The 72089-nt window shown below is 44.3% G+C and overlaps 1 protein-coding gene across 1 annotated transcript; it reads right to left on the reverse strand.

Moving 5' to 3' along the window:
* Positions 1 to 5657: 5657 nt before the first annotated feature.
* On the reverse strand, positions 5658 to 58246 carry LOC309561366 (cytochrome P450 4B1-like). Its single transcript, XM_082265246.1, has 12 exons — positions 58014 to 58246; positions 53699 to 53843; positions 46668 to 46712; positions 43670 to 43797; positions 33895 to 34016; positions 28182 to 28333; positions 27134 to 27240; positions 22136 to 22326; positions 16465 to 16598; positions 10135 to 10199; positions 9477 to 9559; positions 5658 to 6026 (listed from the first exon to the last, which is right to left on the reverse strand). Exons 1-12 carry the CDS (start codon positions 58206 to 58208, stop codon positions 5819 to 5821), a joined length of 1575 nt encoding a protein of 524 aa, XP_082121372.1. The 5' UTR covers positions 58209 to 58246; the 3' UTR covers positions 5658 to 5818.
* Between the last annotated feature and the right edge of the window lie 13843 nt (positions 58247 to 72089).

The raw sequence follows: 72089 nt of genomic DNA on the forward strand, positions 1-72089 counted from the left end.
AATAGCTGGTTCTTCCCAAATAGTACAGGGGATGCCCACTACCGCAAATGCCAGTCCATATACTCCGGCTCAATAACTTAACTCAGGGGGACGTGTTTTTGATGTTTATGGCTTAAAGGACTTTGAGCAGGAAAGGGGTTTGGACATGGGATACTCCAAAAAAAGATCAGCAATAGTAATGAGGGGACAATCTTCTTCCTAATTTCCCCTTCTATCTCTCTAGAGGTATTTGGGGGCTTCAAGTAGTCTAACAGCTGTAGACCATAATGCAAATCTCATTGGCATCTGGCCACCTTGTGCTACCGCACAACTATTGGCACCCAATGTGATTTACAGAATGCTGCACAAATGACAGGAGACACTTTCCTCTAGGCCAGCCTTTCTCAACCTTTTCAACACAGAGGAACCCTTGAAATAAATTTCTGGTCTCGGGGAACCCATGCTAAAAATTAACAATCTACAACTCATGACACATTAGTGTGACAGTCAGTGGGAAGAATGCCCCTTACTCTTGTCATCATTGGAAAGAATTACTCCCTTAAAGATAGCTAAAAGGAATAATGGTGCCATTGGAAACTTATTTGAGGCAAAAATTGCTCATTGCTCAAAGGAACTCCTAGCAACCTCAAGAGGAACCCTAGGGTTCCACGGAACACTGGTTGAGAAACCCTGCTCTAGGCTCAAACGCAAAGATCCTGCTGAGACCAGGAGAACAACCAGTCCTCTAAAACCCTGCCTCAGTTCGAAGCTACCTCTGTCACTTACATCCCAATAACAGGCAGTCACCAGGAACAAATACAGGGTCATTTCTCACAAGTCCCAGGGCGTCTGTACACCTTCCAGCTTCCTCTAGACTCGGTCCAATTAGGGAGACAATCCTTCTCCTTACTTCTCAAGCTTCTCAGGAGATCAATCTAGGTCCTCAGCCCTAACAAGGCTTACTACTCAGTCCAAGGGCTGCCTTAGGGCTGAAGCTTCTGAGGCCCTGAAACACTCCTGGGGAGAAGGCACAATCCTACCAAGGCTTCAAACTATGTATTACCTCCCAGCCACCTTTTTATCATTGATCTCCAGGGATAGGCCATGATAAATATTCAAACCAGTTATTTGAATCTCCCTCCCTATGTTCTAGAAGTTTCTTCCACAGGCAGGGGGAAGCAATCAAACTCTCAGCCTGTGAAACCCTGAACAGGCTTGAACAAACCATCACTTAACTTCAGAAGGAGTTAAAAACTAAAATTGCATTGCATCCCATGCTAGGAGGGTACTATATGTTTACATGACAGGAAGTACGGTGAAATCTCCCAGTGGGATGAAGAAAATCCCTTAGGAGTTTTAACCATTCCCTACTCCATCCAAATTGGAAATAAATCTTGTGGCTTCAACCACCTCCCACCGGCCACATAGAAAGTTGAAGGCGGGTGGGATCCCCTCTCGTTCTGGGACAATGTCATATGATGTCGCCCCAGTGTCACAGCTCTCATTCACTTGTGGGGGCGTGACCCTGATCTCAGTAAGCAGCCGACGACGCGGCTCTTTATCCATGTGATCGGCTGTGTCTCCATGTAAACAAGGAAGTGCCATTTTTCGGCTCTCCTTCTGCTTCACACTGACAGAGTGTGCGGAGAGGAGAGCCGATCAGTGGCATCCCCTCACAGGGTAGACCTGTACAGATAATCAGGGCAATGATCATCAGTGCAGCCCCAGCAGTGCCCATCAGTGACACCAATCAGTGCCCATCATTGATGCCAGCCAGTGTTGCCTTTCAGTGCCCATCAGTGTCTGCTCATCAGTGCCGCACATACAGTTGTGTTCAAAATTATTCAACCCCCACTGAAATTGATTGTTTTGGCCAGTTTGACATTGATTTTGATCATTCAGTCATCCTGCTTACAATTAAATCAAAGAGGCACGTGTAGGTCAGACAAATATAACATAACATTTATAATGAAATAACCACAAATGTCTTTTCTGTGCTCACATCATTATCAGTTTTATTCAACCCCCAAGTGACATTCAATCTTAGTACTTAGTACAACATCCTTTTACAGTTATAACAGCTTTTAAACGTGAAGCATAGCTTGACACAAGTGTCTTGCAGCGATCTACGGGTATCTTCGCCCATTCGTCATGGGCAAAAGCCTCCAGTTCAGTCACATTCTTAGGCTTGTGCACTGCAACTGCTTTCTTTAAGTCCCACCAGAGGTTCTCAATCGGATTTAAGTCTGTTGACTGTGATGGCCACTCCAAAATGTTCCAGCCTTTAATCTGCAACCATGCTCTAGTGGACTTGGAGGTATGCTTGGGATCATTGTCCTGTTGAAAGGTCCATCCTCTCCCAAGCCTCAGGTTTGTGACGAACTGCATCACATTGTCATCCAATGTCTCCTGGTACTGAAGAGAATTCATGGTACCTTGCACACGCTGAAGCTTCCCTGTACCTGCAGAAGCAAAACAGCCCCAAAGCATGATTGACCCCCGCCATGCTTCACAGTAGGCAAGGTGTTCTTTTCTTAATAGGCTTTGTTCTTCCTCCTCCAAACATAGCGTTGATCCATGGGCCCAAACAGTTCTAATTTTGTTTCATCAGTCCACAGAACACTATCCCCATTTGTCCACATGACTTTTGGCATACTGCGGTCAACTCTTCTTATTCTTTGGAGACAGCAAGGGGGTGCGCCTGGGTGTTCTGGCATGGAGGCATTCATTACGCAGTGTGCGCCGTATTGTCTGAGCAGAAACTTCAGTACCCACATCTGACAAATCTTTTCTCAGTTCCTCAGCAGTCACACGGGGACTTTTCTCCACTCTACGCTTCAGGTAGCGCACAGCAGTCGAAGTCAGCATCTTCTTTCTGCCACAACCAGGTAGCGTTTCAACAGTGCCCTTTGCCTTGAATTTGCGAATGATGCTTCCTATGGTGTCTCTTGGTATGTTTAACATCTTTGCAATCTTCTTATAGCCATTGCCCTTCCTGTGAAGAGTAATCACCTCTTCTCTTGTCTTCCTGGACCATTCTCTTGACTTCACCATGTTTGTAACCACACCAGTAAATGTCTAGAAGGAGCTGAGTATCACAGTCATTTTAAAGCTGCCTCATTGATGCTTATTAGGCTTTATTGCTGCTCCCTGACATCCACAGGTGTTTTCAATACCTGATTGAAAACACTTCAATGAACCTCTGTTCTTCAGAGTGGTAGTCTTTAAGGGGTTGAATAATTGTGTCAATGAATAATTCACAAAAGAAACATTTACTACTGTATTACAAAACCAATTGATGTCATTTTAGTTGCATATGGTTCTCTAAGAAGTCCTTGTAGGATTTCATTCTGAAAACAATTACAAATGTACACTAAATTCCCTAAAACCCTTTACAGCATTGGGGGTTGAATAATTTTGAACACAACTGTAAGTGCTCATCACTGCTGCATATCAGTGCTCATGACTGCTGCCCATCAGTGTCGCTCATCAGTTCCATCCATGCCACCTATCATTGCCCATAAGTGCCGTCTATCAGTGCTCCTGAGTGTCGCCTATCAGTGCTGCATATCACTGCCACCTATCAGTGCCCATTAGTGCGGCATATTAGTGCCTCCTCATCAGTGCCACCAAATAAGTGTCCTTCAGTGCCGCCTCAGCAGTCCCCATCAATGCAGCCTCATCAGCGCACATAAATGAAGGAGAAAAATTACTTATTTACAAAATGTACTTACAGAAACTTAGAAAAACTTTTTTCAAAGTTTTCAATCCTTTTTCTTTTTTTTAGCAAAACATAAAACATAAATTGGCCTAGGCAGGAAGGGGGTAAAAATGCCCTGTATTGAAGCAGGTAAATACACTTTATCAAAAATATTTAAATCTGTAACACTGTATAAATAAAGTATATGGACATTGATAAGATTACTTTTATTAACTGGAGGTTCTTCCAAAAGTAAATGACAGATATTATTCTTTGTCATTTTAACATCCTTTGTCTGTACTGACCAGAACAGCTACAGTATCTAACAAAAGTGAGTACACCCCTCACATTTTTGTAAATATTTTATTATATCTTTTCAGGTGACAACACTGAAAAAAGACACTTTGCTACAATGTAAAGTTGTGAGTGTACAGCTTGTATAACAGTGTAAATTTGCCATTTCCTCAAAATATCTCAACACACAGTCAATAATGTCTAAACCGCTGGCAACAAAAGTGAGTACACCCCTAAAAGAAAATGTCAACATTGAGCTAAATTAGCCATTTTCTCTTGCCGGTGTCATGTGACTCGTTAGTGTTACAAGGTCTCAGGTGTGTAAATTTGGTGTTATCGCTCTCACTCATATTGGTCACTGGAAGTTCAACATGGCACCTCATGGCAAAGAACTCTGAGAATCTGAAAAAAAGAATTGTTGCTCTATATAAAAATGGCCTAGGCTATTAGAAGATTGTCAAGACCCTGAAACTGAGCTGCAGCATGGTACCAAAAACTGTACAGCGGTTTAACAGGACAGGTTCCACTCAGAACAGGCCTCGCAATGGTCGACCAAAGAAGTTGAGTGCACGTGCTCCGCATCATATCCAGAGGTTGTCTTTGGGAAATAGACGTATGAGTGCTGCCAGCATTGCTGCAGAGGTTGAAGGGGTGGGAGGTCAGCCTGCCAGTGCTCAGACCATACGCCGCACACTGCATCAAATTGGTCTGCATGGCTGTCATCCAAGAAAGATGATGCACAAGAAAGCCCACAAATATTTTGCTGAAGACAAGCAGACTAAGGACATGAATTACTGGAACCGTGTCTGGTGGTCTAATGAGATCAAGATAAACTTATTTGGTTCAGATAGTGTCAAGCGTATGTGGTAGCAACCAGGTGAGGAGTACAAAGACAAGTGTGTCTTGCCTACAGTCAAGCATGGTGGTGGGAGTGTCATGGTCTGGGGCTGCATGAGTGCTGCCATCACTGGGGAGCTACAGTTCATTGAGGGAACCATGAATGCCAACATGTACTGGGACATACTGAAGCAGAGCATGATCCCAACCCCTCGGAGACTGGGCCACAGGGCAGAATTCCAACATGATAACAACCCCAAACACACCTCCAAGATGACCACTGCCTTGCTAAAGAAGCTGAGGGTAAAGGTGATGGACTGGCCAAGCAGGTCTCCAGACCTAAACCCTATTGAGCATATGTGGAGCATCCTCAAACGGAAGGTGGAGGAGCGCAAAGTCTCTTCCATTCCTTCATGACGACATAACAGAGCTGGTGGATGTTAGAGGACTCCCGTGGCAACCTGTGAAGCTCTGGTGAACTCCATGCCCCAGAGGGTTAAGGCAGTGCTGGAAAATAATGGTGGCTACACAAAATATTGACACTTTGGGCCCAATTTGGACAATTCAGTTAGGGGTGTACTCACTTTTGTTGCCAGTGGTTTAGACATTAATGGCTGTGTATTAAGTTATTTTGATTTTGAGGAAACAGAAAATGTACACTGTTATACAAGCTGTACACTCACTACTTTACATTGTAGCAAAGTGTCATTTCTTCACTGTTGTCGCATTAAAAGATATAATAAAAATATTTATAAAAATGTGAGGGGTGTACTCACTTTTGTGAAATACTGTATATTCTGGTTTTACCATCACTAGACTGGGTTATAAATATAATTGTCAACTGGTTAGAAAATGGCTTCAGTACCAAACTTCCTACTAGAATCACATTTGATTAGCAAAGTAAAAAGCCATATCAAATTACAAAAATGAACGTCATGGAGAATAGTGTAGATTGCAAGCACTTAGGTTTATCAGTCTCAGCTTTGCAGGCAATCCTCAATCGTCAACCTATCTGCTACCATCTGCTAATGGATTGTCAACGCAGTTCTTTTCAATCTTCTTCAGATATACATGAATCCCATTTAAAGAACGAATAACTATTTGAGAGATTTTAACTGGCTCATTTTCTGGATCTGGAAGAAGCTGAAACCTCTGTAATGTCAAAGCCAAGGCTACTTTCATTTCATTCATTGCAAAGCTTTGTCCAATGCAATTCCTAAAAAAGAAAAAAATATATATTTGCAGTTTAATTTCCATAACTAAATGGCCAGCTTAATATTTACTTAACATCTGCTGATTACATTCCAGGTGCATCAATACAAAGTCTCAGTTTTTAAGTATTTTTTTTAAATATTTTTACATTTGTATTTATTTTATTTAAATTTAATATTTTTGTATATTTTTTGTATTTTAAGATATGCAAAGTCTTACCGTTTGTTTTCTTTAGAAGCACCACAGCCTAAGCAGAAAAGTCTGTTCCCTGCCAGCATGATGTAGAGAATGACCCTTGCTCCCTGTATGGAAGTAATGGTCTCACTGCAGAGGTCCAACTTGTCCCCTGTTAAGAGCTACATGTCTTCTAAAGGAAGTGTGAGCTTTCCTGAATGTCGAGATCGAACTATGATTTCAGCAGAGTTGGACACCCATCAAAAAGACAGAAAGTGGATGTGAATCTTCCCAATAGGGACTGAGACAGCAAAAGAATCTCACAATGCCAAAATTTCCCTATTCAATCCATTGTTCTATCGGCACTGCATGCTGTCATCTGTCAGTTGTAAACCGAGAAGAGCAGATGACTTCAGAAGAGGTAAAACGAATGGTAAAACATGGAAAACACGTGAACAGCCTTTGCAAACCTATGAATTAGAGGTCTGATGCCAACAGCTTGTGGGTGCATTTGGCAGACTTGGAATGCAAGGTTTTGTGAGTATAAAAACAGCCAGGCTTGGGGGGGTCTTGAAGTGAAAGTCAAAAGGTACAGTGAAGCCAAAGCGATGCTTCTGAAAAGGGGCAGAGAACTTTCGAGTCATCTCCTTAGACTTAATCTGGTAGGAAAGCTGGTAACCTTACCCTTGGCAGTATCCTTGATGATAGCATCCTATGCTGAGATGCTGTCCCTTGAAGGCCATGCGTAGAAAGTGCAAACAATTTTCAGTCCAGCAATTTAGCCACAGAGCCCTGTGCAAGTTCACTGATAGAAGACCAATGTGAGACAATAAGTGGGAAGCTTACAGCAAGCCATAAAAGCTAACATTCAAAGCCAAAATCATTTGGTTCAGGTCAGTGGTCTCCAAACTGCAGCCTAGAGGCCAAATGTGGCCATTTGCTTGCTTTTATCCGGCCCTTGGTGCATTATTCCCTCCACTGTCAGCAACAGTGGGGTATAGTTCCTGCCACTCTATTCCTCTTATTGATACCAATCCTGGAACACTAGTCCTCTTACAGACACAACAATGGGGCACTATTACCCTCACAGACACCAACGAGGGGGCACTATTCCTCCCACTAAAACCAATGATGGGGCACTAGCCCTCCCACTGAAACCAATTATGGAGCATTATTCCTCCCACTGACACCAACGATGGGGCACTATTCCTCCCACTGACACCAACAATAGGGCACTATTCCTCCCACTGAAATCAATTAGTGGGGACTATTCCTCCTACTGATACCAACGATGGGGCACTATTCCTCCCACTGACACCAACAATAGGGCACTAGTCCTCCCACTGAAACCAATGATGGGGCACTATTCCTCCCACTGACACCAACGATGGGGCACTATTCATCCCTATTACCAAACATGGAGCACTGTTTACTCCCACTGACACCAGGACATTTTCGACTCCCACTGCCCACCTAAAGTTTGAAGAGCACTAAACTGGCCCATTGTTTAGAAAGTTTGGAGACCCCTGGTCCATGTGATCAACAATCTGTGGGTCATTGTTAGCATTGAAAACTACCGTAAGAACCTGATGCAAGGCAAAGCCTGCGAAAAAAATGTGGCCCTAGATAGAGCTTCCACTCTCAACCATACTGAGTGCCCTGTTAGGGCAAGGGACAAACCGCTTAGTGAAAAGTTCCTTATTAAAATTGTATGGCACCAACAAGTGTTTGTAGAGTACAAAAATCCTATCAAGGTGCTGTCAATGTTCATACAGCAAAAACTCAAAGAAAGGGTGCGATGTAAAGGTTTTGGAGGATATAGGTGCCCTGTAGGACTTAAGGCTAGATACAGAACTGGCAGAAGCAGCAGGTTGATCTACCAGTTTTAGGGTGTGGTGCACAGCATCAATAAGGGCCAAAAGGTCGCTTTTAATTTAGGACTAATCGCAGAAGACTGCTAAGGGGAAAGCTCATCAGTCAGTGACTTGAGTGATTCAGTATCAGACAGCTGAAGGCTCAGAAGCAGCCAAGGTGGAAGGCAGAACAGGCACTGAAACTGCAGAGGTAGGCACAGTAGTGCGTTTATGACCTCGAAGGTCAGGGTCAGAGACAAGCTGGACAATCTGTGAAATAAAGTTTTATGTATGACTGTAGTAAAAATCTTCACTAAGAGGGGAACAGGATGAGCAACATCTACTAGAGCCAGTGAGGACTCCAAGGAGGGGATCGGTTTTGACACTAATGAGCAACACTATGCATCAGCACTATCATGAAGATAGAACTCAACAATAATAGACAGTGTGCCAGGGACACTCAGAGCAGGTCAGAAACGAGTGGTAGTGAAGGTACCTCTATCTAGAATCAGACATGTTGCAGCCACAAAATTTGTATGCAAAATACAATACTCGCAGAACCTGGGTACATGGGACCTGGCAGATAACACTCAAGACCAGAGGGTCAGTTGGCCCAAGGTGACCAAGTGTAACTTTTGGTAGGCAGTCAAAACAGATCTGGGATTGAAGTTTCAAATGGTTTTATTGCAGGAGCAGCAGCAGCAGCAGCAGCAGCAGCAGCAGCAGCAAGATGCTTCTTTGACACCTATGACACTCCACCAAGAGAAATTATGTCAGCACTCCATTCCATAGCATTACCATTTTGGTGATATTACTAATGTGCTGCTCACTGTTCTCTTTGCTGGAGGTTCTGACATGAGGAAGCAAAGCACTGCTCTACCAAAATGGCAGGCTCCACAATGAAACTCTATGCAAAACAAGTCATGGTAAGTCAAAGATGGGGAAAGATAAGCTGCAGAGACACCACAGGTATTGCTGGCGGCTTGTCCTTTGCCTATGTTTTAGGACACAGCTATCAGAGTTCAGTTCCTCTTTAATTTAACATCTTGAGTTCATGAAGTCTAGTGAACATAGAATTAATTTGTTTCTCTTTGATCTAAATTTTTCGTATGCACGCAGGTTATCAATATTTATTCATCTCACATTGACTATCTTGCACTGTATTTGATACCTAATTGGTAAACGACTATGATATATGAACATGGTATTGATCTGGTCACAAAATGTGTCTCCCATTTTAGTTGTTTGTACTGTAAAATTGTTTTTACTTTGTAATTTAAAAATAATATTGCATAAAAAAAGTCAGCGAAAAGCAAATGAAATTTTCAGGCAGTGAAAAAAAAAAAAAACGTTCAGCCTCCCTAAAATGTACCCGTCCCCCATGTGCAACTTGGAGCAATAAGATAACTGAGTTGATAGTTCCTTACCGTGGGCCTGCAGAGAACGGAAGGAAGGAATGAGGGTGTCTATCTGATGAGTTCTCCGGAGAAAATCGTAGTGGGTCAAACACCTAATTGACACAAAATACTCAGACATAACTTTGTAGGAATGTGTAAAGCACATTGGAGTGCTTCACTTCATAAGATAAGGCAAAACCTACGGTGAAACTCAGCCCAAAATTTATTGGGTTTGGATATCAGATGAAGTGTTAGGATCTCAGTCTGGTTTTTGTCATTGTCTAGGTCTCTGCTGGATAGGTTTCCCTTCATAAAATGCGTGGTCCCCATGATAGTAAGTGAGAGAGGAAATCTACCCAATAGGGACATAAACAGCAACAGAAACCAGACAGAAGCCAGGGTATGATTTATCCCAATCCCAATCCAAATTGTCACTGACATGAGTATACTGAATTTTTATACATATTAGCTGCACAAAGTTATTATTATACAATATTTTTGTTATAACCCTTTAAAAGGAATAGTTCAATTTTTGCCAAAGTTCACTTCTGAGCCTTTTTCAAGTGACTCATGATTCCAGAATATCTGAATATAAGCTTTACTTGAAAATCTTTTCGTGAACCCACTGTTCTGGAAGATGAAGGGGAATGAATGTGTTACCAAATAATATTATTGCTCAATACATCACCTCTGGGTCTTTCCAGAAAATAGTTGATCTGTTTATACAGTAAATGCTCAGGATAATCAATGAACCTGTAATGGATAAAGCAAATGTTATTTTATTACTCTGATCCTAAAACACCAACATTTCAATGATAACATTATATAATATATCAAAGTGAAGTTGCAAAAACATGAAATTAACACAAATAAATGTTGAGCAATTTTCTTGCAAAAAACAAAATTGAAATAATTCGTAAATAAAAAAACTGCATATATTCATTCACCCTATTTGAACACCAGTACCTAAAAAATTTAATGAAATTAAAAATGAATGGGTGAACCAAATGTCCAACACACTACTCAAATTGGATCCTCCCCGTGACGGTAAAAAAGGTTCCACCACCAAGTGTTATATTCTCCTCCAAGTCAAGGTTGTCTCCTTACAAGAATGTCTCCTTACCAGAATGATAGACCTCAACAGGTCAGCAGCACTTTTGGCTTACACCCAGCCAAGGCCTTTATTACAGGAGGGGGGTCAACGAACTGGTTGGATATCCTCAGGGTTAATCAGGCCAGTGGTTCCACTTCAAAGCCTTTTAAGATGTAATACTCCCCATAAAAGTAATAGAGATTTGCCAAAGTGTAAAACATATTAAGTTTTAATGGTATATAAAATCAATGCACTTACATTGTCACGAATAAACTCGCATATATAAAAAAGCGGGCTGGAAATATCTCACCCGTCCTTCTGGGAACACAGTAGCACGGTGACGTCAGAACATCGCTAACCCAGGGTCACCTGGTGTTTTGTATACAAGTATTTTTTGCTATGGCTCAAATTCTTCATTTATTCTACATATATTTACCATGTTTTTTAAACGATTATGTTTTTTTTAAATGTGTATATGGTGTCTTGAACATTTAGGGCCCTTTCACACGGGCGTTCCGCATGTCCGTAAATCATCCTATTTTTTTGCGGATGATATACGGACATAATGTATGTCAATGGCATTGCGGATGTCAGCAGGTGACCATCCGCTGACATCCGATTTTCTTCCTTTTAGTTCTGTTCCGTTTTTTGGAACGAAACAGAACCCTATTTTTGTTCCGTTTAAAAAACGGAAAGGATGCAAAATCGGATGTCAGCGGTGTCATCCGCTGACATCCGCAATGCCCATAGACATACATTATGTCCGTATATCATCTGCAAACGGATGGGACGATATGCGGACATAAGGAGTGGATGACACAAGTGTCATCCGCTCCGTGAAAAAAAAAAAGTGCCGGAACGGAACGCAATGCAGTCCGCTCCGTATGAAAGAGCCCTTAGTGAATGCATTTGTATAGAGCAAGCTTGTTCAGCAATTGATTACTTACAGCTAACTTTGGGCTATTTAAGAACCTAGTGCTAACAGGTTATGATTAAGCGATTCATTTCGGGAAACATGTCAACCACGCTCCTTTGATGTGTATCGTGAAGTCCCCTTGATTTACTTTGTTGAATGTTTTTATACATTAACGATCTCCTAGCAATTGGATGTATGGTCACTCAGCTCCTGATGGTGTAGATGGGTTTCGCTGCATTCTAATGCCAGGTCCCTGGCCCCAGGATCACTCCACCAGTAGGCAAGCAAGCAGTGGTTCGGTAGCAGATGAACCAGGCAGGGATAAAGCAAATGCATAGTTGAGGAACAATTCAAAGGTAACTAAGTGGTTACAGGATGGGCTCAAATAGAAATGTACCAAATGTCAATATGGCGCAAGTGGTGCAGCCTTGGCGGGGACTAACTACATTGATGGAAAGTACAATGTGGTCGAAATCCTCAGAAGAATCCAACCCAGCATATGTAATGCAGCACTTCTAAGAGATTGAAGAGATTTCTAAGCGGGAAACAGACAAAAAGAGTAAACTGCGCAGACTCAGTGTAGTGTGTGTGTGTAAACATTTATTAAAGGAAGACAATTAAAAACTCACATAAAGTAAGATGAAGTACGCTTATCGTGGTTCTCAGTTCGGGAAGACACCAAAGAAACTGTCACAATAGATAGACTTGATATGGTCTGGATGGCACCAGCAATAGCTAAGAGAGACAGCAAAGGGACACCAATCTAAGTGCAGCAAGGCGGGGAGGTGGATACAGCACACAATAATTGGCAACTCAGTGTGTTGAGGATCTCATGTATTACAGTCAATGGTGCATCTGGGAGAAGGAGGCATCCCAGATCCCAAGATGGAGCTGCTGCTGCAAGCAGTGCGGTACCATGGGTGACCAGGCTGGTCAGGACAGGAAGCAGCACCTGTGGATCGATGGAGCACATGTGAGGACAAGAAATTATGAAACAGAAAGTAATGTCAGGGGGTGGCAACATGTTTCAAAGCCAAAGCCTCTTTTTGAAGCCAACCAAGGTGGAGAGCTGGATACAGCACACAATATCTGGCAACTCAGAATGTGTAGATGATTTAATGCATTACAGTCATTGGTGCATCTGCAGCTGGCTTGAAAGCACATTCTTGAAAAAGAGGCATCGGCTTTAAAACACATTGCCACCCCCTGACCCCCCTTGCTGTCTCTCTTAGCTATTGCAGTTGCCATCCAGGCCATATACAGTGTATCCATTGTGACAGTTTTCTTGGTGTCTTCCCCAGCTGGGAATCCTTTTGAGAACCATGTAGGCATAACTCGTCTTACTTTATGTCAGTTGCCAATTGTCTCCTTTAATACATGTTTACAAACCTACTACGCTTAGCCTGTGCACTTTGCTCTTTTTTCTCAAGTAAAAATGTAGTTGAGGAACAAAATCACAGGTCAGAAACGAGTGGTAGTGAAGGTAAGGAGAGCTGCAGATATGCAAAAGGAGCAAGAAATCGGCTGGAGAAATCACAATAATCTGGCAAACAGGAAATGCAGAGACATGGTTTGAATCAGTAGGTCCATGGGAGGAGCAAAGCAAAGGTCCCGGAGAAACAAGAAACAAAGCAAGGTTGTCCAAAGAATCAGGCAAGGAGCTGTCTAGAATCTCAGGTGGCACAGTGAGAAGAACTACAGCCAGGCACTGCAGAAGTTCCAGATTCAGGTCAGGATCTTGACAAGCAGAAATGGCAATAGGCGCTTCAGGCACATTTAGAGGTAAAGGCACAGTAGTGGGTTCTGTGGTGGAGGGCACTGAAGTGCACATAGAACCCATTTGAACAGATGCTGTAACAATCGTGCATTCATTGATAAAAAATGTGACATGGATATTGGAAGCATTATGGAAATATGTAAGGTCCCAGCCCCATGCTGTGGAGCTGTATAAGATTTTGGAGAGGACGACGCTATAGTAATAAGGGTACCAAAATCGAAGTTTCAGGCATAATACCATCAGGGAAAACTGAAAAATCACTGCAATCAATAGAGATGAAAAGACATGTTGCATTGCATAGAGGAGAACGACTAGGCCCAAAGAGAGGCAGGGCTTTGTGTACTCACAAATCCAAGCAGTTTATGCTGATGTTACTTGCAGGCAGGCATACATGTTCAAATCAACTGTAGGCTGGCAGTGGAACAAAACCAGAGCATAAACAGTTAGGTACCTCCCAGTACTTTAGAGCAGCCAGCATAGCTCCCAACTGAATTCGAGGGACTGTCCCGGATTTGGAACAAAGTCCTTAGGTCCTTCTTTTCTCCTAATTTGTCCCTCATTTTGGTCTGATCTATATAGATGTACAGCATCTCACAAAAGTGAGTACACCCCTCACATTTTTATAAATATTTAATTATATCTTTTCATGTGACAACACCGAAGAAATGACACTTTGCTACAATGTAAAGTAGTGAGTGTACAGCTTGTATAACAGTGTAAATTTGCTGTCCCCTCAAAATAACTCAAGATCACCAATCCTTGTTTCCACAACAACCCAAATTTTTCAAAATCCAATTGTCATAGGGACAGAAAGTGAGGTGAAATCTTCTTAAAAGGGGTACAGACAGCAAAACAAATGTTACAGGGGTGTTAACCCTTCCCTATGCTATCTAAAAAATGTAAAAATTATTTTTTTTGGCTGAACAAATTCAACTTAAGAACAAACCTACAGACCCGATCTTGTTTGTTTGGAGACCAGACCGACTAATCTGAATTTTGGAGGAACACGCTGAGCCGATGTCCACATCTACCTGTCCAGCGGTTTCCACTACCATTCCCTAGTATTGGAGTGGGCCCCTCTGTGCGGGCTCCACACGTGCACTCACTTAACTCTTGAGCTTCCGTACCTCTGTACAGGATGGGAAACCTTTGTGGTGCAATCTGCTCCGGTAGCTATGGGAGACAGACCACTGGCAGAAGGAGTGCCGACAACACTGCTGTAAATCTTCTGGTACTATGGGTAACCACTTGTATGTTCACACTACTCCACTCCAAACTGATGTTTTCATACCACAATGTGTTTAACCACTTGCCGACCGCCGCACGACTATCTACGGCGGCGGTCAGCCCCTCACAGGCAAAGTGACGTAGGGCTACGTCACTAGCTTGTGAGGGTCTAGGGAGCGAGCGCGTGCCGCCAGAGGCGCGCTCCCGCTCCCGCGTGGTCACGGACCTGATGTCCGCCGGCCACTCTGCGATCGGCGGGGGAGAGGGAGAAAGTCAGGCAGCTTGTGTAAACAAGCTGCCTGTCATTCTCCCCTCTGTATGAGAGATGATCATATGGATCTACTATGTAGATCCGTTGATCACTCTGCATACAGCTGAAGCCACAGCCAATCACAGTTAGAATCACGCCCCTAGGGACACACACAGCCCCTCCCTCTCAAATAAAGTTAACCCCTTCACTACCAGTGTATTTTTACAGTAACAGTGCATATATATAGCACTGATTACTGTAGAAATGTCACTGGTAACCCCAAAAGTGTCAAAAATGTCAGTCTAGGGTCCGATCTGTCCGCCGCAATGTCGCAGTACCGCAAAAAAAAAAATCGCAGATCGCTGCCATTACGCGTTAAAAAAAAAAAAACAACAAAAATGACAAAAATCTTTCCCTTAGTTAGTAAACGCAATAACTTTTGCGCAAACCAATCAAAATACGCTTTTTGCGATTTTTTTTACCAAACATAGGTAGCATAAAACAAATTGGCCGAAAATGTTAAAAAATTTTGATTTTTACATTTTTTTGGGGGGAATTTCATATAAAAAAAAGGGGAAAATATTGCTATTTTTGCAAAATTTACGCTCTTTTTTTTATTTATAGCGCGTGATCAAAAAATCGCACAGGTGATCAAATACCGCCAAAAGAAAGCTCTGTTTGTGGGAAAAAAAGGACGTCAAATTCGTTTAGGTACAGAGTCGCACGACCGCCCAATTGTCCGTTAAAGTCACGCAGTGCCGAATCGCAAAATACCCCCTGGTCGTTTAGCAGCCAAATCCTCCGGGGCTTAAGTGGTTAAGACCCACTCGGTGAACTGTGTGTGCTGGTTACTTACAATACACCCCTTTCAGTAACTTCAGACCAGGCAGGGACAAAGTTTCCAATGCTTAACTTGGTAAACGTGCAAAAAATAAATATTTAACAGTCCAACAGGCAAGGCACAATACTTCCTAGATCGCTATCTAACACTGCAGGTAAAGTGCTGCCCTGGTATACCTGAAAAAGACGAGATGCATTTTTAGAGTTCATAGTCCTTCCAAGGCTCTCTCACGCAAGTGTAAATCCTTATAAGGCACATTCCAGCATTAGTGTCTTCAGGGTGAACCCCAGGTTTCGATAGCTTCCTATTCCTGTAGTGATAAGCAGTATCCTTCTGGATCTGTGGAGAGCTTTCACATGACTCTGGACCACGGTACCTTTTATATGTAAAAGGACCAGTGGGTTGGACACAACAAAATAACCTGCCAAAAAAGCAAAAGAACCGAGAAAGGTCTAAAGTCCTACCTTCCCGGCCCAGGGCAGCACCAAACTAACTGGCTAAAACTCCCATCCTGCTTACATGCATATTACAGTTATTTTCTACAGGCATTTTCTGGAGGCATTACAAGGAACATCAAGCATTTATACCAATCTGTGTTCCTGAGGAACTTACAATCTACTATTTCTACACACAAACAAGAACCAGTGCCAGTTTGGGTGGCCTAACCTGCTGATATGCATTTGGATTGTAGAAAAGAAACTGAGCCTCCAAAAAATCCATATATAAATAGAGGAAGAACACACAAACTCCATGCAGATAGTGTCCCAAGTGGGAATTGAACCCATGATCCCAGTGGTGCATGTGCTAAAAACTGTGCTGTAGGGCTGTTTCACATATACAGTAGTTACACCTCTGTTTGTACTACAACGTTTTGGGTATAATCCTAGCCTGAGGATGCAAAATGATTATCTTACCTTCTGGAAGGCTTCGCCCATCACAGAAAGTAATTGATTTAGCCAGCTTCCTTGCAACCCCGGGAACAGGAGGATAAAGACGCAAACATTCCTTAATGCACATAGTTGTGTAAGGTATCTTTCCAAGGTCGTCCCTAGTACAAAATGAACAAAGAAAATGTATATCATTCATATTTAATGTCAATAAATTCCCTGAAAGAAAAAAGAGATTCACAGGAAATCACACCATAAGCAACCACGGAGTTGGACAACTCCTCAATCTCTAGAAACAACCACACATATTGGGCATCAATCTTTCTTTATGCTTCACTGATACCTTTCAAAAAACACACTGTATAAAGTTTATGCAAAAATGAATCATTTAACCACTTCAAAACTGGGCACTTTCACCCTCTTCCTGCCTAGGCCAATTTTCATCTTTCAGAGCTGTCGCACTTTGAAATGACATTTGTGAGGTCATTCAACACTGCACCCAGATTACTTTTTATCATTTTTTGGGACAGATCAAGCTTTCTTTTGGTGGTATTTAATCACCACTGGATTTTTTTTTTTTTTATTGCTATACAAAATTAATAAACAAAAACGAAAGAAAAAATGAAAGTTTTGAAAAAAAAAAAAAGTTTTTCTTAGTTTCTGTTATAACATTTTGCAAATAAGTAATTTTTCTTCTTCACTGATGTGTGCTGATGAAACTGCACTAATGGCTACTGATAAGCTGCACTGATGAGGCGGCACTGGTGGGCACTGATAGGCAGCACTAATGGGCACTGATCATCAGTGTAAACATCGTGCTGACAGCTTTGTTGAATATCGACACTACTTTCCTTACACAGACACAGCGCATGAGGAAAGGAATGCCAATAACCACCGTCTGTTTACTAGTGATCAGCTGTGATCGGACACAGCTGATCACAGATCGGGGTAAAGGGACAATCACAGCTGATCGGACACAGCTGATCACATGGTAAAAGGACCTCTGGGATTGTCCCTTTACCCCGATCTGTGATCAGCTGTGTCCGAAAGGACACAGTAGTCATAGAGTACCCTGACGCACAGCCCAGGAGGTGGGCAGGGATCTGGGAGGACACCTTTGGTTGCCCTCCAGAACTATAGTACAGCACTGTAGTCATCTTTTGGCTAAAGATCGGTACCAAAATGGTTAATGTGCAGACTCGATAGAAATTTAAAGCGGAATTCCACTCAAAAGTGCAACTTCTGCTTATCTGTCTCCTCCCCCCCTCTGGTGCCACAATTGACACCTTTCAGGGGGGTGGGGGGAGCGGGTACCTATTTTTGACAGGTACCCTGTCCCCACTTTCGTTGGACCTCGCCGTGGCGAGGTTCGGCAGAAGTTCGCCCCCCTACTCCTCCCTCTGCTTCGTGGCCAACTACTGAGCGCATCGCAGCGCGCTTCACGCATGCACATTAGGGGCCCAGCCGTGAAGCCACAAGGCTTTACTGCCGGGTTCCCTTAACGGCAATGGCGGCGGCAGCACCCGACAGCCGATGGAACATCGGCTGCGGTGCGGACATTGTTGGACTCCAGGACAGGTAAATGTCCTAATATTAAAAGTCAGCAGCTACAGTATGTGTAGCTGCTGACTTTAAATTTTTGGAGGGGGGGGGGGGCGGAACTCCGCTTTAACAGTTAAGCTGGCAATAGATAGGTAGAATTTCTAGCAAAAATTCTTAGTGAGGAAGAAAATTCTAAGAAAGTTCCTTCATTTTTTTATGATTTAATTGGTGGGATAAAATCAACGTTTGTTCTTGACCACATTGAAGGGAAAATTCCAAGGAGTGGGATGGAAAATGTTTCTCGAACTAATGAATTTGTATGTGGTGTTTGTTTGGGAAAATCCATCAATTCCAAAATCAATTGTTAAAAGCAAACAAAATCTTTCAAACGAGAAGCAAAATGTTTAGAGAATGTTCTGAGAATTTTTGTATGATAAGCCTACATTTTTCCTAAGAATTTTTGTTTGAAAATTCTAGATTATCTGACGAATATTCATCCGTTGTTTGTTGCATGCTAGACTCATCCAAAGTGAAAAGGTTACTCAATATACAACATTATTCATACGACAAAATTCAAATTCAGAAGTGTTATAATGTGCTGAATTGTGTTGTATGTATTCTTTCGTTTCTGAACATGCGTAGTCATGCGAAAACCGGACATGATGTTCACATACGATAAAATTTTTTATAGCCTACACTTTCAGTTTTTGTCGTACTAAAAGTCGTAATCGGCTGTCGTAAACACTGTATTACCGATCAGAAAATTGTCAGATCGCTGGTTGTACGAAATTTTACTTCCCATTTTCTTATCGTGTGTACGCCCATTTAGACTTCAGTCTGTCAAGCGGCCCTGCTGTACATGTGGAAGCAAGTTTCCTGTTAATCCTTGGAGTTGCCTTTGGAGTCAGTCTCTTAGAATGGCGCCCAGGGCCGCTGATAGGGGGGGACCACCAGCCCTCTTGTAGGGGGGCCGAGCACACAGGGGGGCCAACACAGAGAGGGGGATTAGTGATGGACAACAAATACAGAAATCTTCCTCCAGCACCTGAATCTGATCTGTCCCTCTCCCTGCTATCAGCTTTTATCGGTTGAGAAAGAGACAGTCGTCCCTCACTAATCCCCCTCCCTTGTGTGGCCCCCCTCCCAGCACTTATCTCTGCTCAGGAGTTTATTTGTAAATTGTTACTTTGTTTCTCTCTCTCTGATCACTGAGCTCCAACTGCCCAGCCTGTATACTTTTCTCATCTGATCTTCTTTTTTATTTAACAGTTTTTTTTTTTTTAGATTTAGCAGGAATTATGCGAGTTATGTTATATTTGTGTCTGATAATAGTGATTTTGTTGTAGTTTTAGCTAAATATATCTTTAATATTTTCTTGGGGGGGGGGGGGCCCTGCCAGGTAGTCTGTACGGGGCCCCCGCGATTTCTAACAGCAGCCCTGATGGCGCTCATAGTATGATTGACAGACCTTATTATCCTTTTATTAGCCAGTTATCCTTCACAGACAATTTAGGCCAATCAAAAACAGAAGAAGCATTTTAAAGGCTGTGCTATGAAAAATTACCTTAAATGGAAAACTACTAGTTAACAACTGGAAACCAGTACTTGTCATGACAGAAAATATAAGAAATTGCTGCTATGCAAAATATGTGAGATGTACAGTACAAGCAAAAAATCTTATCTACAAAAAGATTTGAAAATCTCTCTAGCCAGATGGTATCATCACTTTCTCTGCTAGCTTAAATGAATACAGTGGTGTCAGCTCCCTGCTAACTGGGCAATGAAGTAGAAGCAGCACAATGATAAGATATGAGCTCTGATTCTCCCTCCCGTCAGCATGCGACTCGCTCCTTGTGCTGCCTGACCCTCTCCCAGTCTGAGTGCTGCTGTGCAGGGAAAGGCCAATATCAAGACAGATTCTGGTGCTTATTCTAGTTCAATGTAAAAAAAAAAACCCTACTGTTGGTATACATTTGTTAGCTCAACACTTCATATTCCTGTGATAAAAACAAATTTATGCAGCGCTAGCTTCAATAAAGTGATAAGTGCTGTGATATATAAACAATATTCAATAATTTATAAAGTGCATAAAAAGATCATATGCACAAAGTGCTAAGTGATAAAAAAATATGCAATATCCAATAAATTATAAAGTGCATGTATACACATAAGTGGTTAAATATACTCCAAAAGAATGTTCAATGCTTGAAACAAAAAGTCCTTAAAGTGATCCAATTAAGGTGCCAAGGTGCCAAAAAATATTCAGGTGCTTGCAAAGTGACAAGGTGCCCCTCAAGGTTCCCCACTCACCAGATTGCAGATAAATTAAGACCTTCAAGATTATTGCACATTGCCCAGGATCTTTAAGGACCAGAACTTCTCCTGTGTAGCCTTCACACTTGTTGGGTCAGCTTCCGCAAGCATGTAAAAAAATATATATAGCATGTACAAGGAACTCGTGCGGCGCCGCTCTCGGCGTGCGTTCCACACACAGGAAGTTCCTGACCGGAAGTGACGTTCGTTTTGGTCCGCAACCGGAAGTGCGTCAACGCGTTTCGCCGTCAATACAGCGTCTTCAAAGACATCACTTCCTGTTAGCGGAGGCTTTTTATACATGCTTGCGGAAGCTGACCCAACAAGTGTGAAGGCTACACAGGAGAAGTTCTGGGCAATGTGCAATAATCTTGAAGGTCTTAATTTATCTGCAATCTGGTGAGTGGGGAACCTTGAGGGGCACCTTGTCACTTTGCAAGCACCTGAATAAATATTTTTTGGCACCTTGGCACCTTAATTGGATCACTTTAAGGACTTTTTGTTTCAAGCATTGAACATTCTTTTGGAGTATATTTAACCACTTATGTGTATACATGCACTTTATAATTTATTGGATATTGCATATTTTTTATCACTTAGCACTTTGTGTATATGATCTTTTTATGCACTTTATAAATTATTGAATATTGTTTATATATCACAGCACTTATCACTTTATTGAAGCTAGCGCTGCATAAATTCGTTTTTATCACATTTTCCTAAGAATTTTCTTAGAGTCTGCAGCAGCTGCTCATTACCTCACTTATATCAATAATTTTCACGTTGTGTAGCGCGGGTTTAATTTTGTTTTTTCACTTCATATTCCTAATATGTGCCTGTTGTGCCATGTAATTGTATGGGAAAGTCTCCAGTTCTCTTTGTATTGCTTCCTTTCTGTGAAATCCCTGGTGTTCCTGCCAGTCCCTCTGCTTTCCTATTAAAAACTGACCACACTAATGGAACTTTTCCACTGCAAGTACCGGCTCTGCTCTACTCGGCCCGGTTTGCTTCTCCACTGCTGGTACCGCATGGTACGGTGTTGGAACGGTTCGGTACGGTACGGTATGGTTTGCTTTTCCACTGAAGTAGTACTAAAGTTAAGTGGGTGGGATAACAACGGGGTGGGTGGGATTCCCTGACCAATCAGTGGCTAGAAGTGACTGCATGCAAAGGATTGTGGGATATGGTACCAGTTTGGTACCTGTTGGAACCACAATCGAGTAGGTACTGTTCTTTCAGAGCCGTACCGTACCGCACCGTTCGGTTCCATGCAGTGGAAAAGTGCCGCCGTACCGTACCGTACCGTACCGAACCGTTCCGACACTATACCATGCGGTACCAGCTGTGGAAAAGCACAAAAGCGTGCCGAACCGTTCAGTTCCATGCAGTGGAAAAGCGCCATAAGCAGGAGAACACATCGTGGTCAGTTTTGTAGCTATTCTGGGAACTCAGTGTACTCTCTTCCAATGATCAGACTTGTCCTACACACCACCCTGCACAACCATTTACTGGGAAGCTCAGTGTGATGCTGTTTCTCCTCCCCCAGGTCTTATGCAGCTGAGAACAGAGTGAATGTGATTTGAAAGGTATTTATAGTTTTCTTTTTATATCTATACAAACATGTTTTGCCTTTCATTTCTATTTTAAACTGAACGGGTTGTTTTACAAGGTGATCATTTACAATCACTTTAAATGGTGTTCTCTATTATCTGTTAGGAGTCCAGCGACTTAAAGTGGTCAGTAATGGTGGCCTCTATGTTTCTCTTATAATCAGCTTCCCTAAATAGAACTGTAGTCCCTTAGCTTATAGTAATAAAAATAATTTATTTGAGCCAATTCCTACCATTCCATGGTGTCCCGATCTCCCAGCACCTCATTGATCTCCTCCCGACATTTTTCCTGATGTTCTGGATATTTGGCCATACAGTAGAATATCCAGGAGATCCCACTGGCCGTTGTATCGTGTCCCTCAAACATGAAGGTGTCCACCTCTGCACGCAGGTCCTCGTCAGACAAACCCTGACCGTTCTCATCCTACAAACACACAGCTAATTCATCACTTATTTACATTTTAGCTTCTAATTCTTACTTAGAATGAAGAAGCACGTTGAAAAATTGTTAAAAACATTTTTTTTACCACAATTTAATGAGCTTTTTTACTTTATTCTATATGCACTTACGTCAGTTTCGATCTATTAATGTGCCTTTCCAGGAAAAATTAGAGCCTATAATAAATGTACTTGTTTTTCAGTACAAAAGCACATCAATGTGGTGCATGCAGAAGTATAAAGTTATCAACAATGAAATAATACAAATTACAAACACTACATTTATTTTATTGCACATTAAAACAGAAGAAGGGGCAGCCATGTAAGTAATTGAGAAAAACTGCAGTGCTGGCAATCTAACCCAGGGATCTTGCAAACAGGAGGGTAAAGCACAGGAATGCCCTAATCAGCAAGTTGTTGCTTCTTCACCATCCAATCGGAATCTAAGACAGACTAAGGGACTCAGGGCCGGTGCTACCATGGAGGTAGCACAGGCAGCCGCATAGTGCACCAGGCTAAGGGGGGGGGGGGGGTGCTAAAATGCCCCTTCGCCTCTCTACACAGACTCCTGTGCTCCATGTACCAAACTCTGAACACTATCCCCACCCTCCATGCACCCATTCCAGATCCATTTGCGTTTCTCTGGTGCCTCTTCTGCTTACCCATAGTATTTACTCCCCTCTCCTCCCCCACAACTCTGCCTTGTCTCCTCTAAATCTTTCTTTCCAGCAGTGGCAGGAACTTCAGGGGTTGCAATTGCTCCAAGGGGGGCCGTGCGGCCGCCATGGCAGGCAACTGCAAACACCTGCTATTTGTCCCAAGCGTCAGCCGTTCTTAAAGGGCGGCAGCCAACAGCCGACAGCTTGTTTTTCAGATACCGGTGCTGGAGTCTGACTGCTCTTCTCATGTCACCCCATAAGCTGCTGCTAGCAGAGAGTGAGCTTTTCTTCTTCCTCCATAATTATGTAAAAAAACCCTCATAATGTGACTTTTAACGGCAACAAATAGTCTTGCATAGAAAATTGTAACTTTGAGTGAATTATTAAAATTATACAAAATCTTTATTGTTGTTACAAAAATATAAAAAGGTATATACATTACTCAATATTAAAATGATTATTAAAAAATTCCTAGATATTTTATATATATGCTCAGATTTCCAATTGATGTCACCAAAGAGGAAATTCAAGTGATGAATATCAACGCGTTTCAAAATGTAATTTCTTTTCTTCTTCTTCAAGGAAGCATGAACATATTAGGAAAAGGAGTTACTTTCTAAAATAAGAATATACCAATTAGAAAATATTACATACCGTATATTGCATCTGGTACAATTTTATACCTGTATAGAAGTAGCTAGGCGTTTAGGTGAATAATCTGTCCAATTTTATAAACATTTCATAAAATAATTTTTTTTTAAATTGTACCAGATGCAATATATGTAATATTTCTAATTGTTATGTTCCTTTTTTTAAGAAAGTAATTCCTTTTCCTAATATGTTCATGTACCCTTGAAGAAGAAAATAAAAATAAATTAAATTTGGAAACACATTGGGCATTTATCACTTGAATTTTCTCTTTGGTGACATCAATTGGAAATGCGCGTACTATATAAAATCTAGGAATTTTGCAATCATTTTAATATTGAGTAATGTATATAGCTTTTATATTTTTGTAACAACAATAAAGATTTTGTATAATTTAAACAATTCACTTGAAGGTTACAATTTTCTGTGCAAGACTATTTGTTGCCATTAAAGGTCCCATTATGAGGGGTTTTTCTCCAGAATTCTACAGTTTAGGGATGTTGGTAACTGTCAGCTACTTTCTTCATTCTCCATAGTCCCAAGCCCAGGACCGGACAGCTCCCCCCAAGGAGGAGGAGGGTGTGTGACATTCGTTGTGAGGGTTCTTGGCTGCTACTTGGCTGTAGCAGGCGAGGGTCATCAAGTCTGGGGACATAAAGTATCTCACAAAAGTGAAAATGGCTAATTGGGCTCAATTTGGACATTTTCACTTAGGGGTGTACTCACTTTTGTTGCCAGTGGTTTAGACATTAATGTCTGTGTGTTGAGTTATTTTGAGGGGACAGCACATTTTTGTAAAATATTTTATTATATCTTTTCATGTGACAACACTGAAGAAATGACACTTTGCTACAATGTGTAAATTTGCTGTCCCCTCAAAATAACTCAACACAGCCGTTAATGTCTAAAGCACTGGCAACAAAAGTGAGTACACCCCTAAGTGAAAATATCCAAATTGGGCCCAATTAGCCGTTTTCGCTCCCCGGTGTCATGGGACTCGTTAGTGTTACAAGGTCTCAGGTGTGAATGGGGAGCAGGTGTGTTAAATTTGTTGTTATCGTTCTCATTCTCTCATACTGGTCACTGGAAGTTCACAATGGCACCTCATGGCAAAGAACTCTCTGAAGATCTGAAAAAAAAATTGTTGTTCTACATAAAGATGGCCTAGGCTATAAGAAGATTGCCAAGACCCTGAAACTGAGCTGCAGCATGATGGCCAAGACCATACAGTGGTTTAACAGGACAGGTTCCACTCTGAGCAGGCTTCACAATGGTGGACCAAAGAAAGAAGTTGAGTGTATGTGCTCAGCATCATATCCAGAGGTTGTCTTTGGGAACTAGACATATGAGTGCTGCCAGCATTGCTGCAGAGGTTGAAGGGGTGGGGGGTCAGCCTGTCAGTGCTCAGACCATACGCCACACACTGCATCAAATTGGTCTGCATAGCTGTTGTCCCAGAAGAAAGCCTCTTCTAAAGATGATGCACAAGAAAGCCTGCAAACAGTTTGCTGAAGACAAGCAGACTAAGGACATGGATTACTGGAACCATGTCCTGTGGTCTGAGGAGACCAAGATAAACTTATTTGGTTCAGATGGTGTCAAGCACATGTTGCGGCAACCGGGGGAGGAGTACAAAGACAAGTGTGTCTTGCCTACAATCAAGCATGGTGGTGGGAGTGTCATGGTCTGGGGCTACAAGAGTGCTGCCAGCACTGGGGAGCTACAGTTCATTGAGGGAACCATGAATGCCAACATGTACTGCGACATACTGAAGCAGAATATGATCCCCCTCCTTTCGGAGACTTGGCCGAAAGTATCAGTATTCCAACATGATAACGACCCCAAACACACCTCCAAGACGACCACTGCCTTGCTAAAGCAGCTGAGGGTAAAGGTGATGGACTGGCCAAGCATGTCTCCATACCTAAACCCTATTGAGCATCTGTGGTGCATCTTTAAATGGAAGGTGGAGGAGCGCAAGGTCTCTAACATCCACCAGCTCCATGATGTCGTCATGGAGGAGTGGAAGAAGAGTTCCGTGGCAACCTGTGAATCTCTGATGAACTCCATGTCCAAGAGGGTTAAGGCAGTGCTGGAAAACAATGGCGGCCACACAAAATATTGACACTTTGGGCCCAATGTGGATGTTATCACATAGGGGTGTACTCACTTTTGTTGCCAGCAGTTTAGACATTAATGGCTGTCACTACTTTACATTGTAGCAAAGTGAGATGCTGTATATGTTTGTGTGCTCCATAGCCCATGCAGTGTATAGGGAATATGGCAGTTTCCCAGTCAGCACAGCTCACACTTGGCACTGATGGAGGTAGTGGGACAAATGCAATTATTTACAACATACTTGCCAAACAAGTTACATTAAATGCAAGATTCTTTTTTATGTCAAGATGCTATAGCTCAGCTACATCTCTCATGGTCCAGCGCAAGACACCATCAGACTTGATCAGTATTAACAATGTAAAAGTGGAATTCCTCACAACAAGGTACAAGGAAGGGGGGAAAGTTTGTTTTTTTTGCACAAGGGATCCACCTATAGGGATCAACCTGAAGGACCTTGCACTGATGCCGACTACAGGCTTTAATTAGAAGTGCGGGCAGTTTGCGATGCGAGAGTTGGGGGACATATGCAGCAGGCTTAAAGTGGTAGTAAACCGCAGCCATGGCAAAAAATTTAAAAATGCAAGGCAATGGCATAATGTGCTAATATGCATTATATACTAGCACATTATGAAAGACTTACCTTAGAACAAAGCTCTCCAGCGGTGCATTGTCACCGCTGACAGGACTTCTATCTTCACCCAGTCTTTCTTCTGGGTTTGCAGGCTCTGGCAGCTTGAATGGCTGAGCCGTGATGACATCAATCCCGCACATGGGTGCCGTAGTCGCAACCATGGCACAGCAATCTGAAGAAATGGCACAGGCATGCCATTTCTTCAGAGCACATGCGCCTGTGGCATCATTGGCTGCCAAAAAAGTAAACCTCTCCTAAGCTGTGCACCTAAATATTTCTTGTGCTCCAGCCAATCCCTGGGGAGGTGTGCCCAGAAGGTGGTTGGAGAGGGATATAAAAAGTCTTGAAGTGGTAGTGTGGTATTAAACTCTTAACATTTATTAATAGGAGATATTAATCTTACCTACAGGTAAGCTTTATTTTAAGCTCACTTGTAGGTGAAAATCACAAAGCGAACTTTACTACCACTTTAAGGCTGTTTAGGCAGCCATCTAAAATGCACCTTCGCCTAAGTAGACAAAAATCCTTGCACCAGCCCTGAAGTGACTACGGTACATAAACCTGAGGTATGGTCCTGGTTATACTGTCTGTCAGGGATCACAAGGCTAAAAATACTACAAATCTATTGTCAGACAAAGCAGATTGCACATATGTAATTTAACCATCTACTGGCCTTGATCTTGAATGTAACGTGAATAGATACACATCTAACATTCACACTACTTCTAACATCTTACCTTTGCACACAGGAGAATATCAAGAAAATCAAGATGTCTTTTTTGGCTGATTTTGTCCAACTCCTTCTCACATTTTAGCAATTCTTTTCTTTGTTTGATTACTTTTTCTAGAATGGAAAAAAAAAAACATTTTAGTTTCACAAATATATTATCTCTCTCTTCTCTCTGATTATATATATATATATATGTATAAAAAATATATAATATAATAATATAATATATTTTAGTAGGTCCAACTGAACGGTCTGAAGGGGAGGATAACACGTCGGGGTGGCTGAGCTGGTTACATTTTACCATGCATGTATTTTAGGGGATTAGTTCCCCAGAAATTTTTTAACGATGAATTGTAATAACATTTCTGTTTTTATTAATAGGACTCTCTAAATTGCCTTCTGTGAAAAGGTTTCAGCACCGTTTATAATCTCATTTATCTTTCATTTTGTTTAATCCTATACATACTACTATACACACACACACACACAAAGTATATCTAAACACGCAAGTTCCCTGTTAAATTGTCGTATGTTGCACAGCTGCCTATTTATATCTCTGTTCCTTACCACATCTTACCATGCAAGACCAACTTCATCCTGCCACAATGCCATGATCTTTACCACCTTGATGCAATTTTATGTTACCAGCACCAATGGAGTCAATCCCATGTCTCAGCCTATACAGCTAGACATGCTCTTTTAAGGAATGATCCCTCTACAAATCTCATTTTGGCCACCCCTACACCTCCATAGCCCCCTGTAGTGCTTTATGACACGTGCAGCTGTGCAGGCAGAATTGCTCACCTTTACTCCAACACAGGCTTCCCTACATACATCATATTTACCACTTGCCCACAGGGCACTTATAAACCCTTCCTAACCAGACCAATTTTCAGCTTTCAGTGCTCTCACACTTTGAATGACAATTACTCAGAAAAAGGATAGGCCCTATATAATGGAGCCAGAGTGAATGGACTGTTGTGATTGCTGGTCTCTGCACTGTTTGGGGAATGATATATATATATATAACACATGCTGTACATCTAAAATCTTACCTGTATGCTGATGTGCTATCCTTTGTGCCTTTCGAAAGCGAAATCCCTGGGGGCTGAGGTAGTAAATGGTGTCACTATGATAGAGAAAGTTGCGGAACCTGTGATCAACCTGGTAGGACAGCTGAAAGACTGCCTTAATGTAGTCATTGTCACTTGAAAAAAGGAAAAAAAGAATAAATATTAGTGTAACATTAAGACTGGAATGCCACCACGTCACCACTTGCTGTCCGCCCCATAGCAGTTTTACTGCTACAGGGCCGCAGCTGTGCGCCATATCACTCATATATACAGTATCTCACAAAAGTGAGTACACCCCCCACATTTTTGTAAATATTGTATTATATCTTTTCATGTAACTGTCTTCCTTCGGAGACTGGGCCGCAGGGCAGTATTCCAACGACCCTAAACAAACCACCAAGATGACCACTGCCTTGCTAAAGAAGCTGAGGGTAAAGGTGATGGACTGGCCAAGCATTTCTCCAGACCTAAACCCTATTGAGTATCTGTGGGGCATCCTCAAACAGAAGGAGGAGGAGCGCAAGGTCTCTAACATCCACCAGCTCTGTGATGTCGTTATGGAGGAGTGGAAAAGGTGAACTCCATGCCCAAGAGAGTTAAGGCAGTGCTGGAAAATAATGGTGGCCACACAAAATATTGACAATTCGCCCAATTTGGACATTTCACTTAGGGGTGTACTCACTTTTGTTGCCAGCAGTTTAGACATTAATGGCTGTGTTGAGTTATTTTGAGGGGACAGCAAATTTACACTGTTATACAAGCTGTACACTCACTACTTTACATTGTAGCAAAGTGTCATTTCTTCAGTGTTGTCACATGATAAGATATAATAAAATATTTACAAAAATGTGAGGGGTGTACTCACTTTTGTGAAATAGTGTATACACGATCCGGCTCTTCCAGGTAGGGGGCGCACATGTACACCGCAGGCGGCTCGCTGCCACTGTGATTATGCACAGCGGGAGCCAATCAGTGGGTACCGCAGACTTGATTTCCGCCATCATCTGCCGATCATTCGGTACAGAGGCAGAACGGCAGGGACAAAGATCCATGTCTTCCCTTAGTAAAAGCAACTCCCACACAGTACAGAATCACTGGCTAGACACACAGTTAACCCTTTGATTGGCCCTGATGTTAACCCCTTCCCAGCCAGTCTTATTAGTACAGTGACATTGCATATTTTTTTTTAGCACTGATCACTGCATTTGTGTCACTGGTCCCCAGAAAGTGCCAAATGTGTCAATTAGTGTCAGAATATCGGTCACAATATCGCAGTCCCCTATAAGTTGCTGTTTAACGTCATTACTCATTACTGATAAAAAAAATAAATTAAAAAATAAATTAAAATATTCCATAGTATGTAGATGCTACAACTTTTGTGCAAACCAATCAATATACGCTTATTGGGATTTTTTCTTACCAAAAATATGTAGCAGAATACATATTGGCTTAAATTGATGAAGAAATTCGATTTTTTTCAATTTTTTTATTGGATGTTTATAGCAGAAAATAAAAACTATTGTTTTTTCTAAATTGTCGGTCTTTTTTTGATTATAGCGCAAATAATTAAAAACGCAGAGGTGATCAAATATGACCAAAATAAAGCTCTATTTGTGAGAAAAAAAAAGACATACATTTTGATTGGGTACAGCGCCGCATGTCCGTGCAACTGTCAGTTAAAGCAACGCAGTGCCATATCGCAAAAAATGGCCTGGTCAGGAAGAGTGGGTAAATCTTCTGCAGGTCAAGTGGTTTAACTGCATTTAGGGTGCGTCCTAAACACACTTGATGCCCTTGATGTTTGTTGACGTGTTTTTTAACACGTGCATTGATGTGGGTTTCTTGTGTTTATTTACAGCAGAAGCCAAAATACTTTTGCTTCCTAAAAGCTAGTTCACACTAGAAGAAAATCGGCGAACATTTTCATCCAAAGAATTTTCGTACGTTTTTCATATAGTGTGTACAGAATTTTCTACAGATGATTCCGAATTTTCATACGAAAATTCTTGAAGGGACAAAGTCCAAAATTTTTCTCGTACGGGAAAAAAACGAACGATTTTCGTTTAATGTGTACCATTTTCGTACGATTTTTGTACAAGAAAAATCAGAAAAGAAAGACTGCGCATGATCAGAAACAATAAACAACAAAAAAAGCCTTCGTCATACGAGAATTTTTTATATGAATGTTCATAAGAAAATTCTTTCATCGGTTTCGATTTGCTGTGACACAACGAGAAACATAGGACAATCGTTCGCCAGATTTTCTTTTTTTTTTTTCTTCAAAATTCTACAAACAATACCCCATAAAGGCAATGTGAAAGAAGTTTGTTTGAAATCTTTGCAAATTTATTAAAAATAAAAAATTGAAAATAAAATCACATGTACAAAAGTGTTCACAACCTTTGTCATGACGCTTAAAATCTAGCTCAGGAGCATCCTGTTTCCACTGACCATCCTTGAGATGTTTCTACAACTTGATCGGAGTCCACCTGCATATTTTTTTATACATACTGTGATTCTGTACTCGTCAAATATGCTGCAGAAATCTCCCTGCACTAAGTCTGGCTGTAGCCATTTTAACTGTGGGCAGCTGAAGCTGCTGAATGTTCACTTCCTGGATTTTACAGACACACACACACACATATATATATACACACATTTATGTACAGACAGACACACTCACACCACTGCTTGCCTGCACATTTCCCCTCATTCTCTTTCTTTCCTCTTTCCCCTCTGCAGTCTCCTGTTATCTCCACCCTCATCCAGCCCCCTCCAGCTTTGCAGCTCTCATTGGCTGTCCTATGACTTCTCTCACCCTCCCTTGCTGGGAAACGCTCTCAAGAGTTGGGAGAGAGAGAGAGAGAGAGCTGTGCATGATGTCATTAGCCCCTAGGCAAATTACCAGACAAGAAAGAGGAAGTGGTCTGTACAAGGTATTTACTGGCAGAAAAAAAAAAAATACTATCCAAAATTAAAACAGCAAGGGCCGAGGATTTAATAGATGGAAAGATGAAAAATGACTGAAGGTCCGCTTTAACATTGAATGTCAGAGCACAAACCAAGCCATGAAGTCTAAGGAATTGTCTGTAGACCTCTGAGACAGGATTGTATCGAGGTACAGAAAAATTTCTGCAGCATTGAAGGTCCCAGTGAGCACAGTGGCCTCCATCATCCGTAAATGAAAGAAGTTTGGAACCACCAGGACTGTTCCTTTAGTGGGCCCCCAGGCCAAACTGAGCGATCGGGGGAGAAGGGCCTTATTCGGGGAGGTGACCAAGAACCAGATGGTCAGTCTGACAGAGCTCCAGCATTTCTCTGTGGAGAGGAGAACTTTTCAGAACAATCATCATGTCTGCAGCACTCCACCAATCAGCAGGCCTGTATGGTAGAGTGGCCAGATATAAGCCACTCCTCAGTAAAAGGCACAGGATGGCCCGCCTGGAGTTTGCAAAAGGCACCTGAAGGACTCTCATAGCATGAGAAGCAAAATGATCTGGTCTGATGAAACAAAGATTGAACTCTTTGGCCTGAATGTCAACTGTCATGTCTGGAAGAAACCAGGCACTGCTCCTCACCTGGCCAATACCATCCCTACAGTAAAGCATGGTGGTGGCAGCATCATGCTGTGGGGGTGTTTTTCAGTGGCAGGAACTGGGAGACTAGTCAGGGAAAGAGGAATGCAGCAATGTACAGAGACATCCTTGATGAAAACCTGCTCCAGAGCGCTCTGGACCTCAGACTGGGGCAAAGGTTCATCTTCCAACAGGACAACAACCCTAAGCACATGGCCAAGATAACAAAGGAGTGGCTACGGGACAACTCCATGAATGTCCTTGAGTGGCCCAGCCAGAGCCCAGGCTTGAACCTGATTAAATATCTCTGGAGAGATCTGAAAATGGCTGTGCACCGACGCTCCCCATCCAACCTGATGGAGCTTGAGAGGTCCTGCAAAGAAGAATGGGAGAAACTGCTAAAAAATAGATGTGCCAAGCTTGTAGCATCATACCCAAAGACTTGAGGCTGTAATTGGTGCCAAAGGTGTTTAATCAAAGTATTGAGCAAAGACTGTAAATACTTATGAATAGTGATCGACCAATATCGTTTTTTTATTGCCGAAACAGGCAAATGGTCATTGCATATTGGTATTGGCAGATATTTTTCGTAGATTAAAACATTTTTTTTTATGACAGGTACTCTTGTGGAGGGATCTGGGGGTCTAAAAGACCCCAAACCCCTCCTCTGCACTTCAAAGCATTCAAAATGCCAAGTTTGGCTGTTTTGAATGCTGTAATTTTTTTGAATTTGGCGCAGAGTTCCCAGAAGTGATGTCATGACATCACTTCCGGGTTTTTACATGGAGACCCGATCAGAGCCGAATGCGGCTTTGATCGGGTCTTCTCTTCGGTGGCCATTCAGACTGGTTGCCCAGGTCTCCCGGTGGGACAGGAGACACGGGCAAGCTGCAGAAGGCGGTGGGAGGGGGGGGGGGGACGTCCCCTCCCACTCCTTGTAATGACAGCCGAGCGGCTTCTCAGCCACATCGGTTGTCATTACAAGACAGCCGACCATCAGCTATGGACACAGGTACCGGGGTGATGCCTCTAGCTGCAGGCATCACTCCGGTACAAGCACTTTCCCGAAATATCAGCAATATTGGTAACCTCCGGGGCAGATTCCGATATATCGGGGAAAGTGCATATCGGCCCCCGATATTGGTTCGATCCCTACTTATGAACATGGGATTTTTTTAGTTTTTTATTTCTAGTAAATTTGCAAAGATTTCAAACAAATTTCTTTCACATTGTCATTATGGGTAAATTGTTTGTAGAATATTGAGGAAAATAATGAATTTAATCTATTTTGAAATAAGGCTGTAACATAACAAATAGTGGACAAAGTGAAGCGCTGTGAATACTTTCCGGATGCACTGTATTTCAGCAGGCTGCACTGCATTTAAATGCAACATGTTCCATTTTCACCTAGCGCACACCAACTGGGCCTAGTAAGAAGCATATTTAACACATATTTAAATATTGTGTGCATTGATGTTTAGTAATCCTACAATGGCCCCCTGTTTTGCTGTAGCGTTGGGTCTTTGATGTGTGTTTACTGGTGATTTACATAAACAGTTCCTTTTTTGCATTTTGACATAGGACCTGCATGCTCTCAGCACAGAGGATCCCAGGGCAGGAACAGGTGAGTGATAGACAGACCATAGACAGTGCAAAGTTATTTCCTGCCACCTGTGGAAAGGAAAGAAGTTCAGGGAATCCCTCCTGCAAAGCAATTGTCTGCTCCTGGCCGGGGGGGTTAAGCTGCCCCTGCTAGGAGAAGAAAGTGATTATTGCTAGCAGCTATAAAAGCAATAATCACGAGTGAATCCCGCAAGCAAGTTGATCGATCAACTTGGTACATTCAACCTGCCCATACATGGTTCAAATCTCGGCTTGTTCCTGTTAAACTTGCCGATATTCGAAGCGGCTATGGCCAGCCTTAAGAAATCTAATGGTAATAAATCATAGCATTATACTCTACTGACCAACCCCACAAAACTCCATTGCTGGCTTCTCTACTATGATTGAAATCTCTTGACAATTAAACTTTTTAAAAGACGTTAAATGAGAACAGTTTTACAGAAAATATATTTGAAAATTGCAGGTGAGAGTTTGCAGTCTTCGAGGTTGGGTTCTACCTGTCTGTCTGGCAGTTGCTCTGATAACTGAAGGCACATTTCATGATAGAGTCCAGAGTCATGAGGCTGACGTATTCGAAGAGTTCCACTGGCTTATCTTGGACGAGCTTCTCCCATTTATCCTGAAATCAGATAAAAAAAAAAAAAAAACTAATCTCATAGGGGTTTTGTTCTTCTAAATAATTTTCCTGTTTAGTTAGCTGTAGAAATTGGATCATTTAGCAATCTGGCCAATTTTAGCCAGATCAGTTAGCCATAATGTTAATGGGAACATTCAGAATGCAGCAGACATTTCTAGCCAAGTACTGTAGTCTCAAAAAGAGTTTAGTAAGTGAGTGTTTTGTCTAGATGTTGTGTTGTAACTTTTTTTTTTTGCCTTGTAACTGTTTTCACTGGCTGGTGCACTCTGGTTAGGAGGTGGTTAAGTGTTTGTAGCAGCCGACTCCCTGGTGTTCATAATACCATCCCATTGTGGTGGCTTATAAATACCATGGAAAGTTTGCCCAGATGGAGAGATTGGTCTGTCTGAAGGAAGAGTTAGGTGGACTTTCTCTACTATGTGATCAGATTCTGTTCTTCTTTAGCCCCTTGCCAGGAACCTGGCAAAGGGTTCCAGGAATTGGACATTTGTTAATTGATTGGACTTTAACTAACCAAGGTATGGCTCGGACTACGGGCCTGGGGTACCAGGGGCAAGGTCATTGACTGATGAGAATGTAAAGATATATCATGCTGTTATATATAAAGATCTATTTTAGTAAAAGAATTCTGGTCTGAAGTTATTCATGGTATTATAGTGGTGTATGCACAGCGTATCACCCAAATGTGTGGCTGTGTTAACCCTTGAGGGTGGTATCCCCACCGATGATGTATGAAGGTACCAGTGTTTAATCGATAACAGCCAACGGCTGGAAAGCTGTTCACTTTGGTTGAGATGAAGGTCCACAGCAGTGAAGGGACCGGTGTGCTTGGGTTCCTTCCCTAGCGGTTGGTACCCCAACTCCTGTTTCGGTACCAGGTGTCCTAGGGACCTTGCCTGAATGTCAAGGGAGTGAGGCCTTAAGAGGAAGCAGCACAGGGTTCACACACCAGATAAGCAAGTTCACTGTAACTGTCTCCCCAGCCGATGACCCTCTGCTCATTCTCCAGGTAATTTGCGGTAGAGTAGGTTTTCTTTGTTGGACTGAATTCCCCTGCTCTACTTTCCTTCTATCCCACACAGCCTCTTATATTCACATCCAACATAGACCTTAATAAGCACAAGCAATTTTTGATTTGATTGCTAATTTTTTTAAAACTGGGACTATGTACAAATTTCATTCTACTCCTATGGATCGATTTGATGACCACTTCCACTCCACAATGTAATTTCCAAGAAGGCCCACCCATCTTTGTGGTCTAACTGTAACCTTATTAATCCAAAAACCAAATACAATTGATACTGCTCAAATGCCCCAATCTGTTATCACAGATGACTGGCCAGGTTGGCAGGTGCTGCTTGGGTTGAAGATCTGTTCAGCAGACACATTGAGGACTACAACAAAATGGTGCCTACCCACACACTGTCTCGACATATAGTGAGCTCCTCCTAGGGCCTCTATGATTAAGCCAGTATTGACTAACCATGTTAGAGGGGGGTTCTTCTATGGGTAGGAGACCAAGCTGAAGCCATTTGTTACTAATAAGAGCTCCCTATAGGCTGAGGCAGTGGGAGGACGGGCTCCATTATGTTGTAGTCCTAACTGTAATCTTGTTATATACCAAGAAAAAAAGAAAATGAACAGAAAACATCAAATAAACCTGTTCCGTTATGTATCCTGCAGGAATAGTAAGTCATGAACATCATGGCCTCGTTTACAGGGGATGTACTAAAGCTTACACATATGGATGGTCGGGTTTCCTTGGACAGGGATGCACAGTCTGTGCCTTCCTATGCAGGCAGTCCTACTGACGTTAATTGGGATGCAGTGGCTGCATGGACATGGACACTGACATCTGTGTTGGTACATCACACAATGTGACCCACATGGATGTCAGACTGGGAACAGCCTCTGTGTCAGTGTGTCTTTATCAGTACAGGGATCGGTTTCCCAATTGGCATCAATGGGACTGTTTGCACAGGGATGCAAAGAACAGCTGTGCAGCCCCATGGGTGTAAATGTAGGGGGTCAGCCCCTTGAATGACTAACTCCATTACACTGTAGTTCTATTGAGAAATTCCCACAGACTGTCAAGCATCTTCCAGCCACAAGAGGTCACTGTTGTTGCTTTAGGTGAAGGGAGGAAGCAGGAAGTTCCAGGAAGTGTGTGGTGTTCGGCTCTCTATGGCTGTGCTGAGCTGAGAAAAGGTACTGCATGCTTTGGCCTTGAGAGGGATATAGACTGTATAATCCTGGGACAGAACAACAGGATCTTGCCAGAGGAGACAGAACTGAACTGTGATACAACGGACAGTAGCTGAGAACCAGAGAAGGAGAAGAGAGAACATCCCAGAGCACCTCAAGCAAATTACAGAGCAAGGGGCCAGACTGCAGTGACCTCCAAGTGACAGAACAAGATAAACTACTTGCAAAGAAACCCAGACCAGTGCATAAGAGACTGCAGCTACAGACAGCAAGGGACAGATCCAGAGACCTGACTGCATCCACCATCACAGAGACTGAGATAAAGCAGCTGTACCTACAGAACTGTGAGTTGCACCGGTGCTAACCTGTGGTAGGGCATAGAGCAGGTGTTAGGGATACAAGTGGTAGCCTGATGGCAGAGGAAGGCCCCACTGGTGCTGGAGGGCGGAGCTTAGACGGGACCCCCCAAGGTAAGTGACACAGGCTAACCTGAGGTGCGGAATCTAAGTATCTACCGGTTTTCGCCAGGGCCTCTAGTGGTGAGGATGGACTTTGCTGCGTGTGGATACCAGGTCGCAGTCCTCAGGGTCGCCCCACCAAGGGAGAAACCGGTCAAGATCCGAAGGCAGATAAGCAGATAAGGGAGATCCGAGAGAATGGTCAAACAAGCCGGGGGTCAGGACGGGCAGCAGGTCAACAAGGTCAGGAACAAGCCAAAGGTCAAACTGATATCAAACAGGTAACAGGAAGCAGGCTTCAGGAACACAGGAAGAGCTGCAGACAAGACAGCGAAGACACAGTGCTTCTGAGCTGTTTAAATAAGGCAGCCTGTTTGCCAATTACTGCAATCAGTCTGCTCTAGGTTAACCCTTTGGATTGCAGAATCATGACAGCACATCAGTGTGCTCAGGAAGCATTCCTAACATTGCCCCCCCCTTAAAGGCAACCTCCGGGTGCCCAACAAACTGCTTTTCTGAGGATGGGCAAGAAAAAACGCCTGGATCAGGTCTCCGGCATGAATGTTACTCTCAGGTTCCCATGAATTCTCTTCCGGCCCATAACCCTTCCATTTAATAAGGAACTGAAGCTGGTTACCTCTTTTCCGGCAATCAAGTACAGCCTCAACTTCGTACTCCATGTCGCCATCCACCATCACTGGTTCCGGAGGTCCAGGGCTTCTGCCGGGGAAGGCGTCGGGAACTACGGGTTTTAAAAGAGTGACATGGAACACAGGATGGATCCGTAGGGTATCAGGTAAGGATAACTCATAGGACACGGCATTGAGTCTTCTTTTAACAGGGAATGGGCCGATAAACCTGGGAGCCAACTTCTTGGATCGGCATGCCAAGCGGAGGTTAGCTGTGGATAAAAAGACCTGGTCACCTGGTTGGAGAATCAGTTCTCCCCTCTTTTTCCCATCAAAGATTCTTTTGGATGCTATCTGAGCCTTGGCCAAGGTGTCCTGCAGAAGTTTGTTGTTACTCGTGAAGAAGCCAATGGTGACCTGAACTGCGGGCACTCCGGAATCAGATGGGAAGTCGGGCAGAAAGGAAGGATGAAACCCATAATTGGCAAAGAAGGGAGATTGGCCGGTGACAGAATGTCGTGAATTATTAAAGGCAAATTCCGCAAATGGTAGTAATGCTACCCAGTCGTCCTGGACGAAGGTGGTAAAGCACCGGAGATATTGTTCCAGGGTCTGGTTCGTTCTCTCTGTTTGCCCGTTCGTCTGCGGGTGGTAAGCTGAAGACATAGATAATTCAATTTTTAGTAGCTTACACAAGGCCCTCCAAAAGCGTGACGTGAACTGTACCCCTCTGTCCGAGATAATGTTCTTGGGTACCCCGTGGAGTCGCACGATCTCCCTAATAAAGACTTCTGCAGTTTCTTTCACAGAGGGGGTACCTTTGAGGGGTAGAAAGTGGGCCATCTTAGTAAGCCGGTCTACAACCACAAAAATGGCGGAGCACCCGGCCGAAGGTGGAAGTTCCACGATAAAGTCCATGGCGATAGTTTGCCAGGGCCGGTCAGGGATGGGGAGTGGTCTGAGGAGACCCCACGCCTTACTTCTGGTGGTTTTACTCCTGGAGCAAGAAACACAGGAAGACACATAACTTCTGCAGTCTTTTTCCATTTCAGGCCACCAGAAGGTGCGTTGCATGAGGTCAAGGGTCCTATGAACGCCAAAATGGCCAGCAGCTAGAACCGAAACTCTGACTCCCTCTGGGACAAAGATTTTGTCCTTAGCCCACAACAAACCATCCTTGCGTGACAGGGGTATCCCAGGAGGACCGGAAATGTTGGCAGAGGCTTGCTCAAGATGGGATTTCAGGCTAGTGAGCAGGAGCAGGAAGTTTTTCTCTGAGAGGATAGTGTCAGGTACCAAATCTTCTTTAGGATTATCAAACATCCGGGACAGGGCATCCGGTTTGACATTTTTCGACCCGGGCCGATAGGTAATATGGAACGAGAATCTGGAAAAGAAGAGTGCCCATCGGGCCTGGCGGGGTCTAAGTCGTTTTGCAGATCTTAAGTATTCAAGGTTCTTATGATCGGTAAATATAAGAATCGGGTGTGATGCTCCTTCCAGTAGATATCTCCACTCTTCGAGAGCGGCTTTGATAGCCAGGAGTTCCCGGTCCCCGACATCATAATTTTTCTCCGCAGGAGAGAGTTTCCGGGAAAAGAAGGCTATTGGGTGAGTTAAGTCTTTAGTTCCCTGTCTTTGGGAGATGACTGCCCCGACCGCAACTTCCGATGCGTCTACCTCCAGGAGATAGGGTAAGGCAGGATCCGGGTGACTCAGGATAGGGGCAGAGGTAAAATGTTTTTTAAGAACCGAGAAGGCGGACTGAGCCTCTGGGGTCCACTGGAAGCGGACATTCTTCTTAGTAAGGTGAGTAATAGGGGCTATGATGTTGGAGAACCCCTTAATGAACCTCCTATAAAAATTGGCGAAGCCAACGAAGCGCTGTACTCCCTTTTTGTCTGATGGAGGTGGCCAGTCCAGAATGGCAGAGACCTTCTGAGGATCCATCTCTATTCCATCTGTGGAAATTATTAACCCCAGAAACGGGATACTGTTCTGCTCAAAAACGCACTTCTCGGCCTTGGCGTAGAGACCATGCTGGCGAAGGCAACCGAGGACATTTCGAACGTGCTCGCGATGCTGCTCTAGGGATGTTGAGAAGATTAGGATGTCATCCAAGTATACGATGACGAAGATATCCAACCAATCCCTGAAGATGTCGTTCACAAAGTGTTGGAACGTGGCAGGAGCATTACAAAGGCCAAATGGCATTACCAGGTATTCGAAATGTCCGAATCTAGTGCGGAAAGCAGTCTTCCATTCGTCGCCCTCCCGGATGCGCACCAAGTTGTACGCCCCACGAAGATCCAGCTTAGTAAACAAGACGGCAGATCTGAGTCTCTGAAAGAGTTCGGGGACTAGAGGAAGTGGATAACGGTTTTTAATAGTAACTTTATTTAAATCCCTATAATCAATGCATGGTCGGAGAGTGTGATCCTTCTTCTCTACGAAGAAGATACCTGCCCCTGCTGGAGAGGTAGAGGGACGGATGAACCCCTTCTTCAGACTTTCGTCTACATAGTTTTTTAAGACGTCCAGCTCACGTTCAGAAAGTGGGTAGATCCGGCCGAACGGGATTTCGGCTCCTGGGAGCAAGTTGATGGGGCAGTCATATGGACGGTGGGGGGGCAAGGTCTCTGCTCCCCGTTTGCTGAATACATCCAGGAAATCATGGTATGCTTTGGGCACCACAGAACATACATCAGGTTCAGATTCAAGACAGAACAGAGTCTTGGGGAATTCAGGAGGAGTGGGTAGACAGGAATTCTTGCAGTACAGAGATGGGAACTGGATGGTGCCTGTGATCCAATTGACTTGTGGGTTATGTGCTTGCAACCACGGTAATCCCAGGATAATGGGAAATAAGGGGGATTTGATAACATCCAAGATAATCAGTTCCTTATGGCCGGAGGAGGAGACCATAGGAAGGGGAAAAGTTTCTTGGGTCACGGGCCCGGATTTGATGTGGGAGCCATCAGCCAGGAAGATGGTGAGGTCCTGGGTCTTGAGCCGGAGAGGTACGCCATGTTGCAGGGCGAACGAGCGATCAATGAAACAACGGCAGGCTCCCGAGTCAATGATTGCTGTAACTGGGACGGGTCCTTCCTGAAGCTGTAATGACACAGGAAAGGCTAGGTGGGAGGAACTGGTAACAGTTGCCACAGAACTGGATGGTAAGGCCTGCAGGAACTTATTATATTTTGCCGGGCAGGAGCGCACATAGTGGCCAGCTTCACCGCAATACAGGCACAGGTTACCCAACTGGCGACGGCGTCTCTCCTCCGGGGACAAAGCAGGCCGTATGATCCCAAGTTGTATAGGTTCGGGCGTATCTGAGGCGACTCCAGCAGGAGCGGGGTTGGTAGGAGCTGACCCAGCGGAAGAAAAGTATGCAGGAGGAGCAACTGGTAGCGTCCAGGCTGGTCTGAACTGCTGCGGAGATCGTTCTGCTCTGCGTTCCCGTAGCCGCCGGTCGATTTGAATGGACTGGGAAATCAAATCTTCCAAGGCGTCGGGGACACCTACCCGCGCCAGCTCGTCCTTCAGTCCTTCCGACAAACCGAGACGGAACTGATACCGGAGTGCTGCTTCGTTCCAGGACGTATCGGAACTGAGGCGGCGGAAGTCAGTGACGTAGTCTTCTACAGGCCTGCGACCCTGCTGAAGAACATGAAGCGCAGTTTCTGCAGTGGAGGATCGCTGCGGGTCATCATAGAGCTGTGCCATGGCCTCCAAAAATGACCGTAAGGAGTTTAAATGGGGGCTGCCCTCTTCAAGGAGCCGATGAGCCCAGGACTGGGGTTCGCCTAGGAGCAGGGAGATAACAAACCCCACCTTGGTGGTCTCCAAAGAAAAGGTTTGAGGTTGCAGGGAGAAATACAGCTGGCAGGCGTTGCGAAATGCGCGGAATTTACCGCGATCCCCGGAATATTTTTCTGGAGCAGGAACTCGAGGTTCTGGTGGCAGCATCACTACGGTAGGGCCAGAAGCAGGTCCAGAGGGTGCTGCAGCAGGAGAGGAAGCAAATAATACAGGAGGACCCCCCTGAAGTGTCGTAGAGCGCAACCGTTCCTCTAGCTGTGTGTAGCCGCTTTGAAGCGACTTTACGGCTTGAGACAGGGTTGCGAGGTGTTGGCAGATCTCTTCCAACGGTGAGGCTTCTCTTGCAGGCTCCGTCATGGCTGTCTTGTACTGTTAGGGATACAAGTGGTAGCCTGATGGCAGAGGAAGGCCCCACTGGTGCTGGAGGGCGGAGCTTAGACGGGACCCCCCAAGGTAAGTGACACAGGCTAACCTGAGGTGCGGAATCTAAGTATCCACCGGTTTTCGCCAGGGCCTCTAGTGGTGAGGATGGACTTTGCTGCGTGTGGATACCAGGTCGCAGTCCTCAGGGTCGCCCCACCAAGGGAGAAACCGGTCAAGATCCGAAGGCAGATAAGCAGATAAGGGAGATCCGAGAGAATGGTCAAACAAGCCGGGGGTCAGGACGGGCAGCAGGTCAACAAGGTCAGGAACAAGCCAAAGGTCAAACGGATATCAAACAGGTAACAGGAAGCAGGCTTCAGGAACACAGGAAGAGCTGCAGACAAGACAGCGAAGACACAGTGCTTCTGAGCTGTTTAAATAAGGCAGCCTGTTTGCCAATTACTGCAATCAGTCTGCTCTAGGTTAACCCTTTGGATTGCAGAATCATGACAGCACATCAGTGTGCTCAGGAAGCATTCCTAACAGCAGGTTTCTGTAGACAGAGCGTTGCAGCAACGTGTCCCGGTTAGCGGGAATCAGATAGGATCATATAACAGAGTAGCCTGTATCTCTGTGTGTGTGTTGGCGGGAGCGCCATTTTAAGTATCACGTTGCAGTTAACTTTGCTGTAAACCTATGTAATCTGTTTTTACTGTTAACATCATTCTCCGGCCATTATACTCTGTTGGTTAATAAAGCTGGTATCTGCTTCAGCCTCTCTGTCTGCTGTACCGTACTTGAATTCTGCATTGCGGTCCCCTACTCCTCTGACCGCTACATAAACATGGCTCTTCAAGGGCGTACACTTAAGTACACCCCATATGAAGAATGCTTAATGCATATTACCGTAGCTCCCAACTTTCCCTGATTTCGAGGGACTGTCCCTGATTTGAAACAAAATCCCTCTTTCCTCCTCATTTGTCCCTCATTTTGGTCTGATCTATAGTTATACAGTATATAAAATGCACTTTTATCTTTCAAACATAGTTTCCCAGTGCTAAACCTTTCATCCAATTTTCCAAATTGCTGCATTTGCAAATTTTAAAAGTCAATACAAAGGAATAGTAGTGGTGAAAAAGCACTTGTGGCTTGAACTAATCATTTTTTTTTGTATAATTCTCCTTTAAGGGGGCATGGCAGGGGGTGTCCTAGGTCTACATACTTGGGTGTCCCTTATTTTCATCTCAGAAAGTGGGGAGGTTTGCATTACCTTTAAATAAAAATACAATTACAATTGTCTGAATGTAGTCTGTATGTGAACACTAAAGCCCCGTACACACTCACAGATTGTTGGCCAACTGATCGGCCAACTTTTGTCCAGTGTTGTTTGTTGGTTGAAATGTGCTCTAGACTTGCACTGGACTTTTGTTGGCCAACAAAAACCAACTTCAGAAGTGATGTCATGTGATGGTTAACTTTCCGTGTGTTTTTTCTTCTCTGAGCATGCCCAGTCTTGCTCATCTGATTTTTGTCTGCCGAAATCTGTACTGACTGAGGAACAATCGGCCATTTTTTGTTGGCCAACAAAAATTTTATAGCATGCACACCAGATTTTTTTCGGCCGAAAATTCGCAGTTGGTTGTCAGAAGCATCATACTAACAAGCCTACAATCGGCAGATCGGACGTTGGCCAACAATTTACGGCCAACAATCTGTGCGTGTGTACGGGGCTTAAGGGTCCTTTCACATGGGCTTTCCGGGTTAGGTCCGCCTGTCAGTTTTTCCGGCGGACCTGATGGGATGCTCCATGCCTTATGGAGGGGCGGATGTCAGCGGTGACATGTCCGCTGACACCCACTGCTATCCGATCCAATCCCGTCTGTGAAATCCAGAGGGATGGAAACTCTATTTTCGGATCGGTTGAAAAGGGACAGGCGGTCCGTTTTCATCGGATCTCCCATAGAGGAGAGAGGGGCTCTGACAGCCCCATCTAAGCACAGTAAACAGAGACGGACCTGTCATCTGCCTTGCTCAGCGGAGATCGGCGTATCGATCCCCGCTGAGCAAAACGGAGTTCGCCGGGCGAAAAGCCTGTGTGAAAGGAACCTAAACATCTCAATAATATTATCTGAGCTTTATAGGAAAAACCCAATACCAGCATGATCTTTGTGCAGTCAGCCATTAATCGAACGTAGGGCTTTAGGACATCGTAGTGAAAGCCAGGAGTCAGAAGCCTGCGATGCTGGAACCACTTTGGCCCAGATAACACCAATAATCCTTCACCTAAATCAAATAACAGTAAGTTTCGAAAGTTGTCAGACCAGACAGGTAAGTCAAATAGTGAACATAAGCCGTGGACCTGTCAGTAACATTTATACATCCATTTTATTAAAATGTTCTGGAGTACTACCCTGACTGCCAGTGCACTGAAAATGGTCTTTCCACAGTTTATAATTTAATTTAATAGAATACTGTGTCCTTACATTTTTCCAGCCCTGGGCATGTATACCTTGTGCTTACTAGAAGCTGAAAAGGACAGCAGTTTGCCTTATCTTGTGCCTTGTGTGGCTATGAAATCTGACCTGGTTAGTGTGAGATTAAAGCTGAACAACGCCAGGCAAATATCTGAATACACATACAAAATAAATAAAGGGAGCTGTTTTATGTGCCAAAGATTTTGTACATCTGTCCACCCATTCCTGAGATTTGCACAGCATGGATTGAAATGGAGTCTGGCAGAATTTCGATCCATGTATGGGCAGGCTGATTGTACGCAGGTTGATCCCATGACTTGGGTACAGCCATCCTGTTGGATTTTTTACATGCGATTACTGCTGGTGGCTATAGCCACCAGCAGTAATTATTGTGTTCTGCTGGCCAGGAAGGCTCTCTCCGCATCCCCTCACTGGCAGAACACAATAGTGCTGTGACAGGAACCTAGATGGAAGGAAAGAAAATCGAATCATGGCCTGCTTAATACAGCACAGTCAAGTGCAAAAGAACACATTCAGGCTTGGTTCACATCTCTGTGTTCAGTGTGGTCCACATTGCCTGGGCACAGCAGCCCATTCATTTGAATGGGCTGCTGTACTTGTGGGAAAAGCAGGAAAAAGGTTCCTACACCTCCTTAAAACCGCAGGCACAGGGAAATCGCATAGCGCTTTTACAACCTCCTTAAAACCGCAGGCACAGGGAAATCGCATAGCGCTTTTACACCATGCAATTCCGTGCTTTCGCAAACAAGCTGTGTGTTTAGATGCATGGGGGTGACATTTGCAATGAATGACTGCAATGGGTGTCTGTAAAAGAGCAGCACATTTTGATTGCGGAGAGTTGCGGGTGCGGGAACAGGTGCAATTCCCGCACCCATTATCACCCAAACAAATGTGAACCTAGACCTAGACCAGTGATGGTGAACCTTGGCACCCCAGATGTTTTCGAACTACATTTCCCATGATGCTCATGCACTCTGCAGTGTAGTTTAGCATCATGGGAATTGTATTTCCAAAACATCTGGGGTGCCAAGGTTCGCCATCACTGACCTAGACCTAGGTCCTCTACCCCTAGCCAACTGACTTGAAAGTGAAAGAGCAGGAAGAGGCGGATGAGGTCATCTCCTGTTCAATCCTCATTGTGTTCCTTGTCAACACATTTGCATGCCTGATTGGCTCCCAGTCCTATGTCTCTGTCTCATAGTCCAAAATCTGCTTAAGTCCCTTTTCACGCGGGGCGGATCTGCTCAGCGGACTCCGCTTGCTCGGCTGAGCAGGTGGATGACAGGTCCGTCTCCGCTCACTGTGCAGAGACGGACCTGTCAGAGTCCCACTCTCCTCTATGGGGAGATCAGATGAAAACAGACAGCCTGTCTGTTTTCATCTGATTTGAACCGCTGGGCGGATGGCAAATGTATCGCCATCCGTCTGTTTGGATGGCAGGCGGGTGTCCGCTGACATCCGCCTCCCCGTAGAAGTCAATGGATGGCCCGATCGGGTCCGCCTGAAAAACGAATCGGTCCGATCGTGTGAAAGAGGCCTTATAGGGAAGTACATGAGGCTGATAAAAAGTCAAATTCAGGTACATGCACTGGTGGCAATATAAAAAATACACTAAATGATTTGCAGAACAAGTAGAGAAAAATCTCAGCCACTGCACACCATACAAGCCCAGCGTGTAATAGGTGATAGCAGCCTTGGCCTAAGGCACCTTTCTCACGGGTGATCCGCGGATGCCTGTCAGTTTTTTAGGCGGACCTGATTGGATGCTCCATGCATCCCTATGTAGCAGCGGATGTCAGCGGAGACATCTCCGCTGACACCCGGTGCTATCCGATCCGATCCTGTCCGTGAAATCCGGATGGATGGAAACCCTATTTTCCATCTGTCTGGCGGATCGGATCGGATAAGAACGGACAGACGGTCTGTTCTCATCCGATCTCCCATAGAGGACAGCGGGGATCTGACAGCTCCGTCCCTGCACACAGAGCGGAGATGGAGCTGTCATCCACCTGCTCAGCGGTGATCGGCGAATCGATCCCCCGCTGAGCAGAACGGACTCCGTTGGGCGGTTCGCCCGTGTGAAAGGAGCCTAACTCAATTCAGGCCATGCCCCCAATATGTTTGCCCCACCCACGGGATTTGACAACTTGTTTTTTTTTTATCTGCCTGTAGTTTGACTTTAAGACTAGTCAACTTGGTTAGTAGTGGGGCAGAGAGTTTAAAACTGAGCTCCACGCAAAAGGGGAAGCTCTGCTTATCTGCCTCCTCCCCCACTCTGTCACCACATATGGCACCTTTTGGGGCAGTACCTGGTTTTGAGAGGTACCTGCTCCCACTTCCAGTTCACTTGGCGGCGAAGTGAGCAGGAAGTTTAGCCCCATCCTCCTTCCCCCTGCAGCCAGCACATTGAGAAAGCACAGCGCGATTTGCGTATGTGCAGCAGAAAACTGACTGTGAGGCCAAGATGGCGGCGGCAGCACCCAAGAGCCGATTCAAGAATCGGCTTGGGTAAGGAAACCACTGGATGCCTAGACAGGTAAGTGCCCTAATAGAAAAAGTCAGCAGCTACAGTATATGTAACAGGGGTCCTACTTCCTCACTACTCCAAAACTAATAAAAAAGAGTTTCATGTTTTTAGATAAACTTTAATTTACGTACCAATCCACGGGACAATAAATCTATAGGCTCCATCATCTTTAGGATCTGAAATAAAAATGCAAAATAAGACAGAAGGAAGAATTTAGCATTGCAGTTTGTACAACTTTGATACAAATAGGGACAGATTTCCACCACTGGAGCCTGTAGGCACAATATCTTTGATATGACAAACTGTGGAGCTTATATACACCTATTACTTACTCCTATTTACACACTATATGTGTTTTGGGGTGCCATTAAAAGTAAATGGCAAATCACCACAATGATTATCTTTATGTAACAATGCAGGTTTTCAGGAGTGCTATTGTAGAATGCATTATGCAATTTTTATTTCCTTCAACCATGAGTTTAAGGAAGTAAAAATCGCTTGATTCCCTGCCATCAGTATACAATAATTACTGCCCCCGGCTATAGCCAGCGGCAGTGGTCGTGCGAAAAAACCCAACAGGCTGATTGTACTGAAGAATCAACATCAAGGGGGGGAAGAAAAAATTGGGGATTTTTTAGGTGCCAGTAATCAAAACATTATTTAAAATATAAAGTTTATTGTTTTCAAAAATTTTAAAAACAAACAAAAATTGGGGGTAAATAGACATACACCATGAATAAAATCATTTAGGGCTCTTTCACACGGGCGGTCCGATCAGATCCGCCTGTCAGTTTTTTAGGCGGATCTGATCAGATCCTCCATGCAGCTCTATGGGGCAGCGGAGGTCAGCGGAGACACCTCCGCTGACACCCGCTACCATCCGTATCCGATCCTGTCCGTGAAATCCGGACGGATGGAAACCCTATTTTTCCCATCCGTTCAGGGATCGGATTGGATGAGAGCGGACAGGCGGTCCGCTCTCATCCGATCCCCCATAGAGAGCAGCGGGAGCTGTGACACCTCCCTCTCCGCACTGCAAGCGGAGACGGAGCTGTCATCCGCGGGATCGGCGGATCGATCCTCGCTGAGCAGCACGGATCCGCCTACAGAGGCGGACCGTGTGAAAGAGCCCTTAATTATGGTGTATGTCTATTTACACCCAATCTTTGTTTGTTTTTTACATTTTCGAAAACAAACTTTGTATATTTTAAATTATGTTTTGATTACTGGCACCTAAAAAATCCCCAATTTTTTCTTCCCTCCTTAGGGGGTTGGTTCTTTTGTCTTTCAATATTGGGAGTTGGTGCCCTTGGGTCACTTTCCAGGCAAACCTCTTTCTTGCTGATTGTACTGAAGTTAATCGATAGATTGATTTCAGTACAACCAGCCTGCCCATAGATGGATTGAAATTTGTATGGTTCCTGCTGAACAGACTGAATTTCAATCTGTCTATGGCCAGCTTAAAACTGTATTAAACCCAAAATGTATTATTTTACAGCTTACAAAGTATTAAATGAGAGCTGCATCAGTTTTCTTTTCTTTGGCTTTTCCCTCTGTTTTCACCTGGTGATGTGGCCAGTGAAACACCAACTGTATTAGTTAGACCAGCGTTTCTCAACCGGGGTGCCGCGGCACCGCAAAGAGTTCCCAGGAGTGCCGTGGCAAAATTACTAAAAACCTCCCCAATTAAGCAGTAAAATATTCTTCTCGCCACCAGTTAAACCCTTTTTTCAATTACAGCGGCGCCGGTCCGCTGTCCTAAACATGCAGGCAGTTGCCAAAGTCACTCAGAAAGCAGTGGGGGGCTGCCCGCCTGCGTCCTGCCAACTGATGAATTCATCATTGGTTGCTAAGGGCCGGTGGCCCGCACAGCTTTCTGGGATGCTCCCTCGTGGTTTGTTGGATTGGATGTTTCTGTTGGTGTAGCTGGAGAGGCACGTGCAGCTGTGTGAAGAGTGAAGAGAAAAGACCACGCAAGGAGGCTGCATTTGGAGGTACAGTATATATAAATATACAGTATGTATATACTGTATATTTATATTATATTATCACAACCTTTTTTAACCCCCTAAATGCAGCACCACTGTACTGCAACTGCATGCAGTGCACGTGGTTGCAGTAAGGCCCCATTCATAAGTAATGCCTGCCGAATGCAACAGGGGGTATATTTCCTGACATAGCCACAAAGCATTGTGGTTATAGCATGTGGACCACCCTGGCTGCTGTCTCTGCAGGTAAAGGGAAAGTAGTTGGGGGGAACGGTAAAAACTGTGCTCAACCGCATTGCTTTACCATCCCCCAACCTCACGTGTGAATGATCTCTTAGGCTATGTTCACACTGCTGCGGCCCTGCTAACCTTGTTTACTCTGGCACATCCATTAATTCAATTGAATGGGCTGCTGTGCCTGCGTTTCATGCAGAAAAAACGTTCCTGCACAGTTTTTAAGCGCCCAGGAAATGCTTCTGCATCACGCGATTTCCCAGCGGTTCCCAAATCTGCAAGCATTTTTAGAGGAGTGGGGGTGCCATTAAGAATGAATGGCAGCTCCACGTGTCTGTAAAGAGCAGCGCAATTTAGTTGCAGGTGTGGGAGCAGCTGTGATTCCCACATCCGCAAACACCTGCATTACTATGAGCCTAGCTTCAGACTGGGGTGCCTTGAGACTGAATATGCTTTCAAAGGGTGCCCCGACTAAAAAAAAAGGTTGAGAAACACTGAGTTAGACAACTCTGGAGGAATGAGAACAGGAGGCACAGCAACATGTCTGTCTTGAGGCGTAGGGTAGTGTTACACGTATTTATATAGCACTATCAATTTACACAGTGCTCTACATACTTATTATACATTCACATCAGTCCCTGCCCTCATGGAGCTTACAACTTTTGTTTGTATTGTAAGCTCTAACAAGCAGGGCCCTCTGATTCCTCTTGTACCAAATTGTATTGTAACTGTAATGTCTGCCTTCATATTGTAGAGCAGCCTTTTTCAACCAGGGTGCCTTGAGGCTTCTTCAGGGGTGCCTTGAGGCTTCTTCAGGGGTGCCTTGAGGCTTCTTCAGGGGTGCCTTGGCAAAGTGCCTAAAAATGTATAAAAAAATTGTATACAAACCAGCAGGTGGATCAAGCCTTTTAGTTACACAAAGCCACAGGTTTATATTATCACAACCTTTTACACACTGGCATCCTTACAACCAATTAAGTCATCAGTTAATAAGGAGGATGTCTCTTGCCTCCACAGCATCCTTGTTTGTTCAGCACTCAGGTCACATTAGCTGAATGATGGAGAGAAATTCAGGAAGAAGAGAAACATTGGAATACTAGTCAGTACCAGTGTGCAAAGGTGTATTTACTTTGGAACAAAACAAATCATCTCTAAGGTTGGGTGTCCTACATATGTTTATATTGCTGCATTATGTAAAACTATTAGAATCGTTTTTTACAATGTAGAATGGGGTGCCTTGAGACTGCCCATAATTTTAAAGGGTGCCTTGACTGAAAAAAGGTTGAGAAACACTGTTGTAGAGCACTGGGCAAACTGTTGGTGCTATATAAATCCTGTATATTAATAATAATAATAATAATAATAATAATAACAATAATAATAATCATCATCATCTAAGGTCCCCAACTCACATTTATACATACAGTACCTTGAAAAAGTATTCATACCCTTTGAAATTCTCCACATTTTGTCATGTTAAAACCCCAATAAAATACATTATAGGTTTTTGGTTGTATGTGATAGTCCAACACAAAGTGGCACATAATTGTGAAGTGGAAGGAAAATGATAAATGGTTTTCAAAATTTTTTACAAATAAATATCTGAAAAGTGTGGCGTACATTTGTATTCAGCCCCCTTTTTACTCTGATACCCCTAACGAGAACCTAGTGGAACCAATTGCCTACAGAAGTCACCTAATTAGAAATCAGAGACCATCTGTGTGTAATTTAATCTCAGTATAAATACAGCTGTTCTGTGAAGCCTCAGAGGTTTGTTAGAGAACCTTAGATAACCAACAGCATCATGAAGGCCAAGGAACACACCAGACAGGTCAGAGATAAAGGTGTAGAGGTGTTGAGATGTTTAAAGCAGGGTTAGGTTATATAAAAATCTCCCAAGCTTTGAACATCTCACAGAACACTGTTCAATCTATCAACTGAAAATGGAAAGAGTATGGCACAACTGCAAACTTACCAAGACATGGCCGTCCACCTAAACTGACAGGCCGGGCAAGGAGAACAATAATAAGAGAAGCAGCCAAGAGGCCCATGGCAACTCTGGAAGAGCTGCAGAGATCCACAGCTCAGGTGGGAGACTCTGTCCACAGGACAATTATTAGTCATGCACTCCACAAATCTGGCCTTTATGGAAGAGTGGCAAGAAGAAAGACATTGTTGGAAGAAAGCCATAAGAAGTCCTGTTTGCAGTTTGCGAGAAGCCATGTGAGGGACACAGCAAACATGTGGAAGAAGGTGCTCTGGTCAGATGAGACCAAACTTTTTGACCTAAATACAAAACACAAAGTGTGGGGGTGAACTAACACTGCGCAACACCCTGAACAAATCATCCCCACCATGAACATGGGGGTGGCATCATCATGTTCTGGGATGCTTTTCTTCAGCAGGGACAGGGAAGCTGGTCAGAGTTGATTGTAAGATGAATGGAGCCAAATACAGGACAATCTTAGAAGAAAACCTGTTAGAGACTGCAAAAGACTTGAGACTGGGGAGGAGGTTCACCTTCCAGCAGGGCAATGACCCTAAACATACATCAAGAGCTACAATGGAATGGTTTAGATCAAAGCATATTCATGTGTTAGAATGGCCCAGTCAAAGTCCAGACCTAAATCCAATTGAGAATCTGTGGCAAGACTTGAAAATTGCTGTTCAGATGCTCTCCATCCAATCTGACAGAGCTTGAACTATTTTGCAAAGAAGAATGGGCAAAAATGTCTCTCTAGATGTGCAAAGCTGGTGGAGAAAAATACTTGCAACTGTAATTGCAGGGAAAGGTGGATCTACAAAGTATTGACAGAACAGCTGTATTCATACTGAGATTAAATTACACACAGGTGGACTATTTACTAACTAGGTGACTTCTGCCGGTAATTGGTTGAACTAGGTTTTAGTTAGGGGTATAAGAGTAAAGGGGGCTGAATACAAATGCACATCATACTTTTCAGATTATTTATTTATAAAAGATTTTAAAAACCATCAATGCTATACCCATATGAATTTTTAAAAACATTTTCACACAAATAGAGCTTTCTTTTGGTGGTATTTATTCACCACTGAGTTTTTTATTTTTGCTAAACAAAAAAAGACCGAAAATTTTGAAAAGAAAATATGTTTTTCAAAGTTTGTTAAAATTTTGCAAACAGGTAAGTTTTCTCCACTAATGTGGCCACACTGATGGGCACTGATGAGGCGGCACTAGTGGGCATCGGTGAGTAGGCACTAATGAGGAGGCACTGATGAGGCTACACTGATGTCCAGCACTGAAGGGCACTGATAGGTGGCACTGATGGGTGACTTGATTATCAGTGTAGATGTGCTTTTCACATAAGCCGGTTATTGGCTCTCTTCCCCTTACGCTGTCAGCTTGAGGAAAGGAATGCTGATAACTGGCTTGTGTTTACGTCGTGACCAGCTGTCATTGGACACAGCTGATCACATGGTAAAGGACCGCTGCGATTGGCCCTTTACCCTGATCTGTGATCAGCTGTGTCCGAAGAGTAGCGTGATCATGGTAGGAAGTCCATGGACGTTCACCTTTTGTAACATGTGACATGTTATACTTATTTTCAGGGTGTAACATATCACATGTTACGAACAGGCCAGCCTCCGCTCCCCCCAATCCTCCACTCTGACAGCTAGCGGGGATCTTCTCAATTTTATAAAACTCAGCCAAGCAGGGCTCTGCCTTTGCAGCTGTTGGCTTGTAATTTTCAATTAACTACCACGGCACAGCGGAGCGATGTGGTCGTTTATGGAGTCTTCCTGTCAGATTGCATATGCTTGTACGTTCGATGTAAGGACACACAGATACACTGACAGGTCTGCAGGAGGCCTGCATGGCATCAGCTTCTGCTGATCGTTGTTGCAATACTTTACTGTACAGTCTCCAGAAACAACATTTTTTTTTTTTTTACCTGCAAAAAAAATTTGAATTTATTATTTTTTGTTAAAAGGTGAACTTATCCTTTAAGGCCTGGTTCACACAACTATGCGACTATGAGGGCTGCTTTTGTGCCAGCAAGATAGCTCATTCATTTGAATGGGCTGCTGTACCGGTGTTTCATGCAGGAAATGTGATTTCCCGGTGGTTCTCGCACCTGTAAATGTACTGAGTTTTTAGATGCGTGAGGTGCCATTAAGAATGAATAGCAGCCTCACACATTTTTAAAGAGCAGCGCGTTTTGCCTGCAGGTGCTGGAATAGGCGTAATTAGCGCACCCACAACCACCCGCAATAGTGTGAACCAGGCCTAAAGCAGTTGTTGCTGGTTAACAAAGTATTTAAAACAGGCTTGTCCACATAGCAGTGGGGAAAAAAAAAGTGTCACTAAAGACAAAACTTTTTTTTTTTTGGGTTGTCATCAGAACAGGAATAGAAGGGAAATCTTTCCACTGGGACAACATTTCTGGTGACACCCCAGGATTCCCTCACTTTAGAGGGATTTCCTCTCACTTCCTTTATTGGCTATGGCAATCAGGCAAAAAAAAAAAAAACAACCCTCAAAATGAAAAAAAAGAAGTTTGCCTTTAGTGACACTGGCCGTCCTTAGCCCCTCCTGTCACTCATGCTGCCAATCCTCTGTCTTTAGGGACTACCATGGCTGCAAAATCTTGACTGAGGGATACCCAGAATGCCGAGGCTCTGACTTCCTATAACATTAAACACTTGGGCCCCTCCTTCCCGCTCCAAGATTGACCAGACGACACATATCGTTTGGAGTCGAATGGCCATAGCAGCCTTTTATTACAGAAAGCAATTCAAATACAATACAATAGTCAACATAAATAATGTTAGCGTAGTGCTTAAAGACAGTAGAGAACGACAGTAACTTCCTTTTTCTATCAATTTACTTTTTACACCAAGGGCAGAGATGCTTGAACAACTATTCAACACTGATACAAACACCGAAATTAAATTCTTACCCTGCCTGGCCAAAATAGCCTTTGCATAATCAGGGTGGGTGACCACCAGCCATGCACGGAAATTGCCGACCCACAGCGGGAATCCATGCGGATACGTCTGAGCCCAATGTAGAGCAAAGTCCAAGTCCTTTCCGACTTTAAGGAACTGCAATTGAAGCAAAAAACATAAATATACACAGTACTTCCAGTAGACAATCTCAACCTTTTAAATTACCTATGTCTCTGATTTCCAAATACTTGCATGGGTTTTGAATGCAGGGGTGGCACTGGGATACACAGGGCTACAGGCTGATTGGTACTAGAGTCAGCTGTTGTAAGAAGATGGCAAAAGCTAAGGTGTGGCTGGTGCTTATTCATGGTTTGGTGCTCGACGTGTAAATAAAGGATTTTGCCTTGGTTCAAGCTTTGTGGTAGTGTGCGACCAATATTTTTCTTACCAACTTAAATGCCTGCATCCCCAGTGGTCCAGATGTGAGAGAAAGAATTCAATGTAAATACTAAGGTAATACTTTAAAGGTTGTGTAGCCGACTGCCATTCTTTGATAATGCAGACTTACCCTCTGCTCCTTCAGGCTGTCTGTGCACCTTTAAGACTGCTTGCAGAAGAGATCAGCCTCTCACAGGAAGTGGAAGAACAGGATTGTGGGAAATATAGTTCTAAAAGTGAGAGCAGACTGTTATCTGCATGACTGAGGAAACTGCACTCCCACAGAGCAACGGGGGAAGGGGAGGACCAGAGCAGAGCCTATAAACTTATCTGCTTCACAGCACTCTTGCTTCTGGGACTCAGTGAGGATGGACCAGCCTGAGAGGTGTGCTGGGACACTGTGGGTGATTGAGGCCTAGTACATGTGGCCTAGTGAGAGCGGAGCCTATCCTCAGCGGTGCGGATGCTGGCAAATACACAGCGGTAGCAGATCCAGCGGAGCTGAACAGAGAGCAGGCGGACGCTGAGCTGAGCTGACTGACCGACCGAGACAGAAGATCATCGAGTATTACAGGTGACACAGCATTGGGAGGAGATGTTCCGTCTGTGGATGAGACAGTCACATGTGGACTCTGCTGCTACACCAGAGTACCTGGTGACACCTGTAACCGCAAGTATAACTTTGCAAATAGAATACAGTGACAGCAGTTTGGATTGCATAAACATCTTTATCCCTGGATTACAAATATCACACAGAAGAGTGATAAAGAGCTCCAACTGCCGGTGAAGAATTTGCAAGGCCTTGCTAGCATAGAGAGTACACTTTCTTTAGTTCTTAAAGGGGGCTCCCGGTTATAGAATATAATGCTGCCAGTTGATTTAGACTGATTACCAAACTGAGTAGGTAGAAAAAGATTACAGTTTGAGGTTACTATATCTGAGTTATAGTATTGCAGTTACAATTGTAAAACATTACAGTCACTCTCACCTAACATAGGTAGGTAGGTGCTAGGCAAAAGCATCTATTTCTCCTTCTGCTTATCAGGGGAGCGTGATCTATTAGGTTGCCTGTTACATGTCTCCAGGTGTGATTCACTGGGCCTGAGGGAGTGTCCCCACTGCATCCAATGAGGGAGCTTGTTGGATAGTGGAGGAAACCCAGCCAGTGACACATTAGCTTTTATGAGAGTCCCAGTGGGAGGGCATTCTTGCAATACATCCTGGGATTGCTCATAAAAGCAGAGGGGACATGTGACAGGGCGTCTTTGGCGGGAAGCAGAGTCCCAGGAGGAGGCAGAGGGCTGTCTCTCCTCCTGCTGTGTATAAGGAAGGTGGTCTTAGGCAGTCGGCCTAGTGAACCAGGTGTGGAGCTGAGCTGCAGAGGATCCAGTGAAGCTGACAGTGGAGTTGCTGGCAGAGTCTCTCGGGAAAAACATTGTCCGTGAGTACCAGCAGATTTGCCTAAGGGTCTGCCCAGGAAGGGGTACCACTCCAAAGAAGACAGGAGATCAGGGAGCCAGCTCACACAGAGAGAGTTACAGTAAAGGGGGTGCCATGTAGATCCCTGAAGAATAGGGACAAAGGGGGTGCCTAGTAGGGCCCTGAAGAGTGATTCACAAATTAATACAGTTCATTTAGTTCTTCTTCACTGCAAGTGGCAAGGGGAATCAGCGGCCTTGCCGCACTCAGCTATTTCTAGACGTCCCAGCAATTGTGCATAGTTATTCAAGTTGGAGTATCCCACTCATTCCCTTCTCCCATCCAAGTTCTCAGTAAAACCACAAAAACCAAAACCCCTGGAATGTTTCTTGACTGAGCCAAGCACTTTGAAAAATGCTAAACTGTGGTGTTGTTGCTATGGGTAACCAAGGGGAATCTGTAACCAGCAGCTCCCAAGGGAGTAGTGCTACATATATATATTACTTGAGTGTTAAACATTTATTTGCTGTTAATCTCCCAGGCTTCGCCTTTATTACTGGAGTTTGGAGGCGTGACACCACACTAACGGTTATTTAAATATTTTGTCAATTCTTATGCAATTGTTTGCTTTGCCTCTTTCATTCTAGTAAACAGTTAAACTGGTGTTTCAGTGTAATCCTTAAGGTACATACACTCTAAAATTACCAGGTGTGCCAGTGAGGCGGGGCTTGTTCCTGGGGTTGAAAGGCAAAGTGCAGGACCCGTTATATTTAAGCGGCTCCTGCAGGGGGGTAGCGCTACAGTTGAATAAAAAGTTTAGTACAATATGAAGACTTTTGGTAGTTCAATTCTACATTCATTCATACGGATCTATGAATCAGACTTAAAGAGGTTGTAAACTCATTTAAAAAAATTTTTTTTTTTTAGAAGCTGCAAGAGAAAGACATAATGAGCTAGTATGCTTCGCATACTAGCTCATTATGAAATACTTACCTTAGAACGAGCCCCCGCCGTGCCGCTCTCTTACCTGTATGTCATGTCGCCCGTCTTCCGGGATCGCGGCATCTGGTCATCTGATTGGCCGGAGCCGCGGTGACGTCACTCCCGCGCACGGGAGCCGACGGTCACGGCACGGGGCTCTGAAGGAACGGCACGATCAGCCGTTCCTTCAGAGCGCATGCGCCAGTGACGTCACTGGCTGCATTAAAGGTAAATATCTCCTAAACGGTGTAAGTTTAGGAGATATTTACAGTACCTATAGGTAAGCCTTATCATAGGCTTACCTATAGGTACAACTTCATGAGGAGGGTTTACTTCCTCTTTAAAGGAGAGACAGTTTGGTTTAAGGCCTCGTTCACACCATGGTACAGAAATGTCAGTTTTTCTGCACACGTTCTGCAAGCGCACAAAAAAAAAAGCATTTGTTCTCTATGTGCCCTGTTCAGACCACAACACTGGCATCACGTGGTAAATTTTTCTACAAGGAAAAAAACTGACATGGCACCAACATTGGTGTGAATAGGGCACATGAAAACTGATGCCGATTTTCCCACCAGTTTTCATGCACGTATGGTGCACGTATGGTGTGAACGAGCCCATAGGGCCCCTTTCTCACGATTGGACCGATCGGGTCCGCCTGTCTGTTTTTCAGGTGGACCCGATCGGGCCACCCATTGACCTCTATGGGGAGGCAGATGTCAGCTGACGTGTCCTCGGGACCTGCCTGGCATCCGATCTGACAAGATCCACTGAAAAGAGACGTTCGCCTTCCATCCAGCGGTTCAGATCGGATGGGGTCAGATGAAAACGGACAGGCTGTCCATTTTCATCCAATCTCCCCATAGAGGACAGCGGGACTCTGACAGGTCCGTCTCTGCGCAGTGAGCAGAGATGGACCTATCTGCCTGCTCAGCGGGGATCAATGGAGCGATCCCCACTGAGCAAGCAGAGTCTGTCAAAACTGATCCACCCCGTGTGAAAGGAGCCTTAAGGCCCATACACACGATAAGAAAATCTGTAGGGAAAATTCGTCCAATGACCGATCTGTTGATTTTCGGATTGTTAGTATGGTGGCTTTTGACAGCCGACTCCGACTTTTTGGCTGACAAAATTCTGATGTGCAGGCTGTATAAATTTTGTCGTCCGTCAAAACAATGTCCGATTTTCGTCTCATTTCGACGGGAAAAAATCTTAAGAGCAAGACTAGGCATGTTCAGAGACGAAAGAACACATACAAAGCAATCCAACACATGACATCACTTCTGAAGTAGAATTCTGTCGTATGGGAAAATTTGTATAAAAATTAACCTCTTCACTTTTCACATCAGACTAGCATGCCACAAAAAATGGACGACAGATCGTGTGTACGGGGCTTTAGGGAAGGACAGGAATATTTGGTTTCAAATATTGTGCAATTCTGAATGCAATAATAAAATGATCAGATCTGAAAGGGATTAAAGTGCACCTTACCTCGTGTGCGTTTCCATACAGCCAGTGACACGGAGGACCCGGGAAAGGTTGGAATGCAGTGACCAGCTCCCTCCATCTCATATAAAACCTAGTGATCTTATAGAGTACATAGAGCCCAATCAGCCAGGCTGCCCACTGACACAGGTTTGTGGAACTCAATGACAAGAGAGAGGAAAGCAGAGGAGACAAAGCCATGATCAGGATAGTAAACAGACAGATCTTACCGCCCTACTGGGCATGTGTAATGAGGAACGCAGCTGCTAAGGGTAGCATGGCCTCAGCCTATCATTGTGAGCAGAAGGCTGGCCGTGAATGAGAAGGGCTGGGAAAGAATCTGAGCTTTGTATTCTGACGGAGAAATAGCTGCAGGGAAAATAGTAGGACAGAAGTGATTTATTGTTATGCCCCATACACACGTGCAGATTATCTGCAGACTTTTGTCTGCAGACTTACCAAAACCATATAATATGAGGTCAAACCTAAACACTTTCAATTTGTATGCAATCCGGCAGGCCCTTGCACTACATAAAAAAGGTAAGTCTGCAGACAAAAGTCTGCAGATAATCTGCACGTGTGTATGGGGCATTAATCACCGCCAAGTTTTAATCAGCCCAAGCCAATTCACCGCCAAGTTTTAACCAGCTCAAGCCAATTCCAGCACTCCTTTCCTATATGTAAAAACCATCATTTTTTGCTAGAAAATGACTCCCTAAACATTATATATGTTTTTAGCAGAAACCCTAAGGAAAATAATGGTGGTCATTGCAACTTTTTATGTCACATGATATTTGTGCAGCAATTTTTCAAACACAATTTTTTGGAAAAAAAAAAAACTGTTTAGAATTAGCAAAAAGCAAAACACTAAAGTTGACCCAATTTTTTTGTATAAAGATGATGTTACGCCCAATAACTAGATACCTAACATGTCACACTTTAAAATTGCACACATTCATGGAATGGCGCCAAACTTCAGTACTTAAAAATCTCTATAGGCTACGCTTAAACTTTTTACAGGTCACCTGTTTAGAGTTACAGAGGAGGTCTTGTGCTGGAATTATTGCTCTCGTTCTATTATTTGCGGCGATACTGGTTTGAACGTTGTTCAAATATGCAGGCGCAACATACATATGTGTTCGCTTCTGCGTGTGAGCACGCAGGGACAGGGGTGCTTTAAAAAAAAAAAAAAAACATTTTTGTTATTCTTTATTTTATTTTTACACTTTCCTTTCATTTTTTTTTTCATTTTTTATTTTTATCACTTTATTTCTATTACAAGGAATGTAAACATCCCTTGTATTGGACATAGGGCATGACAGGTCCTCTTTAGGCTGGGTTTACACTGCGATGCGGGAAACCCTGCGAAACCTGAATTGCAGACAGTTCAGACTGACATCAGCGAACTGCCGCAGGTGTCAATTCAAAGCTAATGACACCCCCAGATCGGTTTGCAGATCGAAGTGTGAACTGTAAAATGGTACAGGAATCAGATCGCATGGGTGTGATCCAAATCCAGTGTCGACCAAAAAAAGGGTCCTGTATCATTTGGTCCGAATGCGATGCAAATTCAGCCTTACAAACTGTATGGTTATATTCACATCGCACAGACATCGCATGTGATCTGCACAGCAATGCAGTGCGAATCAAATGCGATGTCTGTGGTCGCACCAGTGTGAACCCAGCCTTACAAAGAGATGTGGGGTGCCCATATCTCTCCTCTAGGCTGGAAAGCCTGAGATAAAAAAACAAAAGAAAAACGACCTCAGCCTTTCCAGCTAAAAATACGGAAGTGCTAACATGCCGGAAGTGACGTCATAATGTCGCCCCCGACCTCCGAAGGTCATAGAGATGGCTGGCGACCATCTGGTCCTCAGTCAGCTCTATGGTAAACTTCCGCCGCTGGCCGAGTCATTCTATGGCTCCATCATATGACATCCTACTAGCGAGAAGTGGTTAAAGAGGAGGATTAGCAAAGCCACTCCCATGACAATAAGTGTTATTTCATCGGAAATTACCTTATTCTAAAATGATATCTACATATACAGGGTGCTTAAAAGTAGGTACACATTACTTCCACATTATACATGTAGCGCTACTCCTGTAGGAGGCGCAGGCATTTTTGCCTAGGTCTTACCAAACTTCAGCCCGACAGCCAGGCACACAATATTTTCCACAGCCAGGTGTACACAACACCTCCGCTCGTTTCTTTAACTGCTTGCCGACCGCCCACAGTATATTTACTGCGGCAGTCAGCCCCTCCTGGGTAGTACTACGTTGCTCGCCCAGGAGCCTGCAGGGGGCAAGTCCGCGCTGCCAGAGGCGCGCTCCTGCCCCCGCTCGTTCCCCTGCATCCCCGCACGTGTGACCGGCGGCTCCGATGTCCGCCGGCCACTCGTGATCTCCCGCTGGAGAGGGGGAAAGGCAGGCGGCTGATGTAAACAAAGCCGCCTGTCATTCTCCCCGGTGTAACAGCAGAGACTATACGGTCCTGCTATGTAGGATTGTATGTCTTTGTGGTTACATCACAAGCCACGCCCCTTTACAGTTAGAAACACGCCCCTAGGGACACACTTAACCCCTTGATCACTAATAAAGTTAACCTCTTCCCTGCCTGTGTCATTTTTACAGTAACAGTGCATATGTATAGCAGGGCTCAAAATTTTTTAAGTCCTGAGCTGCTAGCCAGGCCCTAAGTGTTACTCGCCACCAGTTGCCCCACCCAACTCCTACCCTGCCCCTAATTCCGCCCCTAAACATACCTTGATAAATTATCTCATAGAATGATACTGTTAAATGTTTTTGCATTAATGTAGAAGTTATAAAAATAAATATTAATAACAACATTATCAGTGCCCATCAATGCAGCCTACCAGTGCCCATCAGTGCAGCAGCATCAATGAAGCTTATCAGTGCGGCCTGATCAGTCCCCATCAGTGCAGCCTGATCAGTGCCCATCAATGCAGCCTCACAAGCGCCCATCAATGCTGCCTACGCTGTGCCCATCAATGTAGCCTCCCCTGTGCCAATCAATGTAGCCTCCCCTGTGCCCATCAATGCAGCCTCCCCTGTGCCCTTCAATGCAGCTTCACCTGTGCCCTTCAATGCAGCTTCACCTGTGCCCTTAAATGCAGCATCACCTGTGCCCTTCAATGCAGCTTCACCTGTGCCATCAATGCAGCTTTACATGGGCCCCGTAATGCAGCTTTACATGGGCCCCGTAATGCAGCTTCACCTGTGCCCTTCAATGCAGCTTCACCTGTGCCCTTCAATGCAGCTTCACCTGTGCCATCAATGCAGCTTTACATGGGCCATCAATGCAGCTTTACCTGTGCCATCAATGCAGCTTTACCTGTGCCATCAATGCAGCTTTACCTGTGCCATCAATGCAGCTTCACCTGTGCCATCAATGCAGCTTCACCTGTGCCATCAATGCAGCTTCACATGGGCCATCAATGCAGCTTTACATGGGCCATCAATGCAGCTTTACATGGGCCATCAATGCAGCTTTACATGAGCCATCAATGCAGCTTCACCTGTGCCATCAATGCAGCTTTACATGGGCCATCAATGCAGCTTTACATGGGCCATCAATGCAGCTTTACATGGGCCATCAATGCAGCTTCACATGGGCCATCAATGCAGCTTTACCTGTGCCATCAATGCAGCTTTACCTGTGCCATCAATGCAGCTTTACATGGGCCCCGTAATGCAGCTTTACATGGGCCCCGTAATGCAGCTTCACCTGTGCCCTTCAATGCAGCTTCATCTGTGCCATCAATGCAGCTTTATATGGGCCATCAATGCAGCTTTACCTGTGCCATCAATGCAGCTTTACCTGTGCCATCAATGCAGCTTTACCTGTGCCATCAATGCAGCTTTACCTGTGCCATCAATGCAGCTTCACCTGTGCCATCAATGCAGCTTCACCTGTGCCATCAATGCAGCTTCACATGGGCCCCGTAATGCAGCTTTACATGGGCCCCGTAATGCAGCTTTACATGGGCCCCGTAATGCAGCTTCACCTGTGCCCTTCAATGCAGCTTCACCTGTGCCATCAATGCAGCTTTATATGGGCCATCAATGCAGCTTTACCTGTGCCATCAATGCAGCTTTACCTGTGCCATCAATGCAGCTTTACCTGTGCCATCAATGCAGCTTCACCTGTGCCATCAATGCAGCTTCACATGGGCCATCAATGCAGCTTTACATGGGCCATCAATGCAGCTTTACATGGGCCATCAATGCAGCTTTACATGAGCCATCAATGCAGCTTCACCTGGGCCATCAATGCAGCTTTACATGGGCCATCAATGCAGCTTTACATGGGCCATCAATGCAGCTTTACATGGGCCATCAATGCAGCTTTACCTGTGCCATCAATGCAGCTTTACCTGTGCCATCAATGCAGCTTTACCTGTGCCATCAATGCAGCTTCACCTGTGCCATCAATGCAGCTTCACCTGTGCCATCAATGCAGCTTTACATGGGCCATCAATGCAGCTTCACCTGTGCCATCAATGCAGCTTTACATGGGCCATCAATGCAGCTTCACCTCTGCCATCAATGCAGCTTCACCTGGGCCATCAATGCAGCTTCACCTGTGCCATCAATGCAGCTTTACATGGGCCATCAATGCAGCTTCACCTGTGCCATCAATGCAGCTTCACCTGTGCCATCAATGCAGCTTCACCTGTGCCATCAATGCAGCTTCACCTGTGCCATCAATGCAGCTTTACATGGGCCTTCAATGCAGCTTTACCTGGGCCATCAATGCACTAACCAGTGCAAAAAAGAGAGAGGAGAGGAAGAGGATATCTGGCCGGATAATCACAAAGCGGGATCGTCCCGCTGTAACAGCTTTAATTTGAATGGCCGGGCACTGCTCCGGGTGTCGCTCAGGGGAAGAGAGTGGAAGAGGAAAGCCGATGGACAGGATTACCATAGAGCAGGGATCGTTCCGCTGTAACAGCATTCATTGTAATTGCCGGGCACTCGCCGACACACACAGTCCCGCCTCCTAGCCCGACTCCTTTGATAGACGTCACACGTCCCCGTTGGCCAGGTGTTCTGTCTATTAAAGGAGGCGGGCTAGGAGGCGGGACTGTGTGTGTCGGCGAGTGCCCGGCAATTACAATGAATGCTGTTACAGCGGAACGATCCCCGCTCTATGGTAATCCCGTCCCTCGGCTTTCCTCTTCCACTCTTTTCCCGGAGCAGCCCCACGCTCGCCCTAAGTAATTTTCCACTCGCAAAATGCGAGTAGGCGAGTGGAAAATTTGAGGGCTGTGTATAGCACTTATTACTGTAGTAAAGTCACTGGTACCCCCAGAAGTGTCAAAAATGTTAGTCAGGGGTCTGATCTGTCCGCCGCAATGTCGCAGTCCCACAAAAAAAAATCGTAGATCACCGCCATTACTCGTTAAAAAAAAAAAAAACAATAAAAATGACATAAATCTTTCCCTTAGCTAGTAAACACAATAACATATTTAAGCATTTACAGCTTCAAATCATAACACCCTGAGAATACCCACAACGATTGTCCCAGGTGCTCACCAAGGCCCTCAGATGTCATTAATCCAACCACCTCACACCTTTTCAAGTTTAGATGGTACCCCTCTACTGAGATATGTAGCTTTGTACAATGGTACGGTATTATTTACTAATGCCTTCCAGGCCATAATGGTAGGGGCCACTGGTTCCTTCCATGAAATTATTATTTGTTTACTTGCGCTACCCCCATAGAGGCCGCTGGTGAATGTGGTCCACCTCCCTCCCTGCACACAAATTTCCAGTCACACAGAGACAAGAAGCAGTCCTTGGAGCTTTGTTTTTTTATTTAGGGGAATTAAACTTGGATGGGGAGGGTGCATATGGGATGCCCACTTGATTGCAGAAATATGTAGGGACTGAACTATATACACTCCAGTATATACAATCTCTTCTTCTCAAACTCCACCACATATACTTGCTTGAAGACTATCACTCCTAGGACCAGCTAGCACTGATATAAGGATCTGGCACTGGCTCAGTCAGACCCAAAGCAAATGCCATTTGCAGGCAAGGACTGTGGTCCCCTATGGTGTGGCAAACATCGGTAGTCCTTAGTGCTAGCTGTCCCAGATGTGACTACTGCTCCCAGTATCACCTCTTCAGGCCCTGCCAACCCTCCTGGCTGCAGCTGCCCCTTTCCCCTGCCCATGCCACCACAGTCCTCCTCTCTGGCTCTGCACCCATCCCAGACTGCTCCATCCCAGTTTTCTCAAGCGTGTCTCTGTCTTCCTGACCCTGACTCACTCACCAGCCCTCCTGGCTGTTCCTTGTTCTTTCTGGAGTCTTGCCCGACAGTGTTCTCCCGCTGTCCGCTCCTAGCTCCTGTGCCTCCTGTCAAGGACACCTCTGTGTGTCTTGAAAAGGGTCCTGTCCACACCTGAGCCCAGGCCTAAGGTCAGCCTCCAGACTGGAAAGCTCCCTCATGGGCCACAACAGCCTAACACCCATCTCCAGCTTCCACCCAAACACAACTCCTCCCCAGCTGGACAGACCCTGAGTATTTGAGAGCCCCTGTCCCCCAGCCAATCCAAGCTAGGGATTGGTCAGGGCCCTCAGAATACTCCAGGAAACTCCTCCTTACCTCCCCTCCCATTCTTCTAGAAGGTACCAGAACATTCAAGAAGTAGGGGGGAGATCTCAGTGATGCTGCCTGTGAGTCATCCAGCTCTCCCAGGATTTTCTGCCCAATCCAGGACAAAAACACAGACAGGCTTGGCTACCAGCCATGCCTGCAAAAATGTACCTACCCTTAAACACCAAAAACCTTCTAAAACTAGAGGTGGTACACATGCATAAAACAGAAGCTGAGTAAGTAGTGTACGAATCACCTTTTTGGGTACCAGCGGATCTACCAGGCCCAATAAACAAACTTCTATAGAAGGTCTAATGTTATTCGTCGTGACCGACGTAACATAAGGGGATGCTGTTTTTGCTGTTTTTTATTTTTGGAGAACTTGAATAGGGATGAAGGTCATGGTGGGATACTCCAATATAAGAACTATGTATACACCGAGGACTTACTCTTCCTTTCTTGCTTAACCAGTTCCCAACTCCCCCATAGCAGATTTAGTGCTACAGGCGGCCGTTTTGTGCAGAAGCACGTATATATATGGGATTCTGCACTTCCACCTAGGGGGCACACGTGCGCGCTGCCGGCAGGCCGTTTCTGCTGTGATTACTCACAGCAGAAACTGATCTGCGGGTGCTGGGCAATGGGTTTCCACTGGCACCTGCCAATCGTTAGGCAGAGACACAGAACAGAGCTCTGCCTATGTAAACAAGGCAGATCTCCGTTCTGACAGGGAGAAAGTGATGAGATTTGTGTCCCACGATTTTGCCGTGTTTTGCGGCCAGCGGTCAAAGCGTTCCTATCCTAAATGTGATTCTTCCGCGTTCAGGAGAAGGGGGGGGGTTGAACCTCCCCTAACTGCAGAAGCTGCTAATCGATCCTAAAAGCCTATGTATGTGTAGCACCCTCCTAGGTAGGTGATAGGAAAAGTATGTGTGTGGCCCTGTCTGCTTATCAGGGGGGCCTGATAAGTTACTTAGGCTGTCATGTGTTTCCAGGTGTAGTCTGGGGAGTCTCCCCACTGTATCCAATGAGGGCTCTTGACAGTGGAGGAAACCTGGCCAATAGCGCACCAGGGTTTATGGCTGTCCCAGCGGGCGGAGTTCACCGCAATGCACCCTAGGATTGGGTTTAAACCTGAGGGGAGCATGTGACAGAGTGTCTTTGGCGGGAAGCAGAGTCCCAAGAGGAGGCTGTCTCTCCTCCTGTCCGAGCGAGTGAAGGTGTCTTGAGCAGTGGGTCTAATGGACCGGAGGTTGAGCTGAACTGCAGAGAGGGATCTAGAGCGTAGCTGACCGAGTGGAGCTGCTGGGCAGGAGTTTCCAGGAAAAACGGTGTTGTGAGAATTCAAAATCTGCCCAGGGGTCTACCTAAGAGAGGGGGCCACTCCAGAAGGTCAAAGGGATCCAGGAGCCAGCTAACCGGTAGTTGTGGCATAGAAAGGGGGTGCCAAGTGTTAAGCCCTGAAGATAAGGGAGTGAAAGGGGGCGCCAGTGTGGGCCCTGAAGCGTTCAGCAGTGCAGCAAAAGTAGCTACCTCAGGAAGGAGTACCTAAGGCAGCTAAGAGAGGATTTATTTAGTTGACGCTCAGTTACAAGAATAGTTCAGCGTTAACTGGCATCCGGTCAGCGTTAACCAGCGTCAAGTCAGCATTGGCTGGCATTCAGCCAGCGTCAAGCCAGCATCAAACAGTACTTCTTAAGTGTCTCCGCCAAATTGTGCATAGTTGTGTTAAAGGAGTATCCCACTCATCCCTTCTCCCATCCAAGTTCCTAAATAAATCAAAAACCCAAAGATACTGGACTGGTCATTTTCTCAATGCTCACACTTGGAGAAACCTGCTTAAATGGGCTGTTGTTGTTGTTAGCGGTAACCCAGGGGGACCCATATCCAGCAAAACGGCTGGGAATTGTGCTACATACAGTATGTGTACATGAACACATAAGCTTTTATGGAGTTGAATTTAGGAGTTTTGGCAAAAAAACACCAAAAGCTCCTAAAATCAAGCTTAAGAGCTGTAGTGTACATGAAATTGGTTGTAAAGTCAGTAGGTTCAGGTAACGTCTTTTCCAATGGGCATGCCCGGCAGTTGCCCGGGGGCCCCACTTGCCAAGGGGCCCCACATGGATGGTGGCAATTACTATTCCTGGTGGTCTAGGGCCCCCCCGTTGTCCGCCAGCCCGGGCCCCCCCCCTTGTTGTCCGCCGGCGGTGGCCGTGGCTCGAGTCTGCACTGCACAGACACTGGTTGCTAAGGCCAGCCCGATTGGCATCTAGCAACCAGTGACGTTAGCAGACCCATGATGCACAGCGGAGGAGGATCCTCCTCCTCGTCGGCTCGCCTTCCTCTCCTCTCCGTCTCCGCGCCTAGAAGACTGGCTCCGCCTCTGCCTCCACCCACCTCCTCCTATGTGCAGCCGTTGTGAAAGGTAAGGCAGCCAGCCCAGCTGCCAGGCTGCTTGATATGATATTCTTTCTTTTTTTAACTCTCTCCAATCTCCATGGCATGATCGACACAAGAGACAACTACCTGTCCTGGAGGATATACCTTACTATATATTGGTCCCTGTAATATGTATATAGTAAGGTATATCCTCCAGGTAGTAGTTGTACTCTCTTGTAGTATAGTGTTCCCTGTAATGTGTATATAGTCTATATACATATTACAGGGAACACTATATACTACAAGAGAGTACAACTACTGCCTGGAGTATATACCTTACTATATACATATTACATGGAACACTATATACTACAAGAGACTCTTGTAGTATATAGTGTTCCCTGTAATATGTATATAGTAAGGTAAATCCTCCAGGTAGTTGTACTATCTTGTAGTATATATTGGTCCCTGTAATATGTATATAGTAAGGTATATACTCCAGGTAGTAGTTGTACTCTCTTGTAGTATATAGTGTTCCCTGTAATGTGTATTCTCGTGGGTGATTGTGTAGGCAGGGGACCCCAGTGCACTGCATTGCCCAGGGCAGGGCCTAGCTCTTAAGATGGCACTGAGTAGGTTTTTTATCCTAATACATTCTATGCATTAGAATAAAAAGCCTTCTGTGTGCAGCAGCCCCCCTCAGTCTCCCCAATACTTACCTGAGCCCATCTCTATCCAGCGTTGTTGTAGGAGACATTTGGCTGCCCGAGACTCTTCCTCCTCCTTGGCTGAGACGGCAGCACAGCGCCATTGGCTCCTGCTGCTGTCAATCAAATACAGTGAGCCAATGAGGAGAGTGAGGGGGCCGGGCTGCAACTCCGTGTCTGAATGGATGCAGGGAGCTGCGGCTTGGCTCAGGTGCCCCTATAGCAAGCTGCTTGCTGTGGGGGCAATCAACAGGAGGGAGGAGCCAGGAGAGCGAAGAGGGACCCGAGAAGAGGAGGATCCAGGCTGCTCTATGCAAAATCAACTGCACAGAAAAGGTAAGTATAACATGTTTGTTATTTTTATTAAAAAAAAACGAGACTTTACAATCGCTTGAAGCCAATTGGTTTTCACAGAGTGCCAGTTTGTGTCCGATTGACCGTCGCAATATCACAGTCCCGCTAAAAGATTGCCGCCATTACTAGTATAAGTAAATAAAAGTAAGTAAAATAATAAATAAAAACTCCTATATGTGTGTATATATATATATATATATATATATATATATATATATATATATATATATATATATAATATATAATATATATATATATACAGTATATACGTATACCATAGTTTTTAAATGGTATAACTTTTACACAAACCAATCAATAAACGCTTATTGGGATTTTTCTTTACCAAAAATATGTAGCAGAATACATATTGGCCTAAATTTATGATGAAATTAGATTTTTAAATTTTTTCTATTGAATATGTTTTAAAGCAGAAAGTTAGAAATATTGTTTTTTTTTTCTAAATTGATAGTCTTTTTTTGTTTATAACAACAAATAAAAAACACAGTGGTAATCAAAAACCATCAAAAGAAATCTCTATTTGTGGGAAAAAAATGATATAAATGGTATTTGGGTTCAGTGTTGCATGACCATGCAATTGTCAGTTAAGGTTTAGGTGCTATTCCTTCTGCGTCAGCAGTAGTTTTTTTTTTTTTGGCGCAGCAGCACTAATTGTATTTTGGACATAATTGCTGTCCTCCCTTTTGTGTAGCAGGTGCTATTCCCTCTGCGTCAGTATTAGGGTTTTTTTTTTTGGGGGGCGCAGCAGCACTAATTGTACTGTATTTATGGCATAATTGCTATCCTCTTTTTTGTGTCACAGGTGCTATTTCTTAATTGCTATCCTCTTTTTTGTGTCACAGGTGCTATTTCTTCTGCGTCAGCAGTAGGTTTTTTTTTTCTTGGCGCAGCAGCATTAATTGTATTTAAGGCATAATGGCTGTCCTTCCTTTTGTGTCGCAGGTGCTTTTCCTTCTGCGTCAGTAGTAGTTTTTTTTTTTTTTTTGACACAGCAGTACCAATTGTATTTAGGGCATATTTGCTGTCCTCCCTTTTGTGTAGCAGGTGCTATTCCTTCTGCATCAGCAGTGTTTTTTTTTTTCGTGGCACAGCAGCATTAATTGTATTTAAGGCATAATGGCTGTCCTTCCTTTTGTGTCGCAGGTGCTTTTCCTTCTGCGTCAGTAGTAGATTTTTTTTTTGACACAGCAGTACCAATTGTATTTAGGGCATATTTGCTGTCCTCCCTTTTGTGTCGCAGGTGCTATTCCTTCTGCATCAGCAGTGTTTTTTTTTTTTGTGGCACAGCAGCACTAATTGTACTTAAGCCATAATTGCTGTCCCCCCTTTTGTGTCGCAGGTGCTATTCCTCCTGTGTCAGCAGAGAATTTTTTTTGTGGCCCAGCAGCACTATTCTTCTGCGTCAGCAAGAGTTTTATTTTTTTTGGCTTTATTAAAAAAAAAAAAAAAAAAAAAAAATATATATATATATATATATATATATATATATATATATATATGGTTTATAGTGCACCAAGTACAAAAGTATTGCATCCAAGCATCATATTTCCATCCCACATGAAGTTATAAAAATCCCCATCATGTCCAAAAGGCCAACAAGAAGAGGCAGTTGCTCACAGGCCACTAAAAGAGGGCAAGCAGCCTCTGTGTGAAAAGTGGCGGTCGTGGACATGGTGCATCCTCTGCAGGCGTGGCATGCTTTTCCTTTTTTTCCGGGGCTGGCTGTGTATTGAGGCACAACATGCAGAAGAGTTTGTGGAGTGGATAACTAAGCCGTCCTCATCCTCTGTCACCTAGGCTCATACTGGTTTGCCTTCCACTGCAGCTGCCAAAGCGGCCTATTCCACAGGCTCCTTGTCCACAGCTACTCCTTCCATAGCCTCACCATTGTGCATAGAGGAGTCACCTTAATTATTTGATCATAGTGTCAGTTACATGATGCTGGACGATGCGCAGCAATTTTAATGCTCCCATGTTGGTTCCCTGGTTGATGAAGGGAATAATGTGAGCCTAGAGAGAGGGGGTGACAATGACAGACAAGAAACTAGCAGTCATGTTCCAAAAGCTGCAGAATACTACCAAGTTTGCTCCAGTGATGAGGAGGGAGTGGATGATGAGGTTACTGACCTTACTTGGGTGCCCGAGAGAATGAAGAAGGAAAGTGAGGAGGATCACACCTAACTATCACTGCATCCCTGTCACACCACAGAGCTCCACAGGTGCAGGACCCTGCTAACTCCCTGCCGACTTCCAAAAGTTTATTGGTGTGGGCTTTTTTCAACACATGTTCAGCAGACCGCAGCGTTACTGTTTGCATTTCTGTCTGAAGCGGATCAAGCGTGGCCAGAACACCAGCCGCTTGGGCACCACATGCTTGACAAGACATATGACGACCTGCCATGCAGTCCGATGGCAAGAGCACCTGAAAGACCCACATCATAATAAAATGCAGACTTCTCCTTGCTCCTCATCTGGGATCTCCACCCCTACTATACCTCAAGTCCTCTCAAAAACCTGCACTGAGAGGGATGATGGTATAGCAATGTGTGCCACTGGTACTTGCACCCAATCTACTAGTAGTAAACCACCCGTTGATTTGACCAGTTACTGGATATCCATATACACATCTCCAAAAAAAGAAACAAAATATTAAACAAATATTTACAAAAAGAGGTGTAAATCATAATACTTATTCAAACCTCTAGGATAAATAGTATCAAGTTATGAAATCCAATTTAATTCCCACTGTTGTAACTTTAACTCCCTATTTCCCCCTTTCTTCAGTCGTAGAATGTGATCAATTACCATAAATCTTAGCTGGCCTACAGTGTGACCACACTGTCTAAAAGGCTTAGCAACTGGTAATTCAGACTGTGGAGAATGATTAGAGGATTTATGTTGAGATATCCTGTCCTTCATTTTTTGGGTGGTCTCCCCCACATAATATATCCCACATGGACATTTAAGGATATAAATCACATATGTACTCTAAAATGTGTAAAATCCTTTAATGTCAATAGTATTCCCTGTATGGGGGTGTGTAAATGAAGTGCCCTTGATCATATTAGAGCATTGAACACAAGATAAGCAGGGGAAAGAACCACTTCTTTTGGGACCTAAAAACATTGGTACTCCCTTCACTTTCTCCCTCTGAAATTCAGATTTAATAATCATATCCCTAATAATTCTAACCCTCCTATAAGATGATCAAGGAGGGGATTTAAACTCCTCAATATCAGGAAAAACCTCTCTAAGGATTCTGAATAAATCTGTGCAGAGTGGGAATGATACTGTGAAACAAAAGGAATTCTTCTATTCTGCTTGTCCTGTCTTTTCCAGACTCTGGATTCTCAATCTCTCATGAGTTAACTGCTGTATGGGGTAGCCCCTATCTGCAAGTCTATTTTGCATCTCTAATAATCGCTCCTGTCTCACCGATGCTTCACTCACTATGCGATTCACACGTGTCATCTGACTACGCGGCACTGATCTAAACACCGCTGGTGGATGACAACTTGAGTATAACAATAATTGATTTCTATCTGTTGGTTTTAAACATAGATCTGTCATAATTTTTCCTATAAACTCTAACATCCAGAAACGGGATACATTCCTCAATCCTCACTACAATGCATGTTAAACTGTAATCCTGGTATCATATTATTTAGATATGAATCAAAACGTTTTAGGGTCTCCATGTCTCACACCTAGTAATCAATTATTGTTATACTCAAGTTGTCATCCACCAGCGGTGTTTAGATCAGTGCCCCCTAGTCAGAAGACACGTGTGAATCGCTTAGTGAGTGAAGCATCAGTGAGAAAACTGGTTACATGGGCGTGTCCAAAGGGTGGGGATAAAAAACACGTACTCAGACAGGTCTGGAGTGGTAAGTGGAGTCCCCCAGGGCTCAGTCCTGGGACCAATTGTGTTTAATTTATTCATCAATAACATAGAGGACATAATCAGTAGCTCAATCTCAGTTTTTGTGGATGACATAA

Source organism: Pelophylax lessonae (assembly GCF_965119305.1).
Source record: "Pelophylax lessonae genome assembly, chromosome: 8".
Taxonomy (NCBI): domain Eukaryota; kingdom Metazoa; phylum Chordata; class Amphibia; order Anura; family Ranidae; genus Pelophylax; species Pelophylax lessonae.

Bases quoted from the DNA above. Each gene is read 5' to 3' on its own strand.
- LOC309561366 (XM_082265246.1), bottom strand. From the start codon at position 58,208: ATGGCTTTGTCTCCTCTGCTTTCCTCTCTCTTGTCATTGAGTTCCACA. The intron at 43,798-46,667 runs GTACGTAAATTA...TATTTGATTTAG, and splicing joins ATTTATTGTCCCGTGGATTG to GTGAAGGATTATTGGTGTTA. The intron at 27,241-28,181 runs GTAAGATTTTAG...TTTCCATTCTAG, and splicing joins GATAGCACATCAGCATACAG to AAAAAGTAATCAAACAAAGA.